Raw genomic sequence first — 55,243 nt, forward strand, 5'->3', positions numbered from 1 at the left:
TCTCAATAATATGAGCAATATTTTGATCCAAACAAGATTAAGGGAGATATACTAACCTTCTTTGCCATTTGTGGGCGCCGAAAATCAAGAAAATCGACGGAAATCGACGGAAATTAGATCGCCCGTGGGATGAACGTGGGACGTGAAAATGTTTTGAAATTTGAGAGAAATGCACAGTAAATTCGCTAATATTAACGTGGGAAATAGCATTTTTTTTCTGTATTATATATATGGGTATTTTCGTAATTTCGCAAAACTCGCGTTGAAGTGATAAATTTCAAAAAAACCCCACGTGGGATAAGGATTTCCCACGTCGCCCCAATTGTTTTAAAAAGCTAAGTTCCCCCCCCTAAATTAGGCTGAACGTGGGATTATTGATTTTGACGTGGGAAACACTGTTCACAGTCGGACTGCCGATCTCTTCGGCAGTCATTTTCGGCTAAATTTTGGTCGTTTTAGCCACCGATTTTCACATAAATCGAATCTACATGTTGTATAACACAAAACCCCTCAATTAATTCAACAAAAACAACCAAGAATCAAAACATTTTAAGCATTGTTCAAACCGTAAACCCTAAAATTTCAAACCGAAAAATCTCAATCAAATCTCAATAATATGAGCAATAACTTGATCCAAACAAGATTACGGGAGATGTGATAACATTATTTTCCATTTTCGGTTGCCGGAAAGCAAGCAAATCGGCGAAAATGACGTTTGCCGTGGGATTGCCGTGGGATGCGTTAAAAATTCGAATTTTCTTTGAATTGCACAGTAAATATTTGCTGTGTTTATATATGGGGGCATTTTCGTCATTTCACAAAACCTGGGCATTTTTGCTTAGACCTGAATTTTTTGGGCAATTTCGCTTAGACCCCTTTAATTTTGCCTAATTTTTAAAATTTCCCTATATTATATGTTTACACAAGTGTCTAATGCAAAGTAGAGATTGTGGTTTCCCAATTTGGGAACCTCAAAGAGTAATCCGTTGGTTGGAGGTAAATTTGACAGCTTATTACTTGCATCTCTATAGAAATTTGTTACGTGAAGATACACAAAAGCCTGAGAGTTCATGTTAAGGTTTTCTAGAATTCAACTATACCCATGGAGATTGATACGGGACATGGTTTGCAGTAGAGGGTCTGGCAGCCTGTGGCAAAAACTACAACAATTGTTCAGCCAGCATTACCTAAAGCGTGTGAATGTCTATCATCAAAGCAGTTACCTTGCCGGGGTGGGGAGAGATTTATCCTTGGAGCCAAAATAAGGTGAAAAAAATTGATCTATCAATTCATTTACTTACAGCTGAAGACACATGTTTCCTATATGTAGCCATAACTTGATGGTAAATGTTTTAGTAATTTAGGCTGAAGTAGATCCAACACCCATCCATGAGGAATCAGTGTGTTGATCAATTCAGAGATGGAAGATGGTGACTTCCCTCAACAGGAAACTACAGGAGTTTTTATGAGGAACTGTATACTGAATTTCTCATCATCTCGAAACGTCTTCCCCATATGGGCTCTCGGAGAATATCGTTGTCGTGTTATATTTGTGCAAATATCTGAACTAAAAGCATGGGATGAAACTAATGGTTGCTACATTTACACTCAGTGAAGAATGTACGAATACAGAAACCATAATACGATCAGTACTTGTCTCCCTCACCAACTTTTGTAGAGTCTCTTCAGAAATGTCAGTGTAATAATATTGTAATGTAATATGTATGATTTTATGTATTATATATGCATCACGAAGATTTTACATAACGTTTAACTTTGTAGTGAGTTAATAGAATATATATCAAGGCAGTTTCCACAAATGACCAAGCAAAGATTATTGAAACTCATGTAAGATTACTGAATAACAACTTGGACCTCGTGAAAAAAGACTTCTTTCTTTTGCTTTTGCATAATTAAGAAATTCCCTTTTTTGAGAAAGAAATGAACTTAAATTACATTCAAGTGAGCCATTATAGGATGGTTGCGGGAGTCTATACATCGCACATAGACTTTAAGGACACCGTGACATAATGTTACATAGACAAGTAAACCTCTTAAATTCCGAGACACTTCCTTGAATCTTAAATAAAGGATATTCATCATTCAAAGGGAAGTGAACTACTCAAGAATTTCACATTTCCTTTTTGTCATTTAGAATTGAAGAAAAGAAAGAGTTTCGAAAATGGAAATAAAAGGCAAAGAAGAATGAATCAGTAAATTGTTGTTTGGTCTTCACAAATGAAGAGACGACTTAAGTTTTGGCTGGTTACATTGATTGTGATTACTCTTTCATCCTCAGCCAATTAGTTTGCTACTATATGAATGATGTGATTTTTGTGAGTTTTGGATTTTGTGGATTTAGGTTGAATATTAGCTTTATTTTTTTGGGATTTTGAGGATGTTCATTGAAGAATTACTCTATGAGGAAGCTAAGAGAACTACTTATTTATTCATAGCAGCTCCTAGTCATTTTGTTTTTAATGTTCGTACGTAATTTCCATGAATAAAATATTAATTAGGTAAATTTAAAAAAATAAAAATAAATATGTGCCCCATTATCAAAGGATAAAATAAAGTAAAAATAGGCTCATTTTTTAAGTTATTTAAAACACCTTTTGTTTCAAGCTTTCCCACCTCTGTCCCCGTCACTAAAAGACAGAAGATCCTTCCCATCAAAAAGGGTTTAAGAATTATTTTACTAGAAATTGGAATGTACAATAATAAAAGTGTTCTGTGCATAAAAAAGATTTCTAAGTAAATTGGGTTGAGAAGTAAAATTTCGCAGATAAAACCAGACTAGAGATGGGTAGACTAGACTGTGTGCACGAGTAACATTGCACCCTGACCCTGTTCAAATGAGGTCAATAAAATAATGAAAATTGTAAGGGAATTATGGGACATTTTTGGAAGTAATTTTACATGTATGAATAAATTCTATAAACTTATTCATACAACCTATATAATAACACCTGATTAAGTGATTTTAAAATATGGAAAAAAATAAAAAGTAAACAATCACAAATGTGATTAACCATGCAAAATGCAGCTTGTTTCTCATGTTTCTTGTGTTCACAAGTGTGATTAGCCATGCAAAATGCAGCATGGTTAAGACCCTACCCAAAATATCAGGCGCTCTACCTACTGGGCTGCTAAAACATTTGAGTCTATGAAGAACAGATTCCAAGAGGTCATGAGATTTGGAGTTAAGAAAATGAATTTAGGAGAGTTGCTAACTTCGTAGTTCAGGAAAAATGAAACATGTGAAGAATTTGTTAAAGACAATCAAAAACCAACACCCTCATAGTATCCTCAAATTGTATTACATTCTAGTTTTTGTTCATAATGGAAAATCAAACATAAAATTCAATACACTCTCATCAGCAAGCTACATACCCTACATTACAGTCATGGACATAATCTGTTGTGCAAGACCTGGATCTTGCTGTAGGAGCTCTGTCAAGTTGTTTTCGACCTCTGCTTTTTGCTTCTCTAAGTATTCCTTTGAGGCCTGCTCAATGAAAAGATATCAACTTATAACGTTTTAGCAGGAGCACAGTCAAAAGAAAAATAATAGAATGGAGTTCAAATCCCCTATTTGGTTGGCAGGAAAATGAGAGGAAAGGATGCACAATCCCTCAAAGCTCACAAAACTTGACCATTCAACAAGTGATATGAAAAGGAACAAACATATAATTCTTTTTTCTTCCAGATTAAATTCCAAATAATGATAAGAGACAACAATATTTAATCTCGTCATCCTTAGAAATGATTAGTTTCCTGACCCCTGACAAAACAAGAGTTACGAAGGGGACTAGGTGAGACACTTTCTATAATAAACTTCCATTTCCAATGATGTCATTTCACTCATTACCAGAGCCCAAAATTATGATACTATGAGAATTTACTAGATTAAATCATGTGAGCATGACAAACGTAAACCAAGCCACATAGAGACTATGTCAGTCAGTACCATTTACAAATTTAATTCTAGCTGATCTTCATGGCAGTAAATAATCTAAATCCATGCCAATAGCAAGTTCAATGTTTTACAAATTACCACATGAACTCTTTCATGGAAGGAAAAATATTCTTTTTAAAGCCTAAATCAAACCACCTTCCAATATATATACAATTTCACATCCCATCAATGGAAAATACAAAATTCATTGCTGTTCTTACTAAGAGATTTCATGTTTAATTAGTTGTGGTAGCCTATATTATCCTTCTTTTCCTTAAGTGATTGAGCCATATATAAGAGCTGATTGTTTACACACATTTAAAAACATGGATTTGTCCAAAATCCAAACTTGTTATAATGTGTGAACAGAGATGGTTGATAAATTTTTCATTGTATTGATTCCAAGAAAATCCAACGTTACATACAAGAGTATATCTAACTAATTTAGGAAAGAAACTAACTATACCTAACTACATTAGGAAAGACATCTAAGTTTTCCTTTTTAACAAGATAAATTTCTTATTTTACAAGATACGTTTCAACACTCTCCTTTAAGTTGAAGCATATAACTTATATGCATCAAGCTTGCTACAAATATAATTAATCTGACAACCTCGGAGAGATTTAGTGAGAATGTTAGTAAGTTGGACATTTGAACTGACATGACTTGTGGTAATGCTACTGGACAAAATCTTCTCATGCACAAAATGACAGTCAATTTCGATGTGCTTCGTTCTTTCATGGAATACAGGATTGGAGAAAATGTGAAATGTAACCTAATTATCACAAAGTAATGACATTTGTGATATATCTGCAAACTTCAACTCTTGAATCAACTGTTTCAACTAGATAAGCTCACAAGTAACTAAGCCTATAGCACAATACTCTACTTCTACACTTGATCTGAGCACAACATCTTGCTTCTTACTCTTCCATGATATAAGGTTTCCTCCAACAAGAACACAATACCCAGAAGTAAAGAGTCTATCTGATGGGGAACTTGTCCAATCAGCATATGAATATCTAAAAACTTGTGTATGACCCTTATTCTCATAAAGTAGACCTTTTCCTGGGGCTTCCTTGATGTATCGTAGAATCTAAACAACAACATCCCAATGGTGATCACATGGAGACTGGAAAAACTAATTGAAAACGAAAAATCAGGTCATGTAATGGTCAGATAATTGAATTTACCAACCAATCTTTGATATCTCCTACGGTCTGCAAGGGGCTCCCTTTGTTCAGGTAAGAGCTTAGTATTAGGATCCATGGGAGAGTCTATAAGTTTGCAATCTAACATCTTTGTTTCTTTGAGAATATCCAAAGCATATTTCCTTTGAGAAATAATAATTTTAGATTTAGACTGTTCGACTTCAATGCCAAGAAAACACTTAAGTGGTCTAGATCCTTAGTCTGAAAATGTTTGAATAGATGTTTCTTTAACTACTCAATGTTGTCCTGATCACTTCCTGTTATAACAATATCATCAACATAAACAACCAAATAGATGCATTGTCTTTGTAATGTATGTCTATAGAATATAGAATGATCAGACTTGCTTCAAAGCATGTCGAACTCTTGAATAACTGTGCTAAACTGACCAAACAAGGCACAAGGATACTGTTTCAAGCCATACAAAGAACGGCGAAGTTTACATACCAAGCTAGACTGCCCTTGAGCAACAAAGTCAGGTGGTTGCTCCATATAAATCTCCTCCTACTGTTTACCATGAAGAAAAACATTCTTGATGTCCACCTGATGTAGCAACCATTGTCGAATAGCAACCATAGACAGAAATAGAAAAACAAACAACATCTTAGCCATAGGAAAAAATGTTTCATAATAGTCAAGGTCGTATGTCTGAATGTAACCCTTGACAATAAACCGATCTTTCAGCCTATCAATTACCATTCAGACCAACCTTAATAATATAAATCCACCGATAATCAACAAGAGAGTGTCTAGGAGGTCGTGAAACCAATTCCTAAGTTCCATTGGCATGTAAAGTAGACATCTCATCAACTATTGCCTGCCATCACCTAAGATTAGAAAGTGTCTCACAAACAGTGTTGGGAACAAGTACAGAGGATAGAGTAGACACAAAGATATAAAAAGGTAAAGATAATCGATGATAACTAAGGAAATTATAGATGGGATGAGGATTGCGAGTGGAGAACATACCTTTGCAAATGGTAATAGGAAACTGACTATTAGGAGGCAGGATCTCAGCAGTAGAGGAGGCTGGTGCAAGAAGTGGGTGCACAGGGGCCTCAGGCATAAACTTGCTAACATCAACACCTGCGGGAGGGTGGAATGAAACAAGATTAGTACTTAGCAGAAAAGAGGGCTCCTCAGTGGGAGGAGGACAATAAGGCATAAGGGCAGACTCAAAAGGTGACTAGAAAAAGGACACTGTATGGTAAAGGAAGGATTTCCGTAAGAAGCTGAAAATCTAACGAAGAGGAAAAGTAAGGAGAAGACTCAAAAAAGGTAATGTCAATAGAAAGATAATATCGGCGTGTTTCAGGAGACTAACATCGATAACCTTTCTGGAGACATAAGTATCCAAGAAATAAACATTTGAGAGCTCGAGTAGTTAATTTGTCGTAACCAAGAGACAAGTCATAAACAAAACAGGTGCACCCAAAGACACGAGGGGAAAAGGAAACAAGGGCTAATTAGGATACAAAATATCATGAGGCACCTTAAGTTGTAAAACTAAGGAAGACATTCGATTACTCAAAAAACAAGTGGTGAGGACCGCATTTGCCTAAAAGCAGAAGGAAACATGATTGTGTGTAATAAAGGTGAGGGTAGTTTTGATGAGATGTCTATTCTTATGTTCAACAATCCTATTTTGTTGAGGAGCATAAACATAGGATAATTGATGTAAAATATGCTGGGAAGACATGAACTTAGTGAAAGGAGGAAAAAAGTATTCATATGCATTATCATTATGGAGGGTAGGAATGGTAGTAGAAAATTATGTCTTTATCTCAACACAAAAAGATTCAAAAATAAAAAACAACTTAGATCGATTTTTCATTAAGAACAATCAGGTGCAACATGAGTAATCATCAATAAAAGTAATAAAATATTGAAAACCTAAAACAGATACGACTCTACTAGGACTCCAAACATCCGAATGAACTAACTCAAAGGGAGACGTAGCTCGATTATTGACACGCTTTGGAAACAATTTTCAAGAATGTTTTCCAAGTTAATAGGACTCACATTGAAAGGACGATAAAAAAAAAAAGATCAGTTACCATCTTTTGAAGTTTGGATATACTAGGGTATCCGAGACGATTATGAAGAAGTGTCGGAAACTCAATAATCATGTAGATCATAGAATCAGGGTGGTAGATGTAAACGATAGACCCTGTGACTTATGTCTTACATCAATTGTCTGTCTCGTACTACGATCTTATACAACAAAAAAGTTATTAATTAAGGTAATGACACAATTTAAAGAACGAGTGAGTTTACTAACAAAGACAAGATTAAAGGGGCATTCAGGGAGATAAAGAACGAAGTGTAAAAGCAAAGAAGGAAGAGAATGTGCACAAACTACTGTCATTGCTTGAGCTATGGATCCATTGGCTAATGTAACAAGAAGTAGAGACTAAAATTTAGTACAATGGAAATGTAAATGAGGGTTATCAGAAATGTGATTGGAAGCACTAGAATTGAGGACTCATGGCTCGAGAGGGGAAGACTAAGTGAGACACTATCGGGTGACCTGTGTGTGCAACAGAAGCAATATTAGAGGAACACTGCTTAGTGGTCTCATACTTGAGGAAATCTTCATAATCAACATCTATGACAGTCAAGGAAGGTTGAGGTGGATTTCCAAAAGAGTCAAGAAGGTCGGTCTGAACAACATCGGCTACCCAAGGAGGACAACTATGCAGTTTATAGTATTTTTCTCTAGTATGACCCCACATGTGGCAATAATTACACCTTGGCCGATTACCATGGCCACCACGATCTCCCTGTTGAGTCTGAAAGGTAAGAGCAAATGAATCCAAACTAGAGGAACTAGTTACAACACTTGAAGAGGACACAGGAAGCAATCGAGCAAAGACCTCATCAAGGGACTGTACAACTGTACTAGCCAAAATCTGATCCTGAACCGAATCAAGGTTAGGGTTGAGGGCAGTTAAGGTCAAAACCATGAAGAATTTATCCCGTTAAGCCAAGTCGTCTGTGACTGACCTACCGACGGGAAGAAGTAAGTTGAATTCCATCTTAAGAGAGGCCATCAGACCAAGAAACTCTAACATGGTCATTCCTTGTTGTTTGAGATGAATAAGAGTAAACACAACCGAGTATAATCTCTGGATATCATTGGTATAGAGGAGCTTGGCCTGAATCCAGATTTCAAAACATGTTCGATAGGCCTTAAAAATGGGTTGAATGGTTGATGAATTTTTCATTGTATTGATTCCAAGAAAATACAACATTATATATAGGAGTATACCTTACTAATTTAGGAAGAAACTGACTATACCTAACTACATTACGAAAGACATCTAAGTTTTCCCATTTTACAATATACATTTCTTATTTTACAAGATACGTTTCAACATAATGATTTAACCAATAATAATTTAAGAATCTACCTAAAATAATTCAGCCATCCTCATTTTCCATTTAAAAAAAAAAAACATTAAGACCATTCACATATTAGCTCACCTAGTACTTAGGTTAAAAAGGTGAATCTAGACTATGTCATACACTAAACACAATTAACAATGAAGTTGTATATGTTAATGGTAATAAGAATATTAAAAGTTGAACGTTGTGAGTAGCAGTTAATTTGGAAAAGCTAAAAATGTGATATAGTCAAAATGACCACTTAAAAGTACTGCATTGGAAAAACATTTGCTAGAATATCTAATTTTAATAATGAAATAAATGAAAATTTAAAACAAGAATAAGCAGTTGAGAGGACATATACCTGTAATGCTGCAATTGCAGCTTCACTATCCTTATATTTCTGCTCTTGTTCATTCACTAAAGCTGACTTGGGCTCCAAAACAAACCTGGCCATGAGATGTGAGTGTTAGAGAGTGAGAGAGACAAACAAAATAGTTTCTAAAATTTAATAATCCACACTCCAGGAAGTCTAAAAATTAAATTTAGTGGCAGCCATCAGGTTTTCTGGTACTCACGTTCTCCCTGCATAAAGATAAGGAGAAAAGGGTTAACCTGTGATCTGTCTCACAGAAATTAACATGCTAAAAAATGAAAGTGCTAACAGCTACTCATTAAAGATCCAGAAGCATATAGGACAGCGTTATTACTAAATCCCCATACAAACCTGGTTAATTTCTTAAGATTAAAGAATTGATCTGAGTAAAGCATGCTAAAAAAAAAATAATGGCTCTAAATTAATACCTATGGATTTGTATGTATTTGTATTATCAGGCAACAGGCGCAGCTCCTCCAAGGTTAAGTAAGCACGCTTCTTCTCCCCTTCTTTATTTCGCATCTGGTTCTGCACCTGAAACCAGCAAAGCAAGACCACTCACTTCAGTTTAAAGAGTCAAAATTGTCTTTCTATTACCAAATCAAACTCATAGTGCCAAAACTAATGCAATTCTTCAATTGATAGAAATACATTTCGTGATTTTTAAACAGTAATTAGAAGACAGAGGGGTGATGTAATGTTTACTCAAGAACCCTAAATGCCAAAAGACAACAAAAGAATCAAGGGAATCAAATAGATATCCAACAGAAATGGCATCAACATTACACAACGTCCAGAAAACATATTCTTGAAAGAATACAAGAATTAGGGTTCACACAGGGTTGCATGGGCAACTACGAACTTCAATACATAAGGTGCAAGTAAATAATCAAAAGGTTGATTTTTCACAATAACCCACAAAGTAAAAAGAGTCAAATCCTGACATAACATCATCATTTTTCACCAATTTTTTAACGGAACTTACTCTAAAAATAAAAAATGATGCCTTCAAGCTACAAAACCAACGCTTAAGGAATAAACATTTACACAACATTGATCTTGTTTCATAAATTTCCAAGTGAATAAATAAAATAAAATTATGATGAGACAAATGGATACAGGAAGATAAATAACCAATATTTAAAAGCCCTTCCCATTCACAAGCAGCTTTCGGTTCAGCTTTTTGCCAAAGGTTTGGCAAAGTGGGAAGGTAAAAATTTCATTCATTCTACATCTCTGTTCCCTCCATTTTCCTTCCGAACAATCAGTAGGGAAACACTATAATTATTTTTCGCTCGGCCTTCCTCCAATATTTTCTTAAAAACAATGCAAAACGCACAAACAATCTTGCTTTGTTCAAATCTTCTTACTTAAACTAAGACTTAATTATTTTCAACTAACAGTTTCAAAGCATACAAAGTGTAACATTAGGCTAAATCAAGAAAAGAAGTTACATGAAACACCCAAACAGAGAGAAGACTCATATCCGAATCGCATAAGTAATCAATTGCGAGGAAAAGTACAAGAAACTTACCTGCTTCAATTTGCCAGTATTTTCAATCATGCGACCTTTAATCTCCAGAAACGCCTATTTTTCATCAAATGTTTTCAGATCAATAAAGAAATTTGTTCATAACAAACATGAATAAAAGATGATGTACGGCTGTTCTTACGGCTCTGTTGGCTTCATCAGACATTGTAGAAGATTCTTCGGTGCCGATATGATGATTCTATTTACCTTCAAAGCCCTATTGCTATTAGACAAGATTTGATTGAATGCCCCTTTCGGCTTGGTTTAAGGCGGTCTAATTTTCGAAGGGCTATATTGTTTTAGATGAACCAGAGGCTTCCCTCAGGTTTCAAAAATATCATTAAGACCCTTAGAATGAGAAATCCTTTTACCATTCTTAGTCTGCATTAAAAATATAAAATGAAGTAACATGTATTCGGTGGATATAAAAATTGACACTAAACATCCTATTGTTACCGATACTTTCGACGTTGGGAATCTGCCAATGGCAAATAGATCTGACTTTTTCTTTTAGTATTAGATATAGGCCAAAAGATTATTTCTAACCCAGAGTTTGGTAAAAACACAAACACAAACACATATTTACGGGAGATCAAAAATCTAATACCTATCTAAGGTTTACTTTATTGTCACACACCTAAAAATTTTTTGTTAAGGTTAAAGGGTAAAATCGTTATTTTATCAATAATATTAAAATAAATAAAATATATCTTATTTCTCTTCTTTATTTGAAAAATTAACAATTTATCTCAAGATTAAGTTTTAAAAAATTTACTTTTCCCCATAAGATTTCAATTTTCTAACAAAACCTTTCCTTCTCTAGCAATTGGCATTGTTTAGCCATCTCTTTCCCTGCTTCCGACCTTTGTCTTCACTGGAAAAGATGAGCCTTTGTCTAGACGAAGATGATCTAGATGAATCAATGATGCCGTCGATTCGGCTTCGTTGACTGGAATCGATAACCACATTTGGAACCATGGGCTAAGAGAATACCAAAAGGTGACGAAAACGCAATAGGCTATAGCTGATTCGACAGAAACGTGACAATCTTTGATTCATCATCTGTTAGAGCTTTTTTGCATGTTGTCGAAGTCATCAGCAGTGGCAAAGAGAGAAGAGAGAATACAGATGGTGGTCGTCACCATCACTGTTGTTGGAGAGAAGAAAACCTAAGGATTTTGAGAGAGTCATTTTTTAAAGTTAAGGTTAAGGGTAAAATTCAATTTTCAATGCTTGGGGGAAAATGAGATTACGGTATATATTTTTTAATATTATTATTAAAATAATAATTTTACCCTCATATTTAACAATAATTTTAATGAAAGTTTAGAGATGAATGGATGTTTAGACTTTTAAACAATCCTGGATATATTTTTGATATTAGACTAAAATTTGAATAGTAAATAGTCCTTTGGCCTTAAATATTTTTTTCATAATAATAAGGCCAAAGAACTATTTCCCACCCAAATTATGCTGAATTCTCAAAGTTCCCCCCATTAACTATGAAAATATTATTTACCCATCCATGGTCGGTTAAATTTAACGGAACCTGACCCCCTGAAAATTTAATCTCATTTTCCCCCCTAAAAATTTAAAAACTAACATTTTTTCCTAAGCCAAGTTTGAAAAGATTGCATTTCCCCCCTAGGGTTTAGTTTCAAAACCCGTTCACTTTCTCCGACGCCATCGTCGGTCATCTCTCCCTTCTGACGGTTTCTTTTCCACCGATGGCCTACCTCAACTCCATCTCAACCTATCCAGCACCGAGAGACATCATCTGGGAAGATAAATCGTCTTCCCAGACGATGAAAACAAAATCGATCGATCTCATCTTCGTTGTTTGAGAAGACAATCGTCTTCCTAGATGAAGATGACTCGTCTTCCTAGAGGACGACGAGTCATCTCGTCTTCGTGGAAGCGAAACCGTCGGGAGGGAGAGACGACCGACGATGGTGTCGGAGAAAGTGAAGGGGTTTGGAAACTAAACCCTAGGGGGGAAATGTGACCTTTTCAAACTTGACTTAAGGGAGAAAAGTTAGTTTTTAAATTTAGGGGGGGAAATGAAATCATATTTAAGTTTATTTTTAATATTAAATATAAAATAACAATTTTACCCTTACTACAGTTAATTTTAACTGCTCATGGGTGGCTAAATGGTATTTCTATAGTTAACGGGGGAAACTTGGAGAATTCAACATAGTTTGGGTGGGAAATAGTCCTTTGGCCTAATAATAATATACAAAAATAAAAATATTAAAACATTAAAGAATCAATCTTAGTATAGAGTAGAGTTAAACTCAAATTGAGTTTGATTAGTCTTGAAAACTAGTTTGATTTGATTCAAATTTATTTAACTTAAATTCAAGTCAAAGTGGAGTTAAAAGGTCAACTCATTTATGATATTGAACCGAATTTGAGTTAGAGAGAATTCTATTCCGTATGACTCATGAGTTGGGACATGTTTGATTCAATTTAAATTTGATTCATGGCTCAATTTAGATTTATGTCAAATAATTATTAAAATGATGTTGTTTTACCCATTTTTAAGTAAAATGATGTTGTTTTATTAATGAGTCATGAGCACGAGCCATAAATTTAAATCATAAATTCAAGCTATAAATTCGAGCTATAAAATAGAGTCAAATAGAGCCAAGCAGAGCCAAACCATTTTTCATTTAAAATGAACTTGAGTTACCATTAATTATGGTTCAACGAACTCAAGTTAAACAATTTTTAATTTGAGTTAAACTTGAATAAAGAGATGTTCGGACTCAATTCGGTTTGCATCCTCATGTGAAGTTTGGTAACTATTTTGACACTTGGGGGCATTTAGTTTAGGTAATATTTTATTATTAAAAGTGAAAGATTTTTATATATGAATTATTGTTATGTTTGATTATATTATCATTTATAAATAATTATTGTGTTGGTTGATAATAATAAACGAATAACTAGTACATTTTTCACCTAAATACCTTTAAAAAGATTATTAACTATAAATTAATATTGTATTCGGTTAGATTAATTTTTGTAATGTTTGAAAATATTTTTCTTGTGTATGTTATAAAATATTTCTCATATTAATAATATGTATGAATTTTTTAAAATTAAATCTCAGAATTAATTAATTTCAAAATATACTTAAAAAAATTAGTAAGTATTTTTCTTGCATTTTGTAAATATTTTTCAAACAATATTAAAAAAATAAAAATAAAACCACAACTTGGTATCACAAATGAAGCTGCAATTTATATAATGAAATCTTATGATAGACTTGAAATTTGAAAGAATTCAACACTAGGTAGCATGGAAATGGAAAGTTAAAACACATTTTCTAAAAAAGTTGGAAATAGAAATAGAAACGCGGAGAAATATATAAATATTAAAAATATAAGTTTTTTTTTATAAATATTATTTTTTTTATTAAAAATATAGTAACTTGTATTTTATAAAATAAAAAATACAACAATTTAAGCAACATTTACAACTTAGCACTCAAAGATGGATGGTAGTTCTCTTCTCCTCATTATTAAGTCTAATTATTCATATCCATAATGCAAATTCATGTCACAATGATTAATTTGCACTACTAAAATGAAAACATAAAGAAACAACGTTCACAGTGGAAACAAATTAAAGGTGAACCATTGTAAACTATACAGAGAAAACTATTAAACTCTAAACTCAAATTTGTGTATAAATAAGCAACAAATCTAATGAAGCCAGAGATGTGCTTGTTGAGACTATGCGATACCAATGATGGTCCAAATTTAAGTCATTAGAGATGGAGAGGATGCATGATAGGCTAACAACAATAGAGAGAATATGTTAGCTTTAGTGATGTTTAATTTCATAATATTAGAGAAACAATTTTTGTTCCCTTTTTATGTGCGAGAAACATCTTTTTGTTACAAAAACTCATTTTCTATTTTCTTTAAATTATTGAAATGACCCTAAAATATTTCGTACTAGTTTTGAGCTGCTTTGGAAACCGAAACGTTTCAATCCCATATTGAGTATTGTTATTTGTACATATTTTTTATATACAAATGATGTATCATTATATAATTAGATATTACTTTATTTTAAATTTAAAATCATTTAATTATATAATGACATATTATTTATGTATTAAAAGTGTATAAACATAGTTTTGTTGTTCTCATATTTATTTTGAATTGTCAAGGTCTTATATACGATTAAACATAAAAAAAATTAAAAATTTACAATAGATAAATATCCCCCTGAATGTGACAACAAAAGCACCACATAAAAACAATTACTTCGTGTAAGGAAAAAAAAAAAAACCCTCTTGGGATAATAACATACTATAAAGTGGTGAACAACAACTTTTTCCAATGTGTTATTGATCACTTGTCCAAATTTTTCATTTCCTTTCTCATTTGACTTAAAGGAATAGATAGTTTGGACAATCACAATAATAATTTGATAAAGGTTTGAAAGAAAGTACAAACCTTTATTTGTCTCCTTTGTAGGGGTAACTAAAGTTGATTGGCCTTGTTTCACACAAAGTTGAAATGCATTTACATTGACATTGACATTAGACTTCTCCATCATAACAGACTTTTCAATCTCAATATCCCAAAACATATAATTAAGAAGTCATGAAAATGTATGAATAGAGAGAAACATCACTAAGACAAAATGTATAATTTATTGATACTAAAAACAAACCTTGTTTAGTAATTGTGGTTTTAAAGTTGTTGAAGAGAATACTTCAAATTGAGTGCAAGAATAATTCTAAATTGATAATCAAACGCACAAGGATTGCATTTTAAGTTGAGGTCTTGCTAATCACAAAGTTTGTAATGATCCAAAACCAAGAACATATGGATTGGTATACAAGTCACTACATAATAAACACTATTGACCAACAAAAACACAACAAGATATGGGAAATATTAACAGTTAGCAAACATATAATTAGCAAGAGAAAGAAATTTAATAGACTTAACCAAGTCTTATTATGAAAAGCTGCAAATCGGGTTACCTTCCAACTTTTCCTTCAACTAATTCATTGCATTAGACATACCAGCCCATAAAATATAGATATCAAGTGAAATTACATAACTTAAACCGATTTTGTCTTAAAAAAAACACAACAAAAGATCATGGATATTACCAAACTTTAGACAACATGATTTTAGTTATTTACACGTCAGAAGATGTTAGGATATCTACATCTTTAGAGATGATTGTTTTATGTATCAAAAAAGGGATGATACACATGACATTCGGCTGGTTGCTTAATGATATACTTCTTCTTAAAATCCATAGGCAATCCAAAGAAATAATTAATCAATCTTATGTTCTTCCTTAATAATATGCTCTCTAACATCGAGCAACTTTTGCCACTAAAACCATCCAATTCCAATAAAGCATTAAACAACATCATTCTTCTATCTTTTTCTTGAATCTCTTTTTGAAATAAGAGGAAATTTTATGTATTTCTTGTTGAACTGCTTTATAAGATTTCCCAAACTTACCAATTTTTTCAACCAATGCTGAGAAGATCTTATTATTTCTTTTCTTCTTCTTGCTATTTACAATATTCTAATTTGGACCAACATTTATTATTTGACATTTGCTCCAACTACTTCTTTCTCATGAGCATTATTGTCACTATTAAGTTCAACATCAACTCTCATTATATCCTCATTATTTTTTAAGATTCTCAGTATCGAGTTCCTTTACAATATCAACAACTTTCTTAGCTCTTGCATCGATGTTCCTATCTTTTCCAAACACTATAACTAACGAGTCATAATGTGGGAAAGGTTTGTGCCTTAAACACTTAACATTAGGATGACTTTACAAAAAATTAAATAACCAAAATTTAAAATGAGTCATAATAGATGTATTAGAAAATAAGTTTCAAATAAGAAAGATTCAGTCTTAACCTAACCCAATCATCAAACACATCTTTCAAAGTAGTAATACATTTCTCTTCATCATTCCATCCAAAGCCACTTATATTCTTAATCATCTTATTTTATGGAATTATGTTGTTTTCTCCATATTTTTCTCTAGATTCAATGTGAGGGGAAACTTTCAATCTACTGGATGGAAGTCTCTCCTCTATCATCTTTTCCAGCTACACTAGATGCCCAACTTTAAAAGTCTTGTTATCTGCTCTCCAATGTAGACTCTCCTTCATAATGAGAAAACATTCAATTAATATTGCATCCTTCTACTTAGTCCACTGCCTTTTAAGCCCACCACCTTTATCTTTTTCCTTTCCTCTTGTCATTTTATTTGGGTCAAACTTATTTCCTTATTGTTGGGTTGTGTCAAACTTAGGGTAAAGGCCTATTTCCCACCCAAGTTTTAACTCAATCTAAAAAAAAAAAAACTATGGCGGATGAAAAACCCAAACACTCACATATTCTTAAACTGCTATTAAATTTTTTGTTAAATACAAAGGTAAAACTGTCATTTAATAATAATATTAAAATAATATATATGTCATCATGTAATTGTGTGATTTTAAAATAAGAATAAATAACTTCTAATCATATGATGACATATATAAGTGTATACTCATCTGTGTATTCAAAGTGAATATATATAATATTGCTCTAAATTTAACCTAGTTTATAATATTATATGGGACATAAGTTAAAAGAAAAAGTAAAATAAATTATGTATAAATATATATATATATATATATATATATATATATATATATATATATATATATATGATGTAATTATGTGTAAGATTTATACATAAAAGCTAGTAGCGCACATTAACATGTGTAGAACCCTAGCCGCCACCTATGAAATATGTGTGGCACATCTTTTTACTTTCTTACGGAAATAATTTTCTTCTCATGGAAGAAAGAAGTAGTCGCACATTATATGTGCATAAAAATATTGAGGTTCAAACGTACACTTAGTTCTGGGAGCAATTTTGTGATTTGTCATAATTAATGAAAGTGAAAGAAATTGTCTCTACACAAGTATATTCTATAAACACCTCATAAGTGTAAATAACATAGTTGTGATTTAGTTATCCTATAAGGATGATCCAAAAGGAGTTTGTACGGTATGCTTATTTATTAATTAAAAAATTTTAATCATTATTTCGTTGCCTAAAGGTTGTAAATTCCCTATAGTACACTCATCCAATCATTGAACATTTCTTGAGCAAGATTATCTCGTCATGCATTCCAACCATCACTTGGTTCCATACGCTTGATTACTTCAACTTCATTGTCTTCCTCTTAATTATTGACCATGTCACCAACCTCACTTTCAATAGGGTTGATAGACATCTCAATTCTAATGTAACTATGTAAAGGGCAACCAACGGAAATGATTCAACATTATGTTTTCATTGGGTGAAAGGATTTTTTTCCTCAAAATAACCTATCTAGCTTTTAGTATTCCAAAACATCTCTCAATGTAATATCTTTCTTGATAGTGTTTCATATTAAATAACTTTTTTGGAGTACTAGGTTGGTGACCTTGTCTTCATTCATTTAAATGGTATCTTTGCCTTCTATATGGTGTCAAAAGACCTTTCCATTGGTGTATTCGATATCGCACAAATAGTATAATCCTATTAAAATGTCAATCCAAAATATTTATCCAATATGTTACTCTAATATGACATCTAATAGTAAGTTTCTAACACATTAAAGAAGTTAAGATGAGAGATGAATTTCTAAGGTTGTTGTTGCGACTTGGAGAGAGATGATTTGTTGAAATCGTATCTTTGTTGAAACCTTAGCTATGGTGAAACTGTAGACTACATAATATGAATGCGATGGTATTGAATTTTATTATGGTTTATTTAGCCTTATATAAGGGAAGTTTAATGTTAATTGAAAGGTAATTTTGTTCCAAATAAAATAGTTCTTAGATCAAAATTGGTATTTGACATGTGTGCTATTTTAATTGAAAATGAGGACATTTTTGTTCTAAAATTATTATAACTAAGGGTAAAATTATAAAAAAAATAAGATTACATTAATAATATTAAAATATCTAAGGTTGAAATGGTAATCAAATTGCCTTTATATTGTTTGTCACATCAACTTAATAATAAAATATTATTGAAATCTTTTTTACCTCTATAACTAAAAAAAAAAAAATCTAAGTAATAAAAATATAGATGATTAGAGTACTGTTTTATTCCTTACCAAACACGCCCTTGGTTACTTAGGTGTGATAAGAATTTGTAGTTGTTTGAGGGAGCTTGTTCTTACTAAAGGTATATAAATGGACTTTAACTTCTTCATAATAGTCTAATTTTCTCAAATTAACTACTATGAGTTATGACGAAGTTTTCTAGCTTTTTATTTGGGATTTTGAGAGAAGTTTGTTAGCGGATAAAATTGGATTATGTTATGTAGTCAAAAATTCTATTTAAAGTTAGTCTTTAAGATTGTTCAAGCAAACAATAATTTAGAGATTAGAGATTAGCAAGGAGTGAGCTCAAGTTTATAATGCAAAAAACTTGAAAAAGACAATTTGTATAATGTCTCACTTTAGAAGTTCTACCCTTATGAAGAAAGTGCTACTTACTTATACATATAATAAATAGGCAATTATCATGCACAATTACTCAAAATTATCTAAATACCCTTTATATTAATAATGTAGAAATCAATATCCAAAGTGTCAAAAAACATAATAAAAGAAACATTACCCAAGTATGTGTACTAAAACCAAATATAAATAACATAAAAAAACATGAATTCATCTAAAAAGTCCCTTTATGCCTTGACCTAAGTTGAACTGTCACCACACTTCCACCAATTCATTTCTTATCTTAAAAATTAAACAGAAATGAGTAAATGATAAAACACTCAATAAGTACGAGTATTTATCATACAATCAATCAAATTCCATTCTTCCCTTTTCCTAATCTATCTCGTATACCTAGACTTTATCTCTATCGCCATCTAAGGTTCATCTCCACCATATCTTCGATGAGATAAAATGCCTCACATGTATAACATTCAATCTCAGTGGCGAAGGGATTTATATTCATTTTTCTTTTTTCTCTAGGTTGAGGTAAAGATTCGACATCCTAACCATATGACTCAATCTATTAGGTTATGCAATTCACAATATGTGTGAACTTGTCCCAACATCTTTCTATGGACACCAATATATAGTTTCTCTCTCATAACACCTTTCTATAGGTGCCTACGATGAATAACACGTCTTCTTTATGGATACAACACTTTTCTATAGATGCATAACCTATGCCACGGGTACCCTATCACATAGCCTTTTAAAAAAATATCCTCATATCTACGAGAAGGTCATGTTATCATGGGTGATTCAATTATCACTCTAGGGATCTCTAGGTCTCATATGTGTTTTACAGGATCTTTATGTTACATCACTCTAATATCAAAAAACATATATCAATCTAACTTAAAAAAATATTTCTCATACTCATAAATCTAGGATATGTTTTCACAATCTTGAGCCTATATCAAACTCATCTCTAGCTCTATCTTTCACATATCATGTATATGTTGTTGATAATTATGCCTTATCTCTCTCGAGCACATCTCAGTAGTTCAACATATTTCACTCATTCCTAAATATCTTACAAGATAACTCTTTGAACAATTGTCCAACTTTTATGAATGTTTGTTCATCTTTTCTTTATGCATGACGATGTGTTACTCATGAACAGGCATGTGCTCTTACTTATCATGAACTTTTATGGCTTTCTATTCATGATCATTTATGCCTTGTCATCATACATGGTTGTTTGATCTCTCTATGAATAGTCATATGCCCCTTTATCATGAACAGGGTCCACTCCTCATGTTCACGATCATACGTGAGTAAGTTGGGTATAATTTAAATTGATGCATCATCAATCTATGTCACATCTGTTTGGCATAATGAATGATGTTGTAGAATGAGAACGCGAAACTCGACATTGATCTTATCATCTTAGTACTGTCAATGCACCATAAGACCATCAAGAATTTAAAAATACTATAACTTCACAAAAAAGGTATAAAATCAATGATGTAAATTAGTTACTTACATGAATAATGTGTTGAACACTTTCAAATCAATGATGTAATAGCTTTTGGACAATAGTAATGACATTACCCATCATAAACTTTAGATAATATGATTTGAGTTATGTTTTTATCGGTTGACCTTTTTTGTGGTGAAGGACTGTATGACAGTTAACTATTTAGCCACTAATTGTTGCTCATTGACAACGACATTGGAACATCAACCAATGACATTGGTTTGCCTAAAAACTCCATAAGACATCAAAACTAGTTCACTTTTCTCTAACGTGGAGTAAGAACTATGACCACAGTTATGTCATCCTGTCAATAAATTTATTAAGATAAGTATAAAAAAAAATCATAAACCATAGACTAATGGTCTTAACTAACTTACAATTAAACCTTTGTAAACTTTCTCTAACTCTATGGAATTTGATTAGTTGCCTTCCATTTAATCATATAGGAGACACTTGAAGGTGACTTCAGCTCCACTAATTCCTCAAGGTTGTGCACTGTGTCGTATATCCACACTTGTAAACCAGAATCAACATGGCTTAGACAATAAAAAAAAATGAAGTTAGTGGAAATATGTAATCAATTCGTATTTGGAATGCCAACAAGAAACTCATGAGATTGTATAACCTTCTATTTCTTTGCATAAATATGCACCACCTCATCGTAATGGAAAGTTATTGCCTTGCTCAATGAGTTTGTGGTCATATCCTACACGAGAACACCCTATAAGTATTCATTACAATGTGGAAGGATATTAGCAAATTAAAACATATCAAGGTTGATAGCTTTTTGATTCTCTACACCCAATATTAAAACATGCAGACAATACAATACTCCATGCCTTGGACTCATAAACATCGATCAAGTCATTGTATCTCACAATCAATTTATTTGGAAAGTATACATTTTCTATGTTCTGATAAAGTTGGAATGTACTTCAATATATTGGTATCATGGCTAAATCGTAGCCTTGTGATCAAGGTGATTTCAAATCGATTGAAGCAAACAATAACCCTATTAAGTTTGAACCATAACTCTTCCCTTGTGGTTCCCTTATGGATCCTATTGATAATCCCCTTCAATAGTATTACATGCATCAATAAATTATTGAATATGATGATATCACATTTGAGGAATGACCCCAAACGCGTCTTTTTGAACAACATCCACTGATAGTTGTTTAGCCTCATCCTCGCTCATTAACAACCTTCTTTTAGACCTGAAATGTAACTTGTGCTTTGAAGTGGTGAATAACCTGAAACTTTTCAAGGGCATGCTCTGGTTGTATGGCAAAACCTTGAGATCTTTTTTGTTCAAATACTATATTCAATGAACAAATTTAAAAAAATACTTAGTAGTACCTAAAAATAAACAAATTCAAATTTATCTATATACTTATGAGTAATTATTAAAATATGAAAAACAGTTATTTTCGTTTAGTCTCACTCTATTATTAAAAAATTTACACTAACATGTATAATATTAGGAAACCTTCAAAAGTTTAAAATCTTACTTTTATATATTCAAAATCTTACTTTACCCTATGCTAAACTGTTTTAAAGTTTTATATGAGGATATGAAAAATTTTATATGACTCTCTTAACTATTAAAAAATTGCATAGACCCACAATAAAACTTTGAATATAAGGATAATTAATAGATATATAAACTACAAAGTTTGATTTTATTTACCTTAATAGCTCTAATTTTGGCCCCTTTAGATTTTGAAATTTGAACATACCCCTTCATGCCAAACTTTGAATATGGGAGCATAATTGATATAAATATGAACTATAGAGATTTATTACAATTTCCCTTGATAACACTCACCTCTTGGTGCCTTTATCTCATGTAATTTGCACATGAAGCCTCAAATTTTACTTTCTAGCACTATCACATAAAATTACAGGGAACCTCCTAGCTTATATATCTGCATTATCCTTAATAGTTTCTAATAATTCTCATACATCGCAATTTACACATTCTAGTGTTACATGGAAAGTTATTCTAAAACTCTCTATCTTTCGATTATATCACTAAACTCATTGTTTCAAAGTTGGTGTATATGTAAAAACTGTTTACGTATATGCTGAACTTCAAATTTTAAATAAAAAATTATTCAACTTGGTCTAAACATACTCTCTACCCGTAATCACAAAAAAATTTACAACTTAATTATCTAAACAACTATAAAGCCATAAATTTTATCTTGAAACCCAAAATATAAAGCTTCAAACATAAATTCAAAATAATCAACATTAGTGCAATATTTTAGAATAAATATGCAACGTGATTGTAATAGGACATAAAAACTAACATTTTTCTTCATTTTTACTTGAAATCCGATTGAAAACTTTAAAAACATGCTCAATAATAATTACTAAGTGTAATGCTGACGACGAATTGCAATAGCAAAGGAATGTGATGGAAAAGATGAATAAAATGATCAAAAAACTTTTAATTTTGTAAGATATGGATGGTGAATATGTTTGATTTGGTCTTAGATTTTTGATATGTTAGTTTAAAGAAGCTAGAGTAAAATATTGAAAATGGGAGATAATGACCAAAATTTTGATTATTTACTTCTCACCAATTTGCAATCATTGACTAAATGATTTAATCCATAAATTCCTCATTATTCTTATGCTTTCAAAACATGGTTATTTTTTAATAACCATTCTAAAATATTGGAAAAAAAAAAAAACAATAATTGAAAAGAGAGAAATCATTGGCGCCACGCAACCGACATGCGGAAATTTTGACCCCAAATCCAAGGGAGAAGAAAAGAAAGTGGTAAGAGTGTAATAAGGGAAAAGAATGAAGGGCAATAAAGTAAAAAAAAAAGTCATATACCATGACGGGAGAGTTGTTGATTTGACTTTTTTGGCGGCTATTCCTCTAAACCAATCAGTGACACTTATCTTTCTCTCTCTACAGCCTCAACTTTCTTTCTCTCTTCTTAAATTTAAATAAATAATTAAAAAAAATTAGTGTACATTTTGGTTGGAGAGTGGTGCCTTTATTCTTTTGTTGGGAATTTTGATTTCTAGAATTCCCGGCGACGATCCGTTTGAGATTGGGGGCGCATCGAGATCGGATCGAGGGCCAAATTTAGAAATGGAAGTAGTGTTTTAAGATGGAAATGGTGTTTTGATGTTTAATTTGATAATGTGAAGATACAATGTAAATCTTAGACTCATGGGGATTTGCTTTAGTATTGAACATCAAATTCAACATGAACAACAACGGCAACAACCACAATCTTCTATTGTTAGGCCCAATGGTCAAGGTTTTTTTTAAAATATATTTTATATATTTTCTTGTTTTGTATTCTTTCATTTTTTTAAGAAAATCATTGCTCTGATGCTAGTTAATGGACGGCAAGAATTGTAATGTAGCCATTTATCTTATTTGTGATGTTTTAATTTGACTGACATAATGTGGATTGAGTAATAATCATAGCCGAATTTTGGAAACTTATAAATGATTAGTAGTAGCGATAAATTTGGTAGGGATGACTTAGTTGTAACTATTGAATTATCATTATGTCTTGTATTACTGAATAAACTGCTAAAATGCTCGTTACTGGACGGTAGCAAAATTATCGTGTAGCTTCTGATAGTTTTTTATTTGCTTGATGTTATGATTTGATCTCAACATTATGCACATTGGCTAATTATTTCAGCCCAATTGTTCAAAACTATAGTGATAAATCTGGTACAGATGAGTTAGTTGTCATTAATTAAATTATCATTGTATTTTGTCTTATTGAAGAGTAACTGTAAGTACGATGTAATCTCAAGTTTAGTTTACTGTAGAGTAGGCAATGGCTCTGTTTCTGAACCATTTATTGTTTTCCTTTGGATGTTTGTTATTGATGTTTTAATTTGATCAATAGCATGCAGATTGTCTAATTGTTGTAACTAAATTGTTTAAAACTTATGAATGATTAGGAATAGTGATGAATTTTGTATGGATTAGTTAGTTGTAACAATTGAATTACAATTGTTTGATTGAATTAACTATAAGTAAGATGTAATATCAAGTTTTTATTTACTGTTGAGTAGGGAATGGTTCTGTTTCTACAAAAACTGAATCAGCAAGGCAAGAATCAATAGGGATGAAAAGTTATAGCAGTGGTACAATGACTCCTAAGAATGTCAATGAACTCCGCCAAAATCCGGGATATACTAATGTTGATATGTTTACATATGAGGAGATGAGATCGGCCACCAAGTCCTTCAGACAGGACTTTATTCTTGGAGAGGGAGGATTTGGAATTGTATATAAAGGAGTTATAGACGAGAGTGTGAGGCCAGGTTACCCAATAACACAGGTTGCCATTAAAGAGCTTAATCGCGAAGGTTTTCAAGGTGACAGAGAGTGGCTGGTATATGTCTTACCTTTTTTATCTTTTTATTTCTTTGAATTATGTTCTCTTGTTCCTATTAATTAGGTTCTGCTATTAATGGTTGTGAAGATCTTTTGTTTGTGCCCTTTGGCTAATAGAAGTAATTTTTTTTTTAAAAAATATAATTTGTAGAAAGAGGAGGCTAACAATCAATATGAAATGTCTCTACTGTGTGATATGCCCGCAAAAGAGTATGTTTAATGTTTTAGAGCACAAGCCTTAGAGTTATTGATTATTGCTAACTTCTGTTTTGGCTAAGCTTTCACACCCAACCTGAGATATCATACTAATAGGTTTCTTAGAGTTTGGTAGTAGTGTCCTATTGCAAACCAAGCATCCAGAAGGAATTTCTGCAAAATAAATAAAAACATTTCCCATCTCACTGGCCATGTTGAATTGTTGATCATTCTCATCATATTTTAGGAGATTCTTCTGTCAAAGGAAATTGTAAATATTTTATCTTTTGTGTTGACTACCCCCTATGCAGTAGTTTGAACTGAGACTGAAAAGCATTTGAATTTTTGTGGACAGTTAATTTGGTTTAAATTTTTTCTTTAATATAAATCTCAAAACTATGCATTTTCATGGAAATGTGTACCCTAAAATTATTTATATACATATTAATTTGTGTCCATTCCCTCTTGTGCATTTACGTGAAATAGACCAAATTACAATATATAGGCTGAAATAGAATTTCACAAAGTGAGTCAATGTTTAAAATGAAAAAAGACCATTATATTTTCTGATACTGAGATGAATGAGGAATATTGATTTATTGTAGTTAGCGTTGATGGACTGATATATAACTGGTCTGTTGGACAGTCTTTCTTTCTTCTTATGGTCAAAACCATACTCATGGAAATGTGTAGAATCACCCAATAATAAGAAAGTGAGAAATTATGTCGAGCCAATGGTGTTTCAAAAGTTTAATAATAATGATGTTATATTTTCTGCCATAGACTAGAAATAGAACTAAATATTTGCATCAATTTTCATTTGGGAAAAATATTAATTGCTTAGGTGCAAATCATTGTTTGTTTTTCAGGCTGAAGTCAACTATTTAGGACAACTTAGTCACCCAAATCTTGTAAAACTCATTGGGTACTGCTGTGAGGATGAGCACAGGATATTAGTCTATGAATATATGGAAAGTGGTAGCCTGGAGAAACATCTTCTTCGCCGCAGTAAGTGGCTGGTTTTATTTTGAAGAAATTAAGCTTTCTTTGAGGCTGAGTAATAATTGTTTCCCTGGCATTCATTCTTTAAGCATTAGAGCTTTTATGTTTTGTTTGATACTATTATCTTAAATTAGGCTCTAGCCTGGTCTACTATCATTCAATTTTTTGAATTATAGCCATCATGTTCCAAGTATTTGTTCAACTTCTGTCAGCAAGTAATAATTTTTTAATGATTGATTAGGGCTTTGAATTCTTTTATTGTTTTTTTAATAAAAAAGCTTTAGAACAGAAGGAATAGGATTTCAGGATGTATTTATTTTTCTGAAAAGAAACATGGGACCACGTATCATAATTAAAAGGAAAGATACATGTAAAAAGACCAGAAGTTTGCCACCAGAACAAAGAGAACAAAATGGAAAAAAAGAACATAAGCTTAAACCAATATAATCTTCCAATCTCAGTGAATTAAGTGAAAAGAAGTGTTCTGAAATTAGGACTGATTTCTAAAGAATGTTTCTGTGAGTTTCATTATTATTAGTTTATGTTGGGCAGTAGATGTTGAACTTAATTCCAAAATATTTTGAATGGATTTTTCTCTTTGAAAAACTCAGGAGGCACAAACACAATAGAAATATGATTTTGTTTGCTTTATTTGTTATTCTGCAGGAGAATGTTTATGGTATATAGTAGAACTATAAAGCAAATACGAACCATGTCATGCAAAAGTATTTGTAAGTGTGTGATGGACTGTTAAGTTAATAATAAAAAATTAATGTTCAGCTGTGTTAGTTATTGAGTCTATAATCATTAGAGCAATAGTATTAAAATGTAAATTATGATTGCCCCTTGACATTGTTTTTTTCTAACTTGAAACTTTTAGTGGATGGTTATGCTTATGGTGATTAAAATATCAAAATATGCATGTCTATTTTCTGCGTAGGTATGTAAATAATAAATTTATAGCGACAGAAACTATCCTTGTTTTTAATTTATACTCAGAACAAATCTACTGTTCCTTGGTGATTCTGTTTTCCTTTGGCTTGTAGGAGTTGGTTGCACTTTGACTTGGTCAAAAAGAATGAAGATTGCTTTAGATGTAGCAAAAGGACTGGCTTTTCTTCATGGTGCAGAGAGATCTATCATATATCGCGATTTCAAAACATCAAACATCTTGCTGGATTTGGTTAGTTTTCTTTTTTCTATTTTTGTGGTTTATACATTGCTTTCTAGCAATCAAGTACATTATATTATGATAAAGTCTCAACCAATTGATTATATTGATTGAATGAGAGGACTACAGTATCTACTCAACAAGATTTCCTACACGATTGATGAAAAATGCAAACAGAAGCAAAGATAAACCAAAGTTTCTGGGCAATTCGTGAGTGTCAATGCTCTCCCAAAAAGGCAGAAGCCTTCCCCCAAACCACAACACAATTTTCTTCTCTTTTCCATGCTTTCTACACCTTCCCTTTTATTCTTTTCCCTACCAATCCGAGACAACTTTGTGGACGTCCAGATTCTTCTTGAGCACACTTTGTTGGTTAAATCATCAGAGCTCTATTAATTCTATTGTACCAAGGTCCTAACATTACTCTGCCTAACGAGGGTCATCTTGTCTTCAAGGTGGAGATGATGAAACTGTACATTGTCAATGCTCTCCCAAAAAGACAGAAGCCTTTCCCAAAACCACAACACAATTTTCTTTTCTTTTCCATGCTTTCTACCCCTTTCCTTTTATTCTTTTCTCTACCAATCCAAGGCAACTTCTTGGACATCCAAATTCTTCTTGGAGCACACTTGTTGGTTAAATCATCAAAGTTTTACCAATTCCATTGTACAAAGGTCCTAACATTACCTCACCTAGTGAGAGTCATCTTGTCTTCAAAGTGGAGATGATGAAACTTTACATTAATTGTGTTACAAGGACACTTTTGAAGAAGGCCAAAACATATGTCTAGAAGAGAATTCTAATATGAGTTCTCATCAGGAGGACACTAAGGGAACACCATAAGAATCATCTTATTGTAGAATCTTAAATTGCCCTTCCTTAATTGCATAGAGAAAGCCACCTTCAATCAAATGGTGAATCTAAAATGACAATGTTTGAAAGAAATCGAATAGCTGCCCCAGCTTGTAAGCATCTTGACTATGCACTTGTTCACCATTCCCACAAGCAATCAAAGCAGCAGAATACAAAGTTGACATAGATTTGACATCCTCATTCTTCCGTAAAGAGTACAATTTCAAGGTAGAATCCCATAATCCTTTCTCACAACATCCGCCAATCATCACCTTACACGCTACCTCACTAGTCTTATTACTCAACATTTTAAACACATACCAACCATATTTTAACCAACTCAAAATGAAGTACATACTAATTATTGCAACATCCAAAAACAAGCTAACATTCCTAATGCTTGTGGCAATATCACCATGAATCTGCCTTCATTATATCCCAAATCACCATTATTACACACACTAAGTAAACTACTTAATGTGGGAGCGTTGGACTTTATACATGACATTTGCATTGGAAAAAGTTGAGGTATTCCCTTTATCATAACCAAATCTAAAGTACCCATCTATCATTGAGTTCCAAATGGATATATCTTTAACTAGAACTTCACCTTCTAACAATTTATCAAATACATAAAATGCAAGTAGAGACCCATATCTAACGTGTCTATTGATGAGAGATGTTGAAAGAACAGTCGTTGAAAAAGAAAGAGATGGATATTTTAGAGAAAGTGTGGGAAATATTGAAAGTTGAGAAGCCTTGTGTTTGTGAAGGTTGAAAGTGTGGGGTTGCTTGAGTGGTGCAAAAAAAAAAAAAAAAGTTGATTTGGGGAAGAAGGAATGAGTTGTATAAAGGGGGATTTGAGTTGGAGAGATTTGAGATGTTGGACTGGGTAAGGTTGGAATTATTTGGATAATCTTGTTGGACTTGGGTAGGAATTGTTTGAGGTAAATGTGAATTATTTTTGTAATTGGGTTGGGTGTGATTCAAGTACTGTGAGTTGGATTTTGTTTTGATTAAATGAGTTGAAAGAGTGGGTTTAGGTTGGGGTATGAGTAGTACTGGGCTTGGTGTTAGCTAATTGGGTTTTGGGTTAGGCCTTATATCTGGGCTTAATTTATTAGCTTAGTAACTTGATGTTTGGTTGATGGGATGGTTAATGTAAAATAACTTTTGGACCGGGTATTAAGATAGCTTTGGGTTGGGTGAAAGAAGTGGCTTGGGTTTGATTAATAAATAGGTTAGTGTTTTGTAAATAGTTGAGTTGAGATAGGTGAAGGTTAGGTTTTGCTTTTTGGTAAACTAGGCTTGTGTTGTTGAATGTTGGATGGGGTTTATAAAAATTGAGATTAGGTTAGGTTGGAAGGACTTTTGGGCTACTTTTATGTTGGGTTTGAGTTTGGGACTTTGAAATAGGAAGGTTTTGTTTAGATGGATTGGGGTGTGAAAAAGGATTGTTTACTTGATTTTGATAAGAGTTAAGTTGCTTGATAGGTTCAGGTTGCATTTTAACAATTCTCTTGATCTCTTTCTTTCTTTGACCTCTTTCTTCTTTTTTATGTTTTCAGCGTCAATTTTGTCAAACTAATTCATCTCCATTACTTTCCCAATTTATTCTTCTCTTTGTTTTATTTTTCTTTCCACATTCATTGCTCGTTCTATTCTTGTCATTAGTTGAAGTAGATCTCCTCATGAATACACAGATTTTGACAACCTGAACTCATTGGAATCTGCTTTTTCTTCATTCTGATGGTCGTTTTCCACCAACGGGTTTTCAAATAATGTTGGATTTCCCTCCAAGACATCAGAATCAACCAACTCAACTTCTTTCCTCTTTGTTTCTCCGTCGAGTACGATTAGGATGCCTTTACCATCTTAATTGTCTCCCTTAACAATAAGGATAGCCATGACTTTGTGTTTACAGTCATGATTCGAGTCTTCCTTGCTTTCACAGCAGGGCTAATTCTGTTCTCATGCTATTCTCAGATTTCTCACCATTTTAGTCGCTGGACAAACCTCCATTGTCCATTGTTGTCCTTGATGATGTTGATTCTTTTCATCCTGAGAATCGTGCTCTCTGATACCAATTTGATAAAGTCCTTACCAATTTTTAATCCATACAATTGATTATTTTGATTGAATGAGAGGAGTACCGTATCAACTCAATTGGATTGCTAACACGATTGATGAAAAATGCAAACAAAAGCAAAAATAAACCAGAGTTTCTGGCGAATTCGAGAGTGCCAGTGCTGGCCCAAAAAGGCAGAAGGCTTTCCCAAAACCACAACACAACTTTCTTCTCTTTTCCATACTTTCCACAGCTTCCCCTTTTATTCTTTTCTCTACCAATCCAAGATAGGCATGTGGACATCCAACTTCTTCCTGGAGCACACTTCCTTGGTTGAATTGTTAGAGCTCTATCTATTCCAATGTACCAAGGTCCTAACATATTATAAGGCCCTTCATAAATTGGGAAAATAAAAGTAGCATATGACAGTGGGTCTTACCGTTTCTATTGAATAACAAACAAAAAGTCATTACTGCCATGCCAATGATGTCATCACCTTTACCAGAAGGTTCTGAGATGAAAAGTTAAAGTGAAAAGGATTTCAGATGAAAGAACCAAGTAATGGAAAACAAATGCTGGTTTCAGTTGGCCTGAAACTACTATTCTTTAAAACTATCAGATAAAGTAAAGTTAGGAAGCCCTTTTCTTGTATCGTTATCTCGGTATCATATTGTTGTGTTTATGTGTGAGCACTGCCCTGCATTTTAGTCTCCTGTGTGAGTGAAGTGTAGCTTATGGGGCTCCTATGGTGAAGCGAATCATGGACTGGCTGAAAAATGCAGTTCTTCTAGTGACAAATTCTCAACTCAGAATTTTATTATTACTCTAACAGACTTGAAGACACAGTATGAAAGCTCTAACTTTGACAAATTTGTTAGTTCATCTTTTGACAAAAAAAGTCAAAGACCTTGGTTATGTATCTTGACCTTTTGTTCTGTTATATATGATTCTCTCCTATTGAGGAAGCCCTGTCAGTTTCTGCTGCTGATAATTGAATGTGATCTTCAGGATTTTAATGCAAAACTTTCCGACTTTGGCCTTGCAAAGGATGGGCCTATGGGCGACCAGACCCATGTGTCAACACGAGTAATGGGCACATATGGTTATGCTGCTCCTGAGTATGTGATGACTGGTGAGTCATTTACTGTCAATTGTGTTGCTTTTTTTTTCATTTCTCAAATATAGATTATTGCCCAGCAGAGAACAAAAATAGGGAACTCATAGCAATTACAAATGTCAACCCATTCTTTAATAATTATGGAAACATAGAGTTGTAATTCCAAGAACATATGATTTTAATTCTAGAATTTTTAAAGATTTATACTTATTTAATAAAAACAGGTGGAGAAAACACAATTAATTAACTGCTTCATTCCACAATTTGTGGTTTGAAACTTGAGAGGGTTCAACCGTAACACAAACTATTTATTAGACGATTTATACAACTCAACACAATTATAGCATTACCTGTCTAAGGCCAAGCACAATTTACTAATATTGTCTTCAAAGATTGTCAAAAGATGCTGAGACAGGAATGGACAAATTAGCTATTTTGGGAACAAAGCTGCTCAGCATTCTGGCTAGGAGAAAACAATTTCTAGTACCTGCCTTCAGAAAATAGGGAAGAAAAAGAAAAAATGTTGTCTTCTTGTTTATGGAGAAAAAGAACATTTGAAGCCTTGGATCTGTGATATCTATGTTGAATATTTCCAAGTTGAAACAAACCAATATGTATTTAGTACTATTTCCTAGTTGACAGATGACCGTTACTGTTAGAAATAATAGCAAGTTATGAGCTAAATTGATGTTTTGTAATTTTGTTAGGACACTTGACAGCACGAAGTGATGTTTATGGTTTTGGGGTTGTGCTACTTGAGATGCTTCTAGGAAGGAAAGCAGTGGACAAGAGCAGACCTAGTCGAGAACAAAATCTTGTTGAGTGGGCACGCCGACTTTTAAACCATAATAAGAAGCTGTTAAGGATTTTAGACCCTAGAATGGAAGGACAGTACTTGGTTAAAACTGCAATGAAAGTGGCCAATTTGGCATACAAATGCCTTAGTCAAAACCCCAAAGGGAGGCCTGCCATGAACCAAGTAGTTGAATTACTCGAGAGTGTTCAAGCACCGGAGGGAAATGCCGAAGAAGCATTGCTTCAAAATGGTGGCTGTGTAACCCTGTATGAAGTTCCAAAACACTCTACTCAAAGTTCTAAAGTGGAGCGCAGTGAGTCCTGTATTGATAGTAATAGAGGCACGGAAAAGGAACAATCCTGCTAATGGAAGGAGTACGAGTGAGCCTTCAAATGATTGTAATCTTTACATCCCCTCCGATTCTCTTGCCAAGGTCGAAACAACCAGTGAGAAATTAGCTTTGGCAAGAAGTTGATTTTGTACCATAAAGTATGGATTGAAGTTGAAGTTGCCACTGTAAAAGATATTTCAACAGGTCTGTGCCATGGGTGGTCTGAAAATCTACTTACTGTAAAAGAGTTTAAGCTTTTGCATAGGTTTTTTATGTTTATCGAATTGTCCTCTTGTATTATCCGCTTACACGTCCCAAATTTGCCCCCACCCTTTTGTATGATTTTTGAGGTTAAGCATTCTGCTGTTGTAATATTTTTATTACAAACAATAAAAATGAACTTAAACTGAGAGATGGGTTCTGTCTGGACTAGTACTAGGTTTTCTTTTTTCTAAGATTGTTCCAATTTTTAAATCTTTGTAACAATAATTTTGTACAATACAAATGACATTTTCTACAGTGTTATGAACGGCAAATCAATATTTTATCTTATCAAATTATTATTTACAAATTGAAAGAGCTTTTATGAAGTTCCATTGCATGAATAGAGCTTTTACGAACCTTATTGTTTGTATGAATTCAAGTAATTATACACAATTGAAATGGATTAAATTTAGTGTTATCGCTTGTTTGGTGCAACATTGAACTCAATTTATTAAAGATTATATTTATTTAAATATTTAAATAAATAATAATAAAAATTTAAAATTAAAGAATTTAGGAAGTTCTAAATTGACAACGCATTTTAGCCTTTAGCCTTACAAGTGAAGTGCAATATTGCCCACCAAACCCTTTTAAAAAAAAAAAAAAATTGTTGCCCACCAAACATTGAATTGGTAATACAACCTTGTAAGCCGTATACTCTAAATAGTAATTAAGTATTATTTTATTTTTAATTTAAAATTATTTAATTACATGATAATATTTTATTTGTATACTCAATTATATATTCAAAAGTATATATATGTAGTTTATTTCTCCTCTAAATAATTTATAACTACAATGATGCATTATACTGGATGGTAAGAATAATGTATTGACCATGAAAACCAATATCAATATCAAAAACACACAAAACTAATATGAACAGAACTTCTTGACAGATTGGACTAGCATGCATCAGGGACCAAACCTTTTATAGAAGATCCAGCTTTGAAAGTTTCAAGAATGTCAGTCCCTGGAAGAACTCTCAAGTACTGCAAGGCATGCAGCACTGTCTCCTTGTCTTACCTGCAAAAACATAAAGAAGCCAATACACAACCCAGATTAATTATTCATAAGAAAGTGAAACTCCAAATATTGGCCTATAAGAAAAATCCAACCCTGTCAAAGTGACATGATTCAATTGAAGAAATGCATGAACCTTGAAACTTCCCAAGAACGATCCACAACTTGAAGCAATTTCAGCTAATGCAACAACAGCAGCTTGGCGTGTTGTCCAATCATGCTTCTGAGAGCATCCTGGATGCTATTCATTCCTGCTGCTACAACACTTTGCAGGGTTTTCAAGAAATTAAATCACTTCAAGTAACGTGAGGCAGTGCCAAATTAAAAATTTCTCATAAGAAACCTTTGCCCTAGGATCAAGGGTTTGTTATACATGTAATAAGGGTGATAGAAACAGTTATATCTGCGTTTGACTACTCTTTTTTTAATTCATCCCGAATATGTCTTGAATGAAATAACGCTTCCTATGAGACTCTACTTGTACACATGGACTGTACAGTGACAAAGGACACATGCATACTAGCATTTGCCATAAAAGTAAGTGAGGAAGGAGAGAGAAGAGAAAAAAATTGAGATCAAAATTTTTCTCTCACTAGTCGCTAGAGTGATACTACAAGGGGAAAAATGACTAGGGTTATAAAAAAGTGTGAATTTTCATCAAAACCCTAACAGTTTTATTACGTACTCAGCTTTTTACTATGTGTATTTACACATTTGACTTAATCGTTTAATTTATATTAATTAGACTCATACATGTTTTTAATATACTAGAAAGAACTCCACGAAGAAGATACAAGACGACTGCTTTTCGAAATCCCCATCCAAAAAAGATATATAATCTTGTTCGTAAGTCAAACAGAAACAAATGACTTTGTCAAACCTGCTGACAAAAAGAGGGAGTAATTTTTATTTGAAAAGGCAACAAAAGGTGTAGGTTGCTTGTAGGATGGTTGAAGGAAAACTTGCTTCCAAGGGGTGTTTTACATGACCTGTCTTTTACATGAACCTTGATGAAGTTTGTCGCTAACTATTTTTATTGTGCTGAAACTATTTGAATTTTTATTCTGTTGAACAATTAGAATGTTTGTTGCTAAGCTAAACTTTTAGTTGCTTAATATTTTGCCAAACTATTTGAACTACTTGTGTTGATGAATTTAATATGATTTGTATTATTTGGATGTGTCTATTGAGCACAACTTACTTTGTTTGGAAGAATATGATTTTGTTTTGAAATGTTGAAACCTCAGAATTGTGAATTTTGAATATGTTATTATGCATGCAGGATTTTGATGAAATTTTGATTGACACCTAACATTCTGCTGGGGTGATGATTAAAATACAAAATTTTTTGAATGTATTGATAAAAGCTAAATTTATGAGATTATTATTTGAGTATGAATTTTTGCAGAATCTTACATAGGCTGAATTTATGAAGGGTAAAATTTTTATCTTGTTTGCTGCCTTTGATCATTGGTTTGCCAAATGGAGAGATTGTAAAATCTTAATCGGCAAACCATGAACATATACTTTGTCATAATGTTTATAAATATTTGAGTGACACTTGGCAAATTTAAGTTTTGTATAACACCGATAATACTTTGTCTTTTTTTAATATTTCTGGTGTAAGTAGATAGATAGATTATAATTTGATTTAGCAAGTAGCATAAATCTACGACAATAAGTTCTTATATAAACAACCGTTCTTCATTTGAAAGGCAAGTTCAATATTTTTATTTTCATTCTTAAGCTCATATTATTTCAAGTCTATTTTTCAGCTTACAATTCCAATCATGCTTATGTAAGTATTTATTGGTGTAAAATAAACAAGCACATCGAATATATAATTAAAAAAATTTATATTTAAACATAAAACACCATAAACCCAACTAGATCTGTTCATAGAAATCGTATTACAAACATATTAATTAATACATCTATAGCGTGTGTTAAGGAATCATACCTACGTGGGGAGCTCCTTTGTCTATGACAGTGATAAAAGTGGTTGCAATCACTCTGAATCCCAAGTATAGAGCCACATGTTGGCATCCACACAATGTACGAATGAACAGAAGCTTGAACGAATAAAAAATATCTACTAGAATGTCTATGAATAGGGATGTGTTCAATATGCACGAACTTGCTAAATGTGTATAAGACAAAAAATTGTGAAATCACTTCTCTTTTATACATACATACAAAAATACACACACACACACACACACACATATATATATAAAGGCCATGCATGACCATCATAAGGATGCATGATCATGCACCTGATGTTTATCTTATCTGTAAAATTCATGATTATCTAGATTTTGAGGCATATAAGATCCATAGATAATCCTTATTCAAGGTTAATGCACACTCATGTGTAGATCATGCACGGTCTTGCATAGGCCAAATTATTTATATACATTTTTATCCTTGTCCAATTGGATAAAATTTAATATTTACAATTTTCATAACATTCAAACATCTCATGATTACTACAATTTGGTCAGTAAATGGATGCAATAACTTGCACTTTGAGTCCAAAAGACTTCTCCAAACTCAAAATCATATATTTGAATACTAAATCAGATTCATCTTAAATAATTCTATGCCTCCGAAGTTTGATAAACTTTTATTGTGTACAATTCATAAGCTCTTCTTTAGGTCAAGAACATATGGATTTGTATCAATCTCACAACCCATCTGTCATCTATACACAATTGAGATTTGTCTTTAGTAAAATATCACAACCACTTGACTAACAAAGTTTCAGTGATTGACTTTTAACCTATCAACAATACGGTTACTTATATAATTTGATCATTTTATCATATCATATCTATTTAAGGTAGTGGCATAGATTTAGTGTCTATCTCAGGGTGTCCTCAATATGCATGAACTTACATCTATTTCAATAACTCAATAGTATTAGATTGAACACCAACTTAATCCTATTATAGCCACAAATTTATGTGGTCATTGATATCCATCAATAGAACTATAAGAGATATTATGCTTAAGAGTGATAAATCATTTATTGATCCACCATAGTTTTTGTACATATATTGATATAACCAATCATCACCTTTTTGGCAATCTCTTTTAAGGACTACGTTGGATTAATACCAAATCATACTGATATTTGTACAAGATGGCATGGTGATCTCAAGTTAAAAGATCATGTGTACCATCATTTGTTAAAAAGATATATTCTATAGACACTAAAACAACTATTTATATAGAATCTTTTTAGTTGGTCTGTTTAGTAGACACGTTTACAACTGTTTATGAACAACTTTGATATGCGAGATCTATCACCACCTTTTGATAGGATCGTTTAATATTAAGATAGTTTTTACTATATTGTATGTGTCATTGGTCAAAGTAATATCAAAATCATGAATGTTTCTAGAACGACCATCTTATGTGAATACAAGACCCTCACGATTAGTTGATCGATACAGGCTAATCTCCTCATCATGATTCAATCATTTTAAAGATTTGTCTATTTTGAATACAAAATATAAGATAAAGAATACCATTTAATTAATTCATAATTATGAACACATCTAAAGACACATTAGTGACGATGGACTATAGGATACTACTGTAACAATTTAAAGTTCTTTTGATATGAATCATTTTCAACCTCACTCAACCAAAGAAAATTTAGTTGATGTTTAAGGGCATTTTGAACATATTCACCCAAACTCACCCAAACTAGAGGCTTAGTAAGAATGAGAAAGTGAGATACTTGTGTTTACCTTCAAATCTGTATAACTTTTTATTAATCAAATTTTAATTTTTGATTTTCTATTTGTATGCTTAACAAAATGATTGTAGTAGTGATTAATCTTAGTTACATATAGTGGATTTGAAATTTTCATACTCGGTCTCATGGATATATACTATGATCATAACTGAACCATATAAAAAATTGATGTGTTCCCTTTACGTTTTATGGCTCTTTTTAAAATTCTATGAGTTCATGAACACGCAACTATTCTTACTATATACGTAAATTGTATTCACAAAATGGGATCATAGCCAATCCGTATTATTTACTTGATCATGGTTACTATTGCTTATAATTGGTGGGCTTGAATAATGCTGTAGAGACATAAGATAAAACACAATTAGAAAAAGCTTAGAAGTGTTGTCACATCGAAAGGCAAACCGAACATTTCTCATGCAATGTACATACACCGCTCGTACACAGAGAGGAAAATAGAGACGGTTTCAACTATACAAATCAAAAGCCTTTCATTTTCCTCTTCGTAATTTGTTTTGTAAATAAAAAAGTATTCCCTATTCTTAGCACATTTTTTCTCTCTCCCTCCGATTCTCTCCTCTCTCCTCTCTTCCCTACGCCCTCAGATTTCTGCTTCATTTCTAAGCCATTTCTCCCCCTAAAAAAAAAATTATAACGAAAAACACCAATTCTCCATTGCAGCTGGTCGGCCCCTTCTCTTCTCTTCTCTTCAGGGCGCGCGTCCAACGCCCCCATTGCTATGCCATGGCTCCTCAATATAAGCCCTTGTTTTTACTTGTTTTCCTTCAACTGATTACCTTCTTTTTTGTTGCATCTTCTAGTTTATCAGACACCGAAATCCTCCTTCAGTTCAAAGCTTCACTGGTGGATTCGTCTGCCTTGATCGATTGGAATGATCAAATTATTCCATGCAACGGGAATCATGCAAATTGGGTTGGCGTTCTTTGTAATAAAGGTAGCATTTGGGGTCTACATCTTGAGAATAAGGGGCTAAAGGGCCAAATTGACTTGAGCAGTCTAGCTGAAATGAGTGATTTTAAAGCAATAAGTTTGATGAATAATGAGTTAGAAGGTTCCATTCCTTCTTTGAGGAAACTTCCTGCTATGAAATCGATTTATTTGTCAAATAATAAATTTTCTGGGGATATTCCGAGGGATGAGTTTGAGAATCTTGTCGGGTTAAAGAAACTTTATTTAGCAAATAATCAATTTTCTGGTGCAATACCATCCTCCTTAACGGGTTTGTCTAATTTAAAGGAGTTGAGTCTTGAAGGAAATCAATTTGTGGGCGAGATTCCAGAATTTCAACAGAAGGAATTGCAAATTTTCAATGTCTCCAACAATGCCTTGACCGGAACTGTCCCCCCAAGCCTTCAGAAATTTGATGCTTCCTCATTTTCAGGTAATTAATTAATTCATTATCTTTCCATATTCATGCAATTAATATTACATATTAGTTCTTATTCTATTCTAATTTTTAAACATCCTTCCTTCATTTGTTCTTTCATAGTCTCAAGATTTAAATTAAAACAAGAAATTGAACATGCATGGAGGTAATATATAGAGTAAGAAATCACATACAAATTCCATCAATAGATTAAGAGTAATGCTATGTGTACATATTTTCTATATATAATTTGATTACACAAATAATGTGTTCTCATGTGATTAGGTGTTTTTTTTAATTTTTAATTTAAAATCATTCAATCACATGATGACACATTATCTATATACCTAAATTGTATTTCAAGAGTATATATGCCTAGTTCTATTGATAGAGTAATTGTGTCTTGCCTTTTTTTTTTTTTTTTGCTTATTTTTATCTCATTTTTAACTTGAAATTTTAAATTATGACAATGCATGGCTCTTCCTATAATTAAGTTTCCTATTTTTTATTCGAATAACACTAAACATACAAACAAATTATATAAATTTATCTATATAAATTGAAATGTTAAATTGTAATTTGGTGTTGTAATTGTTTATTTTTTATCTTATTTTAAAATCATTTAATTATATATTACCACTTTAATTTATACATATTATATTATACAATTTATTTTTATATGTAATATTACTCTTTTTATCATTTATCTAATACCTTTTAATACTCAAAAAGCAATATAGCATAGCATTAAGTAAATTGCATATCATGGTATAAAATTAAATTATATTATTTTTCAGCTATGCTATATTTGGTGTATGAATCATATTGCATAATATTATTAAATTAATTAACGATATTTATTTGTTTAAAATTAGTGTTAAATAATATTGCATTAACTAATTAAATTGTCTTAATAATTTTACTATTGAAATGGTTACAATGTTTTATATAAATTCGATTTCTCATACTTTGTGCGGCGCGAAATAGGCAATCAAGGTTTATGTGGGGTGCCATTGGCCTCATGCGATGGAACCATACGCCAAAGCATTCCTAGCCCTAGCCCTAGCCCTAGTCCCACACTTAAGCCCCAGTCCCAGCCAAGCCCCAGTCCCAGTCTAAACTCCAACGCCAGCAACTCCCCACCTGAGCCCCCCACAGAAGGGAAGCCCCCCACGTTGACCATAGTTATTGTCTCAATAGTTGCGGCGGTGGCGCTGGCAGCCATACTGGTAGCCCTCTTCATCCTCCGTGGCAAGAAACAAGAAGAACCCGACACAATAGAGGCTCCACCACCATCAAACCTTCAAAATATACCAGGCATTAAGGATGCAGAGCAACGCTCAATACATTCACAGGAATTGTCTGTCTCGGGAGATAAGAAACCTGAACAAACTACCAAGCTTTCTTTTGTAAGAGATGACAGGGAAAAGTTTGATTTACAGGATTTGCTGAGATCCTCTGCGGAAGTATTGGGCAGTGGTTGCTTTGGATCTTCATACAAGGCGGCTCTTGGCTCGGGGAAAATGATGGTTGTTAAGAGGTTTAAGAAAATGAATAATGTTGGAAGAGAAGATTTTTCCGAGCATATGAGGAGATTAGGAAGATTAAGGCATGACAATTTGCTCCCTCTTGTCGCTTATTACTATAGGAAGGAAGAGAAGCTGTTGGTTTCTGATTTTGTTCAAAGAGGAAGCTTGGCAGTTCATCTTCATGGTAAATGCATCTATAATGCATATTTTATATTCGATTAACAGCAACATTGTATTAACCCATTTTGAGCATACAAATAGTTATACATTTTTGTAGGGCTGGACTCGAGCCGAGCCAGCTCGAGCTCGAGCTCGGCTCGGCTCGGTTCGAGCCCGAAACCAGCCGGGCTCTGCTCGGGTTGGCTCGGGTTATTTTTTTTTAATTTTTTATACAAAACGACGTCGTTTTGATCCATATATATATACAAAACGATGTCGTTTTGATATAAAAAACGAGCCGAGCCGTTACCGAGCCGAACCAAAAATGAGCCGAACTCTAGCCGAGCCGAGTTTGGCTCGAGTCGAGCTCGAGCCGAACTCGAGCTGGCCATTAAAAAACCAAGCCGAGCCCGGCTCGGCTCGAATCCAGCCCTACATTTTTGTGAGTCATTACTTTATTAAATATTATTTTATTTTTAATTTAAAATCACTTAATTATATAATGAGATATCAAATGTATACTAATTTATATATTCAAAATAGGTACACATAGTTTTATTGTTTATTTTATACAGGTTAATATTATTGTTTCATCTATTGGTTTCAGGTCACCAATCTGGGCATCCAGGTCTTGATTGGGCAACCCGATTGAAAATTATTAAAGGCGTGAGCAAGGGTCTTACATATCTTTCCAAAGAGTTGCCAAGCCTAATTGCACCACACGGTCACCTAAAATCCTCAAATGTTCTTTTAACGGAATCATTCGACCCACTTCTTGCAGACTACGGATTGATTCCCGTAATCAACCAGGAGAGTGCCCGAGAATTGATGGTGGCCTATAAGTCTCCTGAATCGTTACAACATGGAAGAATTACAAAGAAAACAGATGTATGGGCCCTTGGGATATTGATATTGGAAACTCTAACTGGGAAATTCCCTGCAAACTTTTTGCAACAAGGGAAGAGTAGTGAAAACGATTTGGCTACTTGGGTGAAGTCTGTTGTCGGCGATGGCGATGATGTAGAAAGTACAAGCGAAGTTTATGATAAAGATATGGGAGGAACAAAGAATAGTGAAGGGGAGATGAACAAGTTATTGAAGATTGGATTGGCTTGTTGTGAAGCAGAAGTGGAGAAGAGGTTGGAGTTGAAGGAGGCTGTTGAGAGGATTGAAGAGTTAAAGGAAAAGGATGGGGATGATGATTTCTACTCTTCTTATGGTGAAGGTGATTTTAGATCTTCAAGAGGGAAGTCTGAGGATTTCTCTAACTTAATGCCTTAAAGCAATTGATTAATTTATTAAGAGAATGATTATTTTGTTAATTTTTTTGTTCTATTATATGAACTGCTTGTTCTTTTGGTTGCATAGAGTAATCATGTTAATATTTTGATTGGTGAATTGAAACTTGTCTGGTTTCGGTGTGCAAATTTCCTGTCGACATGGTTTTCTAGACGCTGATTTTCCATCGGTTGGTTTCCATCCCCTCTCTTTTCTAATAAAATTTCTTTTAAACAAATTAATGGACAGCTTGCGAATATTCTATATTATAATTAACTATAGTTAATGAAAAATTTTTAGATTGGGAGTATTTAAAGGTGTCAAATAGGTCGGGTTTCGCATGACCTACATCAATTCAGCATAGAAAAAGGTTGGTTCTGTTAGATCCATGGGTTTAGCAAGTTGTGCCCCTGGCTGCCATATAAGGCCGGCAAGCGAGTCTGTTAAAAATATATGAAAATATTATTTTAAAAAAAATTAATAAAAAATTTATAATTTAGTGGGTTAATCCACAAAAACACATAGATTGACTTGCTAAAGGCTCATAAGAGTAAGACCTTAGGAGCCTTGGGTTGTACCTTGGACCCTATGTTTTTGCTTAGCTGACTGAACACTTGACAGACCTCGACTCGACCTGACATATGAGTTTGGTGGGTTGCGTTGGGATACACTTGACATGACCCTATCCAACCGACACCTTTAAAAGTATTAACGGAATGTTAGGTAAGAAATATTTATACTCTTAACAAATTATTTAGGCTTAAATATGAAACATGAATAATGATGTTTACGATAGTAATGACCGAAAAATGGTTAGGGTAGACTAAAAATCGAACTTAAAATTATGAAAAAAAAAAAGCAGCATTTATCCATAGTTTTCTTCTTAAGAAAGGATCAAAATACTGTAAGTTATTTTAGTATAAAGGCAGCAACTTCTATAAGTCTTGGTTTTTTAAGTGAAAAATGATACATTCTTCTATAATTATTTTTAAAATTTAAAGGAGATAATCTCAAGTTGGAGAGTAGGGAATCTTCATTCTAATCGAGTTTACATCTTAAAACTAAAAAGATATAATCTCAAATTGGAAAGTAGAGTAATCTTCATTTTAATTGAGTCTTACCGAAACGTATGTTATAGCAACTGGATGCAAAAGGCTCTGAGAGCATAATGAACCATGAGAATTTATATGCAAGAGAGAAATATTTGGGAGTCAGAAGAGACGCATAAGCTAAAACTGCTTAATTGTGGTAAATACATAGGAGATACAAGTATGTGGACACTTGAGTAGGTATGTTAATTATGAGCCGACAATGCTATCTTTACACACTCTAACTACACAATTAAGTATATAGTTATTACGTTATCATGCCATTAAACATTAATTTATTTTTAATTCAAAATCATTTAATCATATAATTATACATATTCTATGTATCAATATTGTGTACTCAAAATTGTGTGCATCAATAAAACTATGTGCACACAGTTTTGATTATACAATTGGGTACACAAATGTGTATTATCATGTGATTGAGTGATTTTAAATTAAAGATAAAATAACATTTAATCACTTGATGACATATCATATAAATATCTAATTATATAATTAAAACTGTATGTATATAATTTTATTGGTCAATTATACCACCTCATACCGGGTGTATACAAGTGATGTGTTACTTGGTCAAGTACTATAAAATATTATATTAGGTTTAAATTGAATGTGTTGTGTGTTATGTTAAATTTCTTATAAAGTTATTGGAAAGACAAAAAAACCCTCAAGCTAATTAACACCTTGCCCCCAAAATTTTATTAAATAATTAATATATCCGTAATTTATATTAGTTTCAATTAAAAATATAAATAAAACTTATAAGTATAAATATAGATAAGAGTGCTAATAATGTATAATCGTATATTTGGGAGTGTTTTGTAATTTTTAAAAATTTTAGGGGCATCAATGATTCTTTCAAGGGGTTTTTGGAAATTCAAAAAAAGTTTGAGATTGTTATGCTTCTATGAACTGCCTCTTGATACCTTGTTTGCAGAATACATCAAATTCATTTCTTTGTTTACAGTGAACAGGCACATATTTCTTTATTGGTGAGTTAGATCTTTTTTTTTGGCTGTTGCTCGCAATTGATGCACAGCAATGTTATGAATTAGATTGAAATAGTAATTATAATTTAATAGAGATTAAGGTTTTTTTTTTTTTGGGTGAATTTCTTCTCTATATAAACCTAGACATCTGAAGATGCAATTTGAAAATAAGTGTACAAGATTTATCGTCTAATGATCTCCGTTTGCACATAGTGAATTCTTGATAAATTTCATTATCTAAAAATCTTCATTTTATGCAAATTTACCCTTATAAAAACCTGCCCAGTAAAGAACTTCACATGAAATTATGGCTTCAAATAGCATCAAAGAAGAAAAATCAGAAAGAAGATGATGAAAGAGAAAAAATAATCTCTACTTTATCATCCATTTTCCGGTTATCGATTGGTAACCTACATGGATTTTTTCCGATGATGAAGACCTCGGAATACAATTTCTACACATGATAGAGACTTCTAATAACCTCACTCAACAGCCTGCAGGTTTCTGTCATTAAGTTAATTCAACAAGTTCTTCTATTTAGTTCAGGATAATAGCATGTCAATAATGGCAGCATATCCTGTGATCAATATCATTTCCCAACACCAAACCGTCATCAATTCTTCCGATCAATGGGGGAAATAGGTAGACAAATACACAGAAAATTAGTGGCCTCTATGTCATTACAATCACCACTAATCGTCTAGCATGATGAAACTCAGATAGAGAAAAAGATAGCTCATGCAGAGTTACAAATGTTTGCATCTGGTAAGTTCCTAATCCGACGATGACAAAGTTCGTCAAAATCTGTGTTGATTCTTTCAAGGGAATTGTTGTGGAGGAGGATGAACAACTTAGAGAAGAAAGAGAGTGAAACTCCATAAATTGAGCTAAATTTGTGGCCTCTATGTCATTACAATCACCACTAGTCATCTAGCATGATGAAACTCAGATAGAGAAAAAGATAGCTCATGAAGAGATACGGGCAATTTGCATCTGGTAAGTTACTAATCTGACAATGACAAAGCTCGTCAAAATTTATGTTGACTCTTTCAAGGGAATAGTTACGGAGGAGGATGAATAACTTGGGCAAGATAGACAGTGAGACTCCATAAATTGAGCTAAAAAGAAAAAAATTCTAATGGTGTATGTGATTGAGTTGCAATTGTGAAAACAAGAACTAGTAAATATAGTATCTTAAACATCTCAAGACACAGCTTTATTGGTTTATTTGTCATAAATTTGCCCAAATCCATCTTATTAAAAATGTAATCTGACTTTTAGAGTATTTGATATCCAATAATTAAATACAGTAAATGTGTTTCCATCTTTAACATAAACAATTAAAAATTATTGAATTTACTGCCATATTTAGAAAAAAAATTAAATTCACTTCAATAAATAATATTAATTTATTGTCATATATAGAAACTCAAAAAGTATGTTTATGATTGAGGTTAATTTGTCTCTTATAACATCTTGGGTCATGAACATAAGATATAGGTCTTACATTTTTATTGATATGCACTATCTAAGACAGACTAGATCACTTGCCTGAGGAGTAAAGGTGTTCAAAATTAACCATTATTTGAATAAAACTATTTATTGAATAAAAAAAATAAAGTATTCGTAAAATTGATTTGATTACCGATTTAAAATTTTGGAAAATTTGAATTTTGAGTCCCCAAGACAACTTTTAGACTCTCCATAAAAAATATTTCATTTCGTTCAAAGTTTTTACACCAACACATGACTCTACACACTCATCTTGTAGAGTCTGTACTCCTTATATCTTTTGAACTTCTTTTTCAACAGTCAATAGTGCATAACAATATTTTTTTCCATTTCTAGTGCTATCATTTGAAACCTTAACTTGATTCGATTACACAATCTAAATCTCTTCCCTTCACTCTTTAGTGCTCAACTTCTTACATCTTTTTTTTCAGTTGTATCTTTTTTCATTTCAACACCAGACATTTCAAATATTGCTTCCTCCATGTTATACCTAATGATTTGTTCAAGTGGAAATTGCTTCTTCATGTCATCTGTTGTATGTTAGACGAGTGTTTTCATTAAAATTATTTGTTTTTTTTTTTATTAATGGTAATTTCATAATCATCATGTTTTATACATGAAGATGAAAGTAATATTTTAGAGACTTAATTGAAAATTTGAAATATTAATGTTAAAATTTGGTGTAAAACCGGATAATCAAAAATTCAATTTTGTTACTAGATAATTTCAGTTTGGTTATAAATCGGTTAATGTATAAATCATTTTAGTTTTGGTTTAAATTTTTACCAAACTGAAAATTTGATTCGATTTACAAAACCTGTTTACTGGTTTTGAACACCCTTACCAATAAGAGGTGGACTTGTGCGTTAGGAATGGAGCAAGAGTTGTTGCATTAGTTGTAGGTTCTCATTATTTAAGTTTGCCCACTACACTTGTTTTAGAACTCAAAGACTATTATTTTGTTCTAATAGTTTATAAGAATATAATTTTAGTGTCTACTTTAGACAGACTAGGATGTTCATTTAATATAGACAAAGATTCTTTGTCCTTTAGTTTGAATAATATCCATTATGGAATTGCCACTTTACTTAATAGTCTATATGCTCATGACTAAAATGATAATATCCTCAATTTTGATATAAAGAAAGCCTAACATGGCGAGCTAAATCCTACATACTTGTGGCATTACAGACTCTATCATGCAAACTTAACTTGCATTTCAAGGCTTTAAAAGGATGGAATTTTAGTGATTTGACCTTCAATCATATGATGAATGTGAGTTATGCCTTTTAGGCAAAATAACCAAGTCGCATTTCTCTAGACTTAGTGAAAATGCAACTGAACTATCAGACATTATGCATAGTGATGTATGCATACCAATATCAATGCAGAGCATAGGTGGCTATTTTTACTTCATCATATTTATCGATGATTTTATTAGGTAGGATTTGAGTCATTCATGAGACACAAATTTGAATCCTTCGAGAAATTCAGGGAATTCAACAATAAAGTCAAGAATCAGTTAGGAAAAAGTATTAAAATCTTTCAATTTGATTGAGGAGTTAAATACTTGGGTGTATAATATCGAGAATGCCTAAAGAATTGTGGGATAATATCATAACTCACCCCATTAGGTACACCTTAACATAATGGTGTATCGGAAAAGAGAAATCAAACATTGATGGACATGGTTTGATCTTTGTTGAGTTTTAGTGATTTGCTTATAAGGTTATCTCATGCTATATGAAACAAAATAGTAGTAGAATAAGATTCAAAACATAAGAAACCTAATACCATTGTCAAAGGTAAATTATATGTGCAATATGTGAAGGTTAGAAACCTTCATACTTGCATGTGTAGGCTTTACTCTTCAAATTTGTCCTAGATTGAAAATGCTTCCATCGTAAAATCTACGAGGCCTTAATCATCCATATAGGTGTTCTATGACAACAAGAAGACTCAAGGGTGCTAGTTTGTGATAATTAAATGAGTCTATTATAGAAATGATGAAGAAATTATGAGAAAAAAGTTATTCCTTTGAGAGAGAGAATGATGATTGGAGAAAGAGTGACTCTCAATTTTCTATATCATAGGGTTATGAGAATAACATGAATATATAATATAACCCTAATGATCCTTTTATATACTTCACCCCAAGTCTTATTTATATTTACACAATGAACCTAAAACCATTAATTGTATTAATTGGGTCTCAATTATGTTTTATATATTTATTTTTAAATGTTCTTAAACATAATTTTTTAGATGTCAAAATTACTAACCCATAATGATTCACTCTTTCATAATTAACTCCCTAATAATCAAAGGCATAACAAATAAGCCCTTATGCATGTAACTCATAGGTTCCTTAGTATACTAATAGTGAATAATATTTGTGATTAATTAATAATCAATCAACTTATTATTCACAGATTATGAGTAACCTCTAGCAAGACATCATGACTACCTAATATATTGGAAATCAATGTTACCTAATGTAACCTTTCAATGGTACAGTTCCCATGCAATCAAATCCCTCATTATACCTATATCTTATCAAGGTTGAGACATAAAAGTACTATCTATCTAAGTTATCTAACTTTTTGACATATCTTCCTAAACAAAGACCTAGTTTAATAGAATTTGGGCTTCAGCCTAAATTCGCATTGTGATCACAAATTTCATTGGTCATAGTCATTAGTCAATATAACATCATGAGATATATTTCTCATGTACATAGGAGTGATGATCCTTTGTTGATAAACCATATCCTTACTACACTTCTTGATATAACCAATCACCACCATTTTTATAACTATGCAAAAAAGGTTATGTTGGATTAGCGTCAAACAAAGTCAATTTGTGTACAAGACGTTCAGATGATCTTAAGTCTAGGGATCACATGTACTATAGTCTATTGGAGGATTCATTCCATAGACACTAAGTTACCATCTATGTAGAATTCTTTTGTCAAATTTGTTTGATGGACTTTTTCTTAGCATTCACCTTTGTGTTTCACCAAGTTGACACCCATAACCCTAATGCATTAGATTTGTCATTACCTTTTGTTAGGGTCACTTAAAACTATGATAACCTTGACATATTATCTGTGCCTTAGATTAGGATAATACTAAGGCTATGGACATTCATAGAATAACCACTTAATGTGATCATAGGGTTTTCACAGTAAAACATCCTATTGATCCCTTCATCACCCAATCTAAGGGCATTTGTTAAATATGTATATACAACTTTGACTAACAGATGAAATTGTGCTTGTTATTAATAATAAATACATTGACTTTGGAATATTGACTCTAAGAATCTCCTACTTGCACTATAGTTAATATTTCATTTTCTTAATATGAAATAATGTTTTGTGTTTCTTTGCTTTTGTTGTGATAGAGGCTTCGTCAATAGGTCTAACATATTTGAGTTAACCTTACATATTTTCACATTGTCATACCAAACAATATCTCTATTCAGATGAAACTACCTTAGAATATGTTTAGATAGTTGGTGAAACCTTGGTTTCTTAGCCTAAGCAACAACACCATTGTTATCACAAAACATATCATCTAGATAAACAATGTTTGAAACCATTCCAAGTTTGGTGATGAACTTCTTAATCCAAACCACTTATTTGGTTCCATGTGACAATGCAATAAACCTAGCTTCGATCATAGAGTCAACTATAGTGTTTTGTTTTAAGCTTTTTGAGCTAACAACACCACCATTGTGAGAAAAGACACAATTGGATTATGATATATATTCCTTTTTGTTAGTTTAAATGTTGGCATTAATGTATCCTTTTATAGTAAATTTTTCCTTTCCTTTATAAACTAAGAATACATCCTTAATCATTATTTGCAAGTAGATGATTGTTAGAGTATTTGCAAGGATATAACTATCATCTTGTGATGTACTTATTCAACTATTAATAAAATGCATTTAGATTGATAGAACTATGGTGAGAGGATCAATAGGATGCCTCATCGTGAGAATCTAATGATTACATTAGGTGATCGATCTAGAAATGTTCATAGCCTTAATATTATTCTAACATAGGAGACAAAAAATACGACAAGACTATTATAATATTGAATGACCTTATCAAAAGGTAGTAATAAATCTTATATGTCAGGGTTATAAGTGTTAACCTAGTGCAACACATAGGTGCATACTAAAAGTATTTCTATTGAAAAAATTTGATAAAAGGATTCTACATAGATGATAACCATATTATCTGTGGAATGAATCCTCTAATAGACGATAGTGCATGCGATCCCTATACTTGAGATCACCGAAATGCCTCGAACATAATTGACATAGTTTGATGCTGACCTAATGTAACTTTTTTCAAAGGGTTATTAGAACAGTGGTGATTGGCTATGTAAGGAAGTGTAGTAAGACTATAATAGATTAATAAAGAGTAATCTCTCTTGGGTACAAAAGAAAGATATTTCATGGAATTTTATTGATTGATAACTATAACCACTGAAATTTGTGGATACAATGTGGATTTAGGCTGAAACCCGAATATATTTAAACTAGGTATTTACCAAGGAATATATAAGCCAAAAAGTCAAGATAAACAAGGTGGACACTACTTATATGCCTTATCATTGATAAGATATCTATATGAAGAGGGAGTTGATTGCACAAAAATAGTACCCTTGAATGGTTACATCAATTAATGCTGATTTTTCATATACTAAGTGGTCATGATGTTTTGCTAAAAGGCGCTTATGGTCTATGAATAACAAGCTGATTAATTATGAATTAATCATGAATATTATTCATTATCAATATATTAATTAGAGAACATAAAGGTCACATACATAAAGGGTTATTTGCTATGACTTGGATTATTAGGATGTTAAGCACAAAAGAGTGAATCACCATGGGTTGGTGATTTTGATCTCTAAAAGTTATGTTTAAGAATATTTTGAAATAAATATTTAAGACATAGTTGAGATCCAATTGATATTAAGCCTCATTAATATAATTAATGGGCTTAGGTTAATTATGCAAATACCAATAAGATTTGGGGTAAAGTATATAAAGTAATCATTAGGGTTATGTTATATATTCATGTTATTTTATAACCCTAAGATATGGAAAATTGAAAGCCACTCTCCCTTTTTAGTTGCCAGTCTCTTTCTCCTTGAGAAGAAAATTTTCCCAAAATTTTTTCATTAATTCTATGATATACTTATTAAATTATCACACACTAGCACATGTCAGTTCCCTTGTCATCATAGAGCCCCTATATGGATGAGTAGGACATTGTAGATTTTACGAAGGAAGCATTTTCAATATGGACATATTCGAGCATATTTAAAGAGAATGGGCCTTCATGTGCTAATATTTAGATTTCTAACCTTTTCATATTAGATATATAATTAACCTTTGACCTTAGGATTGGGTTTCTCATATTTTGAATCTTATTTTGTTTCTATTATTAATTTACATAGGATAATAAAACCCTACATGAAGCTCCATAGAACTTGAAGAATGGAAAATTTCTTTATGTTTGTAATACATTAGGTGCTATGTCTATAGCAACATAGGACTTCAATTTATAGTCACAGTTAAGTTATATTATGGTTAATAATGTAGGATGCATTTTAGGAAATGTTTCACCGACGATGTCCTGCCATAAGATATAATAGGACTCTGTTGAAGAGTGCTTGATCTATTTTTATATTTATGTTGATTATATTTTTATTATAAACTAAGCTTTAAAATCATCTATCATTGCAAAATTAGCTTTAGAAATAAACAAGCATTTGCTAGATATTCTAAACATAAAGTTAGATCAAGTACTCTTCTATAGAGTCCTAGTATCTTAAGGCAGAACAACACTGACAAAACATTTCCCAAAATACATCTCAACATTACTCACCACAACCATATCACTTAACTTTGCCTATAAATTGAAATCCTCTTTTGCTATTAGCATAACATCTAGACAATTACAAAAAGCTAGAAATGATTTATTCTTCATGTTATATGGAGCTTTAATCTCCATCTTCTCCAAGTAGTCCATTCTTAAAAGCCATTCCAATAGGCTTAGTAACTTTTATCACGCAAACACCCATTAAAATCATATGTCAGTAATATTTTAAGATTTTGGGATTAACAAGTAGAGAAAATTGGATTGTTAGAAAGCATTGAGTAAAAGCTAGGGAAGAAGAGTTCTCTAGGATGCCTTTTATCAAAACGATGGAAAAACATGAAGATAAACTCAACTTTCGAATCAAGATGACCTTTAATTCGATTATAAGACACCGACAATCAGTTAAAATAATGTATTAAGTTAAAGTAGTTAGCTGAATAATATTGAATATTGTATTGAATTCATGGATTTTAATCTTAAATAAAACACTAATTTGTTTGTCATTGAAGACAATTTATACAAAACCTTTTTAAAAAATATGTGCTAACCTTGAACATTTCAACCCCGTAATATTATTCATGGAAGTTCAATTTAATATTTCATAGTATGTAGCTACTTGACTTACTTTTTCTCCTTCACAATTGTACATGAACCCTAGGGGTATAATTGTCTTTCACTTCTTGTAAATGATCATAGACCTCTTTTTGCAAGATAGTCCACCTTGACCTATCCTACATGTCACTGACGGTCGTACATGTCATTCGTATAATCATAAGAATTCTTAATCTATCATGCGTATAAGTCTGCGTGCCTTTGTGCACAATTGTACATGTAGGTTCATATTTTCTTATACATGCCATGACCATGCTTGTCCTTGGGATAGTAATGCATGTATGGCTAGAATGTTTTTACTCTACTGTATTTTACCTATTTTTTATACCAAGACATCAACACACAATTTACAAAAGTTTCTAACATATTCTCTAAGTACAAATGAGCACGATAAAACCTCTATAACATGCATATTGATGTATTTGTATTCAACCTAACATGCTCTTAACAAGACTTTTCACAACCGCACTTTACAACATCTATCAAAAACATAACTCGGTTGTTTGAGGGTGTGTGAGTGAGTGTCTGCGTGTATACACACACAAATATATATATACACACAATTATCCACTAAGACCAAAGATTCATATGTTTAACATTCATATAACTTCAACATATACAATTCAGTACCATAGGTTCTATCATGTGATTGTGCTTATCAACATATATCATTCCAACGTCCTTAAATCATATTCATTAACATGAAATTTCATAACATACAACATCTTAGATTATTAAACTATCAACAAGAATTAAAAAAAAAAAGAAAAAAGAAAAGAAAATAGCCTCCTACTTACTTGTTTGTGGCCTCTTTTATCTTTTTTCTTTGTTGGAAAACCCACTGATCTTCACTGAAAAAAATCTCAACAGCTAACTCTCTCTTTTTTAGTAAATATAGAATAATAATAAAATCACACTTTATGGGATATATGTAATATCTTGGTGATAAAATACCTTAAATATTTTTTTTTTCAAATTGCAACCAAATGCATAGATGTGCACCTCACCATCCACGATCGTGTATCAATTAAAACTTACATACGTAACACATTATCCATTTATTTGACATGACATTGGATGAATGGGTGTGCACCCTTCATGCATAACTACTTGTTACATTAAAATTCCATGGTTTATAATTAATCAAATTCTTTCTTTATGCCATATAGAAAAAATAACCATAAAATATATACTTGCAATGACAACATTGCCCTTAAGATATGCCTTTGATAATACATGTTAGCTCTCTACAGTCTGTCAATAATCATAAGTTGATAATACATGTTAGCTCTCTACAGTCTGTCAATAATCATAAGAACTCTTGGATCTAACATATGAAAATGACAGAAACTCAAATCGCTTATCGTTCATAGAATAAACAATTATCTCACTGTTGGATTTTCTACAAAATAATCTAAGCCCATAGTTATCTTAAAAAGTGTCGATTGAAAGAGAGAGGGTAAGACAAAAAAAATCTTTTCTCCCCTGTGTAGTATTCTTTTATATATACACTAAACTCAACATTTTGATACTACAAAAACTCACCATTTTAAGACTTCTGTTATTAACCATTCACTCTATTAAAACCAAGTTGATGCTTCTTAACATGCCTTAATATTAATTAGTTATTAGGTCAAGTTAATTAGCATGTTTTAATTGAGAAATATTATACATACAAACTATTTTTTTTTTAAATTGATGTGATATTTTGTTATAATTGACATATATTTGTCGTTAATATTTATGTAGCTCACCAGACTTGCATGCCTAATAAATACATTCAATATATATAATTATATTATATAATGCTATTGTCGGACTAATCGACCTACAAATCTAAAAACATTGATTAAAACACATTAACCTTTATAAATGAATTTGTATAAAAAAATATGTACATATAATACTACTCAATTTTTAAAAAAGAAAAATCTCTAAATTGTTATTTTTCTATCCATTAATTGTTCTTGTAATTACATGTTTGCTTAAGATACCTTAATTGTGAGTATTAACTTAATCTTATATCTAAAGCTATGACTTTACAGTAGAGTAATTTCACCTAACTTTTGCCTAAACAAAGCTCATATTATGAAATTAAGTTCAGTATATGAGATTGTAGTTCCTTCCTTCTGAAGAAATAAACACTATTTTAAAACTATTAATGTAATAAATTAAGGTTATCATTTTTAATAGTTGTGGATTTCCATGAAGAGATTATGCATACAACCTTAAGGATTCATAAAAGGAAGACCAATTCCCTTGTTTAGCTGTAAAGAAAATCGTTTGGTCCAACCTAACCAAGAACAGGCAGTCACTCCAATATGGGTCAAAGCAAATAATTAAAATGAGTTTTAGCCACCAAACCATGTTGACATTGTCTGGTCAAACTGTCATGCATCAGCTATAAAAATTGAGGAGAAAGAGACTTAAATGTAAGGGGGCACAAAAGCACAGCTAGATACAAATATTTATTGTTCAATATTATTTAATACATATATTTAATAACTCATTTTAAATTTTTAGTTACGTTATATATACATCACCCAACTGATCAAATCGGTCAGCCCGCAGATCACCCATTTGACCTAGTCAAGGCTTGAACTTGGGTCTAAAAAACGTCAATTTTTTAAAATCTGATAAACAATATTGCAATAGTTGCATATCATCTCTTGAATACGGAAATTGAAAATAATTATCAATATTAATTTATGTACAATTTTCTACTGAATTTAAAATTAATGAATTAACTACTTTTCTATTATCAGAACAATGATTTACCAGATTAAAAAACCAAATAATCGTAAGTCTAACAAACTTGATTTTTTATTGACAGTTCCTGGAACAAACTTGACTGGAAAATTTTATTTCTTGTTGCTAATTCGACAAGAGAATTAAGGGCTTTTCCTCATTTCTTTGTCCCATTTTTTTTTCATCTGACAAAAAAAAAAAAAAAACAACCTAAAAGCAAACTTCACTCTTGATAACTAAATTTATTTTTTGCTCTACAGGCTTCATGTGTTTTGTCATGAATTCAGCAGATCTTTTTTTTCATAATTAATAAAGACATGTTAGATGGAATTTTATAATTACATGCCAACACTTATACATTATGTCAAGACTTACAATAACCATCGGATCTTCAAACTAAAATTGACAACAAAATAAAACTCTTACCATTGATCAAAAACCCCTGTTGCGTCGTCAGATCTACAGTTGCCATGAGAAACCTTAGCATCCTCTAGAGAGAGAAAGAATGTTTATTGGATAAAAGAGAAAGATAAATATC

General features: G+C 32.1%; 3 protein-coding genes and 1 pseudogene across 9 annotated transcripts; 2 read left to right on the forward strand and 2 right to left on the reverse strand.

The window, feature by feature from the left end:
* Positions 1-3,241: 3,241 nt before the first annotated feature.
* Positions 3,242-10,766, reverse strand: LOC123201172 (prefoldin subunit 1). Of its 6 annotated transcripts, none has more exons than XR_006498745.1 (8): positions 10,607-10,766; positions 10,468-10,521; positions 9,362-9,467; positions 9,136-9,142; positions 8,922-9,006; positions 6,140-6,256; positions 5,880-5,987; positions 3,479-5,713 (listed from the first exon to the last, which is right to left on the reverse strand). XR_006498745.1 is itself a non-coding variant. In XM_044616644.1 (7 exons), exons 1-7 carry the CDS (start codon positions 10,628-10,630, stop codon positions 3,395-3,397), a joined length of 507 nt encoding a protein of 168 aa, XP_044472579.1. In that variant the 5' UTR covers positions 10,631-10,766; the 3' UTR covers positions 3,242-3,394. The 6 variants fall into 6 exon arrangements, 4 of the variants coding, with proteins under 4 accessions (XP_044472579.1, XP_044472582.1, XP_044472580.1 ...); XR_006498746.1 differs by having other exon boundaries at positions 5,880-5,997; XM_044616644.1 differs by lacking the exon at positions 5,880-5,987 and having other exon boundaries at positions 3,242-3,508.
* A 5,377-nt stretch (positions 10,767-16,143) lies between these two features.
* On the reverse strand, positions 16,144-16,642 carry LOC123200894 (annotated as a pseudogene).
* A 6,753-nt stretch (positions 16,643-23,395) lies between these two features.
* On the forward strand, positions 23,396-32,834 carry LOC123200811 (probable serine/threonine-protein kinase PBL17). 2 transcript variants are annotated; one of them, XM_044616197.1, is made up of 6 exons: positions 23,396-23,783; positions 24,568-24,890; positions 25,957-26,095; positions 27,136-27,272; positions 31,189-31,312; positions 32,005-32,834. In XM_044616197.1, exons 1-6 carry the CDS (start codon positions 23,699-23,701, stop codon positions 32,457-32,459), a joined length of 1,263 nt encoding a protein of 420 aa, XP_044472132.1. In that variant the 5' UTR covers positions 23,396-23,698; the 3' UTR covers positions 32,460-32,834. The 2 variants fall into 2 exon arrangements, with proteins under 2 accessions (XP_044472132.1, XP_044472131.1); XM_044616196.1 differs by having other exon boundaries at positions 23,399-23,789.
* A 5,250-nt stretch (positions 32,835-38,084) lies between these two features.
* LOC123201108 (pollen receptor-like kinase 2) lies at positions 38,085-41,933 on the forward strand. The gene is made up of 3 exons (XM_044616568.1): positions 38,085-38,879; positions 39,852-40,577; positions 41,160-41,933. The coding sequence occupies exons 1-3, from the start codon at positions 38,222-38,224 to the stop codon at positions 41,831-41,833; spliced, it is 2,058 nt and encodes a 685-aa protein (XP_044472503.1). The 5' UTR covers positions 38,085-38,221; the 3' UTR covers positions 41,834-41,933.
* The last annotated feature ends 13,310 nt before the right edge of the window (positions 41,934-55,243 follow it).

The sequence above is a fragment of the Mangifera indica genome, chromosome 17 (genome assembly GCF_011075055.1).
Source record: "Mangifera indica cultivar Alphonso chromosome 17, CATAS_Mindica_2.1, whole genome shotgun sequence".
In the NCBI taxonomy this organism is placed as follows: Eukaryota; Viridiplantae; Streptophyta; class Magnoliopsida; order Sapindales; family Anacardiaceae; genus Mangifera; species Mangifera indica.

What these genes read in the sequence shown, in the direction of transcription:
- LOC123201172 (XM_044616644.1), bottom strand. Translation starts at nt 10,630, where the DNA reads ATGTCTGATGAAGCCAACAGAGCC. An exon ending in ATACTGGCAAATTGAAGCAG is followed by an intron (nt 9,468 to 10,467) that starts GTAAGTTTCTTG and finishes TGCTGGTTTCAG; the next exon opens with GTGCAGAACCAGATGCGAAA. An exon ending in TCCTATTACCATTTGCAAAG is followed by an intron (nt 3,509 to 6,139) that starts GTATGTTCTCCA and finishes TTCATTGAGCAG; the next exon opens with GCCTCAAAGGAATACTTAGA.
- LOC123200811 (XM_044616196.1), top strand. Translation starts at nt 23,699, where the DNA reads ATGGGGATTTGCTTTAGTATTGAACATCAAATTCAACATGAACAACAA. An exon ending in AAGGTGACAGAGAGTGGCTG is followed by an intron (nt 24,891 to 25,956) that starts GTATATGTCTTA and finishes TTTGTTTTTCAG; the next exon opens with GCTGAAGTCAACTATTTAGG. An exon ending in TCCTGAGTATGTGATGACTG is followed by an intron (nt 31,313 to 32,004) that starts GTGAGTCATTTA and finishes TAATTTTGTTAG; the next exon opens with GACACTTGACAGCACGAAGT.
- LOC123201108 (XM_044616568.1), top strand. Translation starts at nt 38,222, where the DNA reads ATGGCTCCTCAATATAAGCCCTTGTTTTTACTTGTTTTCCTTCAACTG. An exon ending in TGATGCTTCCTCATTTTCAG is followed by an intron (nt 38,880 to 39,851) that starts GTAATTAATTAA and finishes GGCGCGAAATAG; the next exon opens with GCAATCAAGGTTTATGTGGG. An exon ending in CTTGGCAGTTCATCTTCATG is followed by an intron (nt 40,578 to 41,159) that starts GTAAATGCATCT and finishes TATTGGTTTCAG; the next exon opens with GTCACCAATCTGGGCATCCA.